This window comes from Dreissena polymorpha, chromosome 8 (assembly GCF_020536995.1).
Source record: "Dreissena polymorpha isolate Duluth1 chromosome 8, UMN_Dpol_1.0, whole genome shotgun sequence".
Taxonomy (NCBI): domain Eukaryota; kingdom Metazoa; phylum Mollusca; class Bivalvia; order Myida; family Dreissenidae; genus Dreissena; species Dreissena polymorpha.
In genome coordinates this window covers 75,219,973-75,292,061 of record NC_068362.1, presented here as the reverse complement: position 1 = coordinate 75,292,061, position 72,089 = coordinate 75,219,973, and the positions used below count along the sequence as shown (strand labels likewise).

General features: G+C 33.8%; 1 protein-coding gene and 1 long non-coding RNA gene across 2 annotated transcripts; one reads left to right on the top strand and one right to left on the bottom strand.

Annotated features, from left to right (window-relative positions):
- Positions 1 to 24,776: 24,776 nt before the first annotated feature.
- Positions 24,777 to 29,289, bottom strand: LOC127842498 (uncharacterized). Its single transcript, XR_008031670.1, has 3 exons — positions 29,218 to 29,289; positions 27,658 to 27,881; positions 24,777 to 26,517 (listed from the first exon to the last, which is right to left on the bottom strand). It is a non-coding gene; the product is annotated as an uncharacterized LOC127842498 (long non-coding RNA).
- Positions 29,290 to 43,938: 14,649 nt separating this feature from the next.
- On the top strand, positions 43,939 to 45,099 carry LOC127840640 (5-hydroxytryptamine receptor 4-like). Its single transcript, XM_052369052.1, has one exon. It carries the CDS (start codon positions 43,939 to 43,941, stop codon positions 45,097 to 45,099), a length of 1,161 nt encoding a protein of 386 aa, XP_052225012.1.
- Positions 45,100 to 72,089: the final 26,990 nt, after the last annotated feature.

The window sequence follows — 72,089 nt, the reverse complement described above, 5'->3', positions numbered from 1 at the left end:
TTGATAAGTGCGTCCGCCAAAAATAATATCCTTTCCCAGATCACTTAAATTCAAGTCGGAAAAAAGTACCCCATCCGTTTATTGTTAATCATGGCATCATGTATGTGACGCATGATACAGCATTTAATCAACCGTTGGCTGTGGTTGAATCCAAAAAAACGTTTTATCAGTCAAAACATTCGAGTTGGTTGAGTTCTTAGAGTGTATAAGAACGAGACTGGAGAGCCATAACACGTTAAAATATACGCATATATAACTGGATATTTGAAATATTTTATGGTCGTGTGTAGCTGTGATAACAAGGAAAACGAACGTGATACAGCTTAACCAAACGAAACAATCGTACTTGTTTCAAAACTTTAATTATTTTGTTAGGTACTGTTTATTGCTTGATATCCAGACACGTATGTGAAATAATGCATAACACAAAATTAAATATGTATAGAGTATTCCATTTCCATGCGTTATTTAACAGTGCATACAGTTGTACCTGGAGACAACGAGCAGCATCAAACTGAGCCGATTAAAGAAAATACAAGCGTATGGGAGACCAGACAACACATCTTGCCAAAGTTATAGAAGACGAATTGCAGGCCAAGAACCATTGCTTTCTTCTTGTACCTACAGAACGCCTCCAACACGATGTGGAAGTAAAGAGACCATTTTTTAACTCCCCATCAACATCAAAGTTCAGTCGTGGAATATTGACCCTTAACAACCATTCACTATAATATAAAGACCAGCATACTTACTCTTTACATGGGTCACAATCGACAACAGATTTACATTTAAACAACACGTACAATTCACAGAGACTAAAATGAAACTTGACATATGTCATCATCATGAAGAGTACATATGACATACTTCGTTTTCAAGTCAAGTCAAAGATAGGTACCTGACTTATGTGCGTTTAATTTGGCCATTTTGATTGCAGAACATTTATGGAGCGATTTACTTTAACATTTATCAAGTGATTCTATTGAAGCAACTTTAACATTTCTCTGCGATACCATTTTTACTCGAAATATGTCATCACCATGAAGTGTATATTATGTGGCCTTGAACTTACCAATTATTTGTTAAACAAAGCAATGTGAATATTTTAAATTTCTTTTGTGACAAAGCTCTAGTTATTTCTTATGTTAGATTTTTTTTGCAAGGCATGTTTTTTTTCATAGTAGTCAATTACTAAATTTCCTATTTCATATTTCAACCCATAAAAATTGCTAGTTGAAGCATACAAGTGCTTAGCTCAAACACGTTCGCTTCCTTACATTTTCTATAATCAAACAGATGATTATTCCTGACTTTCACTTATTATTTTACATAATAACTAATTATATGTATGCGCCTTAAAATCTAATATAGTATGTAAGACGATGGTCAATAAGTTGTTAAAGCAGCAACAAGCATACGAGTTTGTTTGATATACCTTAATTTGATACATATATATTTGGGGTATTATGTAGCTTGAGCTGCGGATAAGCGGTATTTTTCAAAAGATATTTTGAGTAGACCCCTCTATTGGTGACTGTTAATACTATGTCGTGAAAACAAGTGTCATATACCAATTAAATGAAGATACACACAAGACTTGATGGTTCCTTTGTTCGTAACTGTGTTTACAATCAAACGTAAGCCATAATATGGTCTGCTTTTGATGGTATTTGTTTATTAGTTGAAAACATATACAAAATAAAAGCGTTAAATATTGTTATCAGTCTTTTTTTGTAATAAAAATCTACAATCGACGCAATTGAGTGTTTTTTTTTTTCTAGGGGAGATCACAACGGTAGGAAAACGTCTATTGAGTAACTATCCTACCTTTATTTAGCATTGAGTGACGTGAGATACGTGTATATAAGAGCTGGTATAAACCTGAGCGCTAATCAGACTGGAGATTCCTTATGTTTTAAACATTCAAAATAAAGGAAATAGCACTGCAAAGTGTTAAGAAATGTACAAAGAAGAATATGCGATCATTATATCTGCCAATACAAATATAAGTGTAATCAACCATGTCAGGTTTGTTAAGTACGTCTGGCGGTCGGACGGGTAGAACATTATGCCAATAATTGAATTGTTGGCATCACTAGAAACGATTCCGCGTTTACATGCAAAGCAAAACTCGTGTAATAGAAATGAAGAGTATATCGCATTGATTGCCAAGCCAACAATAGACATTTAGACGAAGCGGGATAATTAACAGTGGCAACGTTGTTTTTCTAGAATACATGATCGTCTTTACTTTACTACGTGCTCAATTTGTTATGCTCCATCTTTCTTGTTAACTTCGCTACTCAATTTTGATATACTGCGAATCAGTGTGCGACACCAATTACCATAACTTTTAATTAGTTGGGTGTGTATTTATTGCAATTCATCAAACTGTCGAACCAGTTTTATTACATCACATGTTCATGAACACAGAAGTTACATGTGTATCATCGTAACATTGGTGATCATTAAACAAGCATGTTTTTTCTGAAAATATTATTAATTGAACGTGTAACACTTAAACTTTTTGTAAAGTGTTTAATGTCCCAGTTTACAAACTCATGAAAAGTCTCAATATTGCTGCAACTAATTCAGGTGAACAGGAACATTTAACCGACCAAAATAAAACATTCTTGAAATCGGTCCAATCATGAACATTTAGCGTACTTCGTTGCATTTTTTCTATACAAACAATAGCAGTGTCGAGCTAATACACCAGTTAACATAAATTACACATTTCATTTTCAACCAGCGCATTGGAACGTTAAAGGGGCCTTTTCACGTTTTGGTACATGTAAATTGACAAAATAAAAAAAATGCTTCAGATTCGCAAACTTTTGTTGTAGTTATGATATTTGTGAGGAAACAATAATACTGGCCGTTTACCATGCTTTAAAATATGCATTATATGCATCTTTCGACTATTTAAAAACCTGAATATTATAAAGCGTTGCAACGCGAAACGATTGAATAATTTGGAGAGTTCTATTGTTGTCGTTATATGATTTGATACTACAGGGATTGCTTATATAAAGTATAAAATACATCACTTATTGTATAAGCACGGATGGCCGAGCGGTCTAGGTGATTTAAGAAGACTTTTAATCTAGTGGTCAGTGGTTCGAGCCTAGTTGAATGTTACTTTTTTCTTTACATATATTTTTTTTACTGGAGCTTTATAAATCCAATGCTTACATTTATCAATTTAAAGCATTTAATGACAACTTCAATACATGCCAAAATCTATGAAAATGCCCCTTTAATATAACACATATATATAGTAATATATTTAGAAAAAAGGTCATTGTTCTCAAGAATATTGATTTTTTAAAGAATGTATGTTGTTAAAGAATTCATTTAATAATGTATGTTGGGCATGGACTTTAAACAAAATTGTATTCATAATGGAATATAGTTAAATGCATTTATTTATTAATACCACTTTTTCTTAGGGAGAAACGTATTTAACAAATTTATGTTTGCATAAAGTGCGATTGTTTGTCTATGTGCTGCTGTATTGCATACACATCATAGGAGTTTAACTAAATCTGACAACACAATTTGGTGGTCTCCCGTTATATTTCTGTATATTTCTGTGAGATATGGCTGTCAAACCTGGTTCCTATCTATTGTTTAACCCAATTATGCCGACACGTAAGTTTTGACTGGCTGACAATTCTGAGCATTCCTTAACCACTTGTTGACGCCAGCGGCTGTTGTAATTGGCCATACCATATGTGTAGCCAGTATTTATAGGCAGTTTCTGTTCTAGAATTGAAGTGATCTGTCACAATGGGGTTGTAAATCACACGCACTTATGGGTCAAATAACGGCTGTTCAGGAAAATGGGTTTTCGAGTCTAATATTTATATGGTATCATATTACAAACACATTCATTTTACAAGACATGCAACATTAGCTCGTATTTTCTTGTACAGTATCGTAAAAGCAGTTATCATTTGTAATACGATACGCTGACCACGAGATAATGAGTTTAAATTGGACTTCGTTAATGTCGAATATTATACATAAAACTTAATTTTTATTAAGTTGACGGACTGGCAGAAGTTGGAGAAAGAATTTGTCACCGGATGCACAGTTTCTGTGGTACTTATCATCATTTGAACGAAACCTCTGATCAATGCATCCCTAAGAGAGACACGCGGACCAAAGACGGAATCAGGGATCTACCAGCCTTCCAGTCGAGGCTTCATGGATGACCTCACTTTCACCACTTCTACCCATGTACAGGCGAGATGAATGTTGACTGCCCTGACAGACGTCGCTTCATGGGTCAGGATGAAATTCAAGGCAGTAAAGTTCAGATCTCTGATTATCAAGAAAGGCAAAGCGACAGATAGATTCACCCTCTAAGTACAAAACGAGGAGATACCATCGATAGTGAAGAGCCCTAAAAATTTCTTGGGAAATGGTTTGATGCAAGCCTACAGGACAGCGACAATATCAGAAAGCTTGAACCCAGGTCGATGGGGGCCTGAAGAAGATAGACCGCAGCAACCTCCCTGGAAAGTTCAAACCAGCATTCCTTACTACCAAGTCTTATCTGGTCCATGATGCTGTAAGAGGTTTCTAGCTCAGTTATAAAGCATTGGAGAGAACCACCAGCTAGGAATACCCCTCCCAGTTTTTCCAGCGTAGGACTGTACAAAAAGAGCAGCAGGCTTCAACTCCCACTATCATCGCTGGTGGAGGAATTCAAGACAGCCAAGACAAGACAGGTGCTCACTCTTAAAGACTCCCTAGATGCGCAGATAGAAGAAGCAGGCATTGTTACCCGCACCAGCAGGAAATGGTAGGCCACGGAGACTTTCAGCAAAGTGGACGATTCGCTCAAGCTCAGAGACATTGTTTTGATGGGCGCGACAAAAAAACTTCTGTGGAGCCTAGCAAACAAGAAAGAGAGGCGCGCCCTGATCCAGGCAGAAGTCAGAAGAAAACAAGATACAAGCTAGAGCGGTAGAAATGGAAACACAGGGAGCATGAACAACATGGAATACAATTGACAGGAAACTGACCTGGTACGACATCTGGAAGAACGATTCCATCAAACTTTCCTTCCTCCTTAGACCAGCCCATTACCTCCTACCATCACCCGTAAACCTCTTGGGGACTTATTCCAGACCATACATGCCAACTTGTTGACCGTCCCTGCACTCTAGAACATGTTCTTTCTTGCTACCCAACAACTTTATCACAAAATGAACAGATGGCGCCACGACAATGTCCTCAGAGAGGTGGCTGACTGGCTGGAGCAAGAAAGGAAGCCTACGAGAGGAAAAATTCCAAGTATACAGAGCTGCTAGAAGCTTGCAACCAAAGAGGCTGACGTACTTGGTTGTTCCCATAGAAGAAGGCGTTACGTGGTTCTGTGCACAATTCGTGTGCCGACTGATGTCAGCAGTCCAGTCTACTGGTAGGAATAAACGGCAGACTATCCAGAAACTAAGCCAAGCTGCAGAGCGGTCGTCCAGATTGCTGTGGCTGAGGCGAGATGATGCAGCTTGGAAGAAATAGAGCTATCAACATTCACATCGAAGCTACCGTGGCCCCACCATCCCGAGATGCCCATGATTCAGGGGCAAAACATTGACGACGGAGGGATTCCATGCTGATCATGAATGTCAATTCCGTTTTCCGTGTTCAATTCCTTTTTATATGAAATCTATCACACAACCAGTAGGACATATAACCTTATTGTAGTAAATATTCGTAGGGCGTTGAAATGTCCGTAAATTATTCCCAAGTTGTCTATGTTATAAGATGTCTGACACGGATGCGCTTCGACAAAGAACGAAGTAACGCGCTTTTTAGAGGTCATGGTGTAAATTAATTTAAACAAGATGTGTTTGTGAAACACAATGTCCCCCTATATGACGTTTGACCTTGTAGAATGACCTTGACATTGTGAAGGATGACCTTGACCGTGACCTTCTACCACTCAAAATTTGCAGCTCCATGAGATACACATACATGCCAAATATCAAGTTGCTATCTTCAATATTGCAAAAGTATTCATAAAATAAGCGATTTGGGCCACATATATTTGATCTCTGACATTGAAGGATGACCTTGACCTTGACCTTTCACCACTTAAAATGTGCAGCTCCATGAGATACACATGCATGCCAAATATCAAGTTGCTATCTTCAATATTGCAAAAGTATTCATGAAATGAGCGATTTTGGCCACATATATTTGACCTCTGACCTTGAAGGATGACCTTTACCTTGACCTTTCACCACTCAAAATGTGCAGCTTCATGAGATACACATGCATGCCAAATATGAAGTTGCAATCTTCAATATAGCAACAGTTATTGCAAAATGTTAAAGTTGGCGCAAACAGACAGACCAACAGACAGACCAACAGACCAACAGACAGGGCAAAAACAATATGTCCCCCACTATTATAGTGAGGGACATAAAAATCAAACATGAACCTTGCATCTTAATTTTCCGTTATATGGTTGTAATCAACTTATCAAAATCGTTTATAAAGTTATCATGGATACAATGCGTTACATCAATATTTTATTTTACATTGATACCAACTCATTTCATTTCAAGTATAAAGGTGGTATAGACACATTGGCTTAAATATTAAAATAATTACCGGATCCAAACCAAAAAACAGTTGCCGTTTTTAACATAAAAATGTAGATAGGGTGGATAATTTATTACAGTGGCGAAAATAAGCAATGCACAAGTAACTAAGTGAACACCACTACCGTGTTCAATTCGTTTTTATTCGAAATCTATCAAACATCGAAACTCGGATACAACTTCTCACGTTCCATTTCGTTAGTTTATACCTATTTATTGTAGCTCGATTGAATCGAAAGCCTACGGCTTATATTAACGCTCTCGAGTCCGTTTACTGGGCCTAGAACCAGTACTTGGTGTCTTTCGGGGAGATCTTAATAACGCTCCCATGGTCGGGATCGAACCCGTAACCTCCTGGTCGCTAGGCGGACACCATATATGTTATCGTGAACGTGGGCGTGTTTGATTAAACATTTTCAGCGTTTCATTGGCTAGCTTTTCTTTTTCACTGAATAATCATACGACAGAATGGTAATGAAATGACTCAGTCAACAGAAATAGTCCAGACATGGCCCGCTTCTATCTACTTTACCTCAGTCGCTTAATACGGGCAAAAGCCCGCGAAGCGGGCGTTGACCGTTCATACATATGGGAATTTTGACATAAAATTACATAGGAATACCACATATGGATACGTCTCAAAAACATTTGCCACGCGACATATATTTTCGCGATGCTATTTATGAACTTTAACAAATCATAAACACTTTGACATATGCTAAATAACATGTAAATACATACCTCAGGAAAAGTTATATCATTGACATCATAATTGTGTAGCGAATCGCACTAAATATTCTCGCATTATTTGTTTTTCTTCGCAACCGTTCAAGAATTAAGTCATTACTAAATTATCTCCCCTGAATGCTCTTCTTCAGTGGGTATAAGCCGAAGACTGGTTCACTACATATAGTGACAGTCTTTACCAAACACAATTTAGGTGAACATAACCCGTCTTTCATATATTGCCGAATCTCAGATTTCTGTCGGATTTATTTGCTTTGATCTTTTCGATATCTGATTGTTATTATTATCCTGACAAATCACAAACGCTTGTTAAAAAATTATTTGTTTTAAACATTATAGTTGGCATCTCTATTCTTCCAGTATTCTCGCGGTATTTCAATAACGACACCCTACTGTTTATTTGTCAGAATATGTGACGCATTTTCCATTCGCTCTCAGAAAGCATTCTATACATAGATGGTGACGTCACTTCGTTATTGTCAGTAAGACAATGTCTCAGAAAGAAGATTTACGTGTGCAATATTCTGGCAAGTTGTCGTTGTTATCCACCAGAAACACATTTATTCACAAAATTTAAAGATATTCCGATCTAACTTTTTAGTCTTTTAGCTTTAATTTTTAACGTATTAACACCTCGTCTGCTCGCACTTTACCGAAATCTCCGAATGGTTTCATATCACTATAATAAGTTCATGCCTAAAACCACAAAATCCGATACCGTTAGATGTTCGTACCACAATCTTACGTAAAAAATCTCCCAGATTCGAAATCAACAAAAAACTAGACATTTATAAATTGTCTGCATTATTGATCAAATTTTAAGATATTTGTTGATTTTCCGTTTTTAGAAGCTGTTCTGCGAAGGCAAGAGCTGGGCATCATACAAGCCATTCCATCCAGCAAAACTGACAGTTTTGGTTTACAGAAATCAACAAAGGAGGGATTCCTGAACTATCAAATTTCCAAGCTATACACACAGTTATTATCTGTGGTGATCTTTATTGGTTCTGTTTTTTTACTTGGATGGAACATGTGTGAACTTTTATAGAACTTTGAAAAGTCTATATATGTCTATCTATAAACAAAAATCAGCTATTGTATAATAAGATCAGATGTGCAAACAATGTCAAAGGGTTGTTAAATTAACAAATTGAAGGCAATTATGCTGAAAAAATATGAGAGTTCCCATGCAAATTTTGTCTGTATATCAACAAGTGTCTGCCGATAATTGTCAAACTAGTAATACAAAACTTACCACAAGTATGTAAAAGCACTAAGTACCTGTGATCATTTTTAGTAAGATAGTGTAATTCTAAACAGTAGCAAATAGCTTGTTTAGTAAATGCATAATGAAATTAATATGATTTCCGTTCTATTGTGTAATTAATAAATTGGTTGTTACGTGTTAATCCATGATAAATGTTTTATGGCTAGTACAAAACCAGCAATTTTAAAACCACACAACCTGAAATGAAATACATGACATAGAAAATTTAAGTATAAATAAGAAACATATTTGATCTATGCCAATTAGAATATATCTGGTGGTAACAATGTTATAATACGTCTCTTTTGCGCTTTAAAACTTAAAACTAATCGCGTTTGTTGAAAATGGACGTATACATCTAGAAATCCTAATTTCGGTTTTAAAACGTACTGTTTGAAAAATAATAAATTACTTGCTAACTATGCTATAGATTTAATTTTATCTACGTCAATTAAAATATATCAGGTGGTTACAAGGTAGAAATTCGTCTTTTTTTGCGCTTTATAACTTAAAAATAATCGCGTTTGTCGAAATGGACGAGTACGTACAGAAATCCTACTTTCGGTTTTAAAATTAAAAAAATAAATAACTTGCTTACTTGGCTATAGATTTAAGGACAATTTTGCACACTTTCAAATTGCATCTATATGTATTCATTAACATGTACTTCATTTCAAGGTGTGTGGCTTTAATTTAGTAAAAGGTGATACAATAACACCACTTTGTTATTTCATATACGTAAATATTCTTGAAATGTAGGTTGATGACAGTGTTTTAGTTTTACTTATTTTGTAACTATTATTTTATGTGCAAATAAATGATGTGAAGTGTTTTGTATCTCCACACAATACCACATACCGTTTTATATATGTACTGTGTTATGTGTTATTTGAATGTTTAAATAAAAAAAATATGGATGATATAACATGATGCATTCTAATATTTGCATTCAAATTGTAACTATAGAGCTAAGTGTATGCAGTTTAGACTGTGATTTTAGAATTGCTACAAAATGGCTATTTTTTTAGTGGCGACAAAATTTAAACTATTCAACAATAGTTTGCGAAAGAAAATTTAAAACCTGCATGATACCTGTATTTATTAAATATTTTAATTGCGAATCAAGTATGTTGTTATGCTGTTACACATAATTATACATTGATAATAAATAAGAAGACAATTAGTGGTGTTAACGTTTCCCAACAGTAGAAATCATTCTTCTGATGAAGTCAGTGATATACAGACGAAAGCTCCAGGTATGGCTTTCGATACGTAGTGTGTGTTATTTAACAGTCTAAAACTTATTGGATTAAAAATAAATCCTGTCAAATTTGTCAATCAAAATTGATTTGACACATCACATGATTTTGATTATGTTAAATCAGTGTACTGTATGCTAAATGCAACTGCTTTAGCAAGCTGTCAAATTGAATTGAGACATTTGATGAAACAAACTGTTTCCTGGGTAGGACCAGTACTTAGTGTCTATATGACGTACCATGACGTCGAAAGAGTACAAGACCTACTAAGTAGAACGAGAAATGTACTTCGACGTACAATTTTCACCGACCCTTGAGTGTTAGCCAATCAGAGGACACCTTACGTCTTTTGCTTATAGAGATTTTTGACATCGAACATTATTGTTATTATTATTTATACCGAATTATGCAACTATCGACCGCTTACTCATAGATATTGTATATATTTATTAAACATTATTATTATTATAATTTATAACAAATTATGCGACTATCAACCGCTAACTCATATATATTGTGCGTATTTATTGACCTGGCGTGGCGGAATTAACCCCTGACTTATGCTAGTTATGGTTATCACAAAATACGACCAACGGGGAGTTTATAATAAATTATTTATCCCATTAATGCTTGGTAACTAGTTACCGTTGGGAATTTCCTACACAGTTATGCGCTGGACGGTCGTGATACTCCGCTCCGCATGATCATTTCATACACACAATATGCTGAAGAATTTTAATTTTAAAAAGGTAACAATTGAATCTTCCTCAAATTTGTATATAATCTATTTCATCAACTAAAAAAGAGATTTTAAACATTTATAATGAATAAATCTGAAGGAAAAGCGGCTCAAGAGACTAGTGTTTTGATTGGCTGTTCAGAAAATGTGTACGTAGAAGTACAAACATGTATGTCGAAGTACAAATTGTACTTTGACGTACAAATATATACTTCGAAGTGTATTTATTATTCATGTCGACGTACAATTATTGTACTTCGACGTACATTTCTCTTTTTAACGTGTAGGTCTTCTTGACTTTCAACCCAAATGGTACGCCATAGTATGTCTTTAGGGTTATTTAAAGAATGCTCCCACTTAAAGGATCAATACAGAGACCTCCCAGTGACTAAGCCAGTTAGCAGACACCCCATCCACTATACCACAGACACCGAACCAGCTATAAATTCCTGTGGCTAGAAAAAAATGAAAATAAATTAGATGCTAGATCTTTAAGCTTGGAACATGTAACTCGTTTTAAGATTGATTTTTTTTGGATGCATTACTCAATTATTGCAACAATTATCATATTTTGAACACAATCATGTCCATATATTTATTACAAATACATGGTTATCAAAAAAACTTAAAAAGCTTTTGCCCGTAAAATAGGTAGCACCTATAATCATATTATACTATGATATGACTCGTTCCATAATGAACTGTGCCATATTAATTTAAGATGAATCGAATCCGAACAAGACCAATTCAATCGTTGTTGTTTTGTTAAGATAACGTATCTTAAATTGCACAAACTTATTTCCAATGTCCCGTTATTTTATCTGATCGTATTTGCTTTCAATGTCCAGGAAGACGTCGTAAATATAAACAAGTGATGATATTCAACACGTAGTGCGTGAGTGTTCATTTCGGATAAAATACTATTTGTCAAATCAAATAGTGTGTCGGAACACTACCATACATATTAGGTATGGTAGCAATATTTAAATATAGAACTTGTGTATACGCCAAACCAATAATTCTAACTAAGTATGATAATGACAGTGTATTATCTTTGATTGTTTCCTATGACCTCTTTAACTGTTAAGATAAAACATAGACATTGCTTCCAATATATGCTATACACAGTTTATTCTTAAACGAAATACACATAATTAAGCCCGATCCTTGAGAAAATGTATAATTCAAGGAATTTTATTTAAGGAGTGATCAGCCATCGGACACTCCTTCAAAAGACTTGTTCAATTAATTGTGCAGATATGCCAACTCTCGGCGATCATTTCCTATTTCTGGCAATTATATCCACACAGAAGGCGACTGCAGACATCTGCAGTCGACTAGACATCTGCAGTCGACTTGGAGAAAAAACTAAATCTTTACCGTTACGGTATTAAACAAGTGCACAGAAGAGAAATACATTGTAAATACTAAATGCATTACAGATAACAATATGATGCCAGTAACAGCGCTGTTCTCGCTGTTTTTTACTTTTCAATCAGAATAATTACAGTATCAGTTGACCAGGGCGAACGGTCTAAAGTTCAGGTCTTGTTAGGGGAATGCATTAGGGGCGGAAAGTCGATGGGTTTGGTCCTGGCCAGTGTTTCTCCTGAAAATTATGCACGGTTGCCTTATCAACAGTGTCCATGTTCCTGACTTAAAATATAATAAATATTTGAATAAAGTTATATATCTCTAAATGTGTGTACAACTTTAAGGTTTGTAATGGAAAGGACTATGGTTACATAAATAGTACTCAGCGTAAGGCAAGATCAGATGTTTAGCGGTCTTACACTGGACAAAGTTGATTTCAACATTAAAATAAATTATGCATAAATCACATCGACTACATTTCATCCAATTAATGCGTACTGATGGATACGATTTAGATGCGGCGAATCACCGTATGGTATAATGGATAGATTTACAGTTTGTTTATGACCGTAAACGGTCGCCACTTGCGTCGATAACATCTCCATAATGTACGGACAGATAGAAGACCTTTGCGCACCGAACAGCCTCCTCCAGTTTGACCCCAAGAAGAACAAAATGTTGTTATTCTAGCGCACCACTAAGTACTCCAGTTGCCAGTCCTTATTAATTACCAGTATGTCAGAAACAACAACATTATTGGGTAACGTGTCGGTAGATGTATCTAGAGTATGTTGACTACATTTCGTGGAGCTATTGAGAACTTGTGTATACGCCAAACCAATAATTCTAACTAAGTATGATAATGACAGTGTATGATCTTTGATTGTTTCCTATGACCTCTTTACCTGTTAAGATAAAACATAGACATTGCTTCCAATTGTTTATAATTATAAAATATCTTGTTTTGTTTGGTATAGCCCGCCCCGTTATTGGCAACACTGACACACAAGTTACAATACAATTAAAAGCTTTTAACGAATGACAATATACTAAATTAAATTTTGGCATAACACAAACGGGTTTTTTTATTACGTTTTGTATTTGTTTGAACTAAAACACGTATGCTTAATGTTGGAACTAAGATTTTTCTTCGTACATGTTGGTGTGTGGTGGATGTACGTTGAAAATGATTTTACGATTGACAAATGAATCTGGTCGTGCAATTGATTTATATTTATGTTAGCATTTTACAAAAAGAATTTCGGAACAGCTATAATTAATTCCGTATCTCAAATGAAAATAAAACAATAGTAATCCTCGAGAAATTAAACATGAAACGCTGTATAGCTGTATGCGTAGAATCTTCCATAAAAATATCACATTAAATGACAGTTTGCCAAGCAAAATAATTTACTTGTTGTGTCTGGTTCGGAAGTTATAAAAGCACGTTGCGTATTAATAATGAGCCTTTACTACTCTCGAAAAAGTACTATTTACGAGAGACGTATCAATTGTGACCAAATGTGCACGGAACTTCAAAACATACTGGCATATAATAAAGTAGCTACACTCATAGTAAAACTTCCAATCTACCCAAGCAAGTACAATTAATGTGTATGTAATCAATTCAATTACAGTATGTAATACTGTTGTTCCGTGCATGAATACATTATCAGGAAAAATAAATTTTAAGTGATAATATCAGACCGGATAAAGGGAGTTTATATTTGATTTTAAATTTAAATCATATGTAACCATATATTCTTCACAATAATGTCAGCCGCCAACGTAAAACAATCCCATAGGGGAGACCAAAGAAAGAGAAAACATGTCGTACAGTCGCAATGCCCTTTAACGATTATTCTTTATCCGAGCATGCTCTAAAATTCAACCAAAGAAATGTATACAATATATATGTACACGTGTACTCATCAACACAATGTGAATCTTAATTTGATGTTCCCATGTAGCCGATCTCGCTAGACCTTATTTCGAATACGTATTTCGAGTGTCATGACTGAAAATCTGGTTGACTGATAACATAGCGTTGATTTTCGAGAACGAATGTGACATGTTGCCTGTAATCCATTGTAAAGACTGTCAATATCACAACCTAAAATAGGATTGTGGACTAATTTAGCATGTTTTGCTCAAATTTGTCAATTTTTATGTTTGATTGTTAGACGTGTGACTTTAACAATGTTCACCAAACCTGACTTGCAAATGTGAATGGAAAAATGTTCACAAATTGACAAACTGTTCCACGTGTACTTAAGAAGGTCGAAGATGCTATTTTTTCGCCATGGATGATAACTCCTTTATTCTTCAAAACCAAAGCTTCACACCTATGAATACGCGTGTTGATCATATATATGTCCCTGTGGTAGTCACTTTCTTGGAATTTGCTACATTAGTGATTAGCACAATAATTGATAAACATTACGACAGTACAGAAATATGGGAAGCATGAATTTCGTGATCTTTAAAACACCCTCACTCAAAACGTAATATATATTACAAACTATTCACTACGTCTGTTACTGTATTTCGTTCTTGTTTTGCCCAACAATTAGATATCAGATTATTTTATTACGTTAGTATTCAATTTAACAATACACAATCAAGGTTGATGCACTTTTCAGTTGGTATCAATAAAATAATGTATAGTAAATCTACATGCTAGAGACAAAGTTTATATAAACATGACGTTATGTCTTTATGTATTTACATTTCTCAATACGCAGTACCCTATACAAATATCAATTAGTATTTAACTGTAAAAAAACTCACATTGTAACAATTTTATCAAATGTCGATTCCGAATCGGAACAAACTCCGTGTGTAGTAGATGTGTAGTAGCGGCAAATAGAGGAATTGGCAATGTTTGTTTGCACGTTTCCGTGGTTGGTAAATGATGTACACTTTCTGGAACTTTTCCTGATAAATGACACTGCGTTCCTAGTCAGCTGCCATAACAATTACAATGAGGTTCATAGCAAACATAATGTGTACCATAAGCTTGTACTTAAAAAACGCATTTAGAATATAACTTCTACCAACATTTTTAGTGGATGTTCTTCAGTTGTGCGTAAAATGCAAATATACCACACTGTATGCTATGAATATTGTTTATAAGCTATTACAATCGTATCAATTAAGGAACTTTCATTGTCTATACTTGAAAACACCTGCATCCTCAAAGATATTCATGCATTTGAAAAATGACTTAATACATTTACTAACAAAACTGTTATTTTTGTATAATGGCAGCAAAATCAATAACATAAAAGTTCCAGTATTGGGGATCGAAATCGGTGCCTCTAGATGTAAACGCTAAGTCTGAAACGCAGTTGCTCGAATTTAGATAGTAATTTAAACGCTATGTATGTAATACATGTTTTTCTCAATAACTGCCGCTTTATTATTTTTCCGATGACAATAGCAAACATTTCAACACTAGATGTGGTCTGGTAAAAAAGACTTAGTGAGATACGAAATGCTTGTTTTTATTTGTATGTGACAATATATTCCATGTAAATTTCTCGCGACGACATCCGAACATTTACGAGCAAGCGCGAGATTGGCTTCGGGCAGCTCATGAAAACTATGTCGAGCTTCCGACGCTGCCCGAAGCCAATCTCGCGTTTGCTCGTAAATGTTCAAACAAAACTAAATATGATCCAAGCAAAAAAAACACAACAAACATCGACGTATATCAAGCGACTGGACCAGTGCAATTCAAAATCGGAAATGAGTAAAGACCTTCATTTTCGACCAACGCATACACATACCGTATATCCGAAGAGAACGGGTTATACTTTTAACTTTAGCTCAAATATCCTCACTCCATAATTAAACTGATTGAACGACAAATGTTATTTTTCCCATATATAAAAATATAGTTTATTATTACGATTATTATCAATGTGAGGTGATTTAGATTAATTCCCTTGTCATTTGTATAGGTGACAGAGTAGAAGAATGGCTGTAATCGTCTAAAAGCTTTTCCGCCTAATGATTTATGTTGCTTTTTTAAATATGGGAATTGCACTTACGAATAAAGTGCAGTTATCATTGGAAAATGGATGTACCGTACGTTCTTTGAAGACGCTATTTTGAGGTTTGTGTGCTTTGAAAATAAGATTTTCAAGTGCATGTCAATATTAATTGCAGCCTCTTTAATTTTGGTAATAAGTTTCCAGCTTAACACAAAATGATTATATAAATATTTTCAATTAACCGCATATGATTGAAATGTATTGAACAAACAATATTAACCGACCTTTTGTCAGCGTCATTGACGACACCATGACACTTAAAATTAGTTAGTGTATCGATGCTATATATACAAATGTGTTGTTTTTTGCGAAATAAAATATAAAATATAAATGTTTGGGAAAAAAAGATTTGAATAGATTTATTGTCTTCAGATTGAAGTTTGTGTATGTTCATCCAAACATGTAATAATATATAGCTATTGAAATTTAATAAAATGAATAGAAGACACTTTTGCTGAATGTCGATATAAGAATCGAGTTACAATACATCTTATGATTCAGTCCCGTAGATAATGCTTTCTTACTGAATAAACGCATAAACACGAAGAAAAGACGAGCTAAACAAACTCTTTTCAACAACATATATTTCGTAAACTAATTTTCACAAATGTATAGTATGTTTTAATATTCAGTTAATTAAACCCTTGTCTGCGTACAGTCCGGGATATGACGATCTTCGCGTGTCTGATGACGTCAATTCGCATCAGGAGCACGCTACGTTTAGCAACCAGAATTAAGGTATCATGTTGATAAGCTAAATCAACTAATTTCCATTTTCACTTGTAAGGTAATATTTTAGAATTGATTGCATTTGTTGAACGCTTGATGAACATCAATTATATTGGATCTAGAGTGTCCATTTTTGCAATTCGTCAGAATATATACAGCTTATTGTTACTTGAGCATGTTTTCTTTAATTTTTAAATAATAATGGTGATTTCCCTCCAACCTTTAGGAATAGAGTACAAAGCTTTTAATGAAAGAGGTAGATATCACCTATTAATAGTATGTGGTACGTGTATACATGTTGTTGTTTAATGTATAGATTAGTAATGATTTCATACATGCCTTTTTGTCGCTAGTCTTTTGGCTTCAATAAGCATTCATTTTATCTGTGTTACTTTTTACTTCTGATGTTAACAAAGAGCTGACTTTGACTAAAAAGCTATTTTTAGGATTAATGTTAACCATAAAAGCGTGAAATTATTGATCTATAAAATAATGGTAGTGATATTTTACGTTTTTGTTAAAACTAAGCACTTTTTAAACAAATCATTTTATGCTCACAGCATATGATATATACACAGTGTACAATAATATTGTAGTGAACTAATACTTGTAAAACAGTATCTGAACTACCATAAAATGTAATTGTATTGCATAATTGTTTAACGTGTCTGTTGTTTACAACACTTACATTTATATTATTTTTCTTTTGACCAACACTTGTTAAACATACCCCTGTGAATCACCAACTGTTTTTGTATTGTTTTCATGTTTAAACTTTTACTTTCACAAAACTAACAGTGGTAAGGTTTTCATAAATACTTGTTTATCAGAACCCGGCTTATCACTAAATGAACTTGTAATTGTTGTTGTTTTAACTACTCTGTAATGAATATAGCATAAATATGTATATTCAATTTATGAATAATTCCTTATATATGCTATATAACTAAAGCATAGACTAAACATATTACATCTTTATGTAACAAAATTAACATAGATATTGTGTTTATCAATATTTGTTTATAGAACCAGGCTTACCACAAAATGTACTTGTATTGTATTTTTAACTCTTCTGTAATGAATGTACAGATACGTATATACAATTTATGTATACCACAGAATAACCATATTACCTTTTTGTATGTATACAACATTGACATTGATATTGTGTTTATCAATATTTGGTAATCGGAACCCGGCTTACCACCTAATATACTAGTATTGTGTGTGTTTTTTTTTAACTCTTCTGTAATGGATCTAGTAAAAATACGTATAAACAATTTATGTTTAAATCCTTAAGTATGCTCTTTTGTTAAAACTTATGATAAACATATTACAGTGTGACATTTAATATGAATATACATAAACCTCAAACATACTTATTTTTTTATTTAATCTTACATACCCAAAAATAGCGTCTTATGCTTAGAGTAACTTAATTACTTAAACTTATGAAATACATACTCCAGTGAAATTTTTATTATTACTCATACCCACTTTTTTTAAAACTTCCGCTTTGAGAACATAAGATACCGATAATTTATGTCTTATATTTAGGGAAATTTACCTTGCATAAGCACATTTGCTTGTTTTTGTGTGTTCATATGTTTTATTTTATTCTTTTTTTTCTATGTCCCTACTAGGGACAAGTCTTTTATTGTTTTCTTCTTACTTTTGTGATTATCTCTTTTAACTTCTTCAAGTCTTTGGAATATTCATCTTTTTGTATTCCTATTTTTTGTTTTCTATTTTTGTTTGTATGTATGGACATCGTATGTACTATAAGAGAAACCAACTGGACATATTTTAAAATATAAACTTACTGGACAAGCACATACAAATTAGCATTCACATCACCCTCCACCTACTTAAATGATTAAATTATGTACTTTAAATGTTAAAGGATTAAACAATAAAGACAAACGAATAAAAATCTTCATATGGTTAGACGAGAAAAAATATAGTATATGCCTTTTACAATAATGTCATTTGAAACCTACTTTAGCACAAACCTTAAAAGATTAATGGGACGGAGAAATCTATCTCAGTGGATAACATACTAACAAACAAGGCATTGCCTTTCTGAAAAAAATAATATAGGGGTCACAGTCGATAAATTTAAGGAAATTATAATTGGCAGACAAGCAAGTATAGATATCAAAATACACGAAACACAAATAACATTAATCAACGTCTACGGTCCTAACATAGACGACTCCACATTTTACGAAACATTACAATCCTTTATAATTAAAAACCAAGATAAAATATTATAATCGGTGTGATTTCAATACTGTCCTGAACCCATTAATAGATAAAAAGAATGAAAACCTTTATACTCATACTAAAAATAGAAACAGTTTAAATAACATAATTGAAAACTACAATATGATAGATATCTGGCGTACAGTATACCCAAACGAAAGCGAATTCACCTGGCACTCAAACACAAAACCAACAATATTTTGTAGATTAGACTATTTTTTGATATCTGAATCTCTATGCAACATTATTGACACATGAACATAAAACCAGGATTTATGACTGACCACTCTCTAGTTGAACTTAAACTGCACAATATACAACATGAAAGAGGCCCAGGATACTTTAAAATTTACAACAGCATCTTATTAGATACACAATATCAAACAGAAATAAAACAGGAAATATTAAATACAGTTCAAAATAATAAAGATGCAAACCCAAACACCTTATGGGAAGTAATTAAAGGAAATATACGTAACACAATAACTAGATACACATCATTTAAACAAAAAGAAAACACACAAACTTGAAAATGAAACCATCAAAACCATTGAAACACTTGAAAAACAACTGCATCAAACAAACATAAATGATACCACCGACATTGAAAATGAAATAATTTAAAAAAAAACAAATATTAGATGGAATCTATCATACACATTTCAATGGAATAATACTAAGAGCGCGTGCACAGCATGTTGAACACAATGAAAAAAAATACAAATATTTCGCAAACATTGAAAAACGTAGAAGTGAACAAAAAGCTGTACAAAAATTAGTAGTCAATGGAAAAGATATAACAAACAGAACTCAAATACTAGAAGAACAACGTTTATTTTTCGAAACCCTCTATAAACGAAAAAATGTTGAAAATAACACCCTTTTTAAAAATACACATCACGCTTTAAACCAGGAGGAAAAACAACTGTGCGACGGATTGCTTAATGAATATGAATGTGGATTAGCCCTTAAAGAAATGCAAAATAACAAAAGCCCAGGATCTGATGGCATCACCATCGAATTTTATAAAATATTCTGGAATGATATAAAACACATCTAATTAATTCACTTAACTATTCATTTAACAACGAAAACTTAACTACGCTACAAAAACAAGGTATTATATCACTTATTCCAAAACCTGGAAAAAACTTAGAATCCTTATCAAACTGGCGCCCGATTAGTTTACTAAACAATGATTATAAAATTGCAACTAAAAGTATAGCAAACAGAATAAAAAAAATATTACCATCAATCATTTCAAAATCTCAATCTGGTTTCATAAAAGGACGTTACATTGGTGAAAACGTTCGTCTTATCCAAGAATGCATAAACTATTTCAACAATTCAAATAATCCTGGTCTAATATTTTTTGCAGACTTTGAGAAGGCATTCGATTCGCTTGATTCATTCATTTATGTTCTCTTGCTTAGAAAATATGAACTTTGGTGAAAGTCTCATTCAATGGGTCAAGCTATTTTATACCGATATTAACAGTATAATCATTAACAATGGCTTCTTTTCAAACAGTTTTAACATCGAACGAGGGGTTCGACAAGGATAGCCACTCTCATCATCCCTATTTATTATTTGCATCGAGTATCTATCACATCACATCCAATAAAATAAACACATAAAAGGCATATCACTAGAACCTGACGAAGAAATCAAACAATCCCTATTTGCTGACGATGCAACTTATTTTTTAAATGACAATTACGATTCTTTCCATAACCTAATAGAGTCGCTAACCCTTTACGGAATGACATCGGGTCTTAAACTTAACAAAAGTAAATGTACTGTGCTACGAGTAGGTACATTAAAACAAAGAAAGGTTCAATATAAAAAAGAAATGAAATTTAATTGGACATCCGATGAAGCCACAACGTTAGGAATTACATTCACAAATAATGAAAAAGATACAGTTCTTAAAAACATACTACCTAAATTACATAATTTTAAAAACTGCTTAAAATCATGGCATCATCGTAAACTTACACTAATCGGAAAAAACACAGTATTGAAAACGTTTGAACTTCCTAAATTAATATATGTATTAACAGTTCTCCCAAACCCACCAAATGATGTTATTAACGATATAAAATCAGCAATATTTAATTTCATATGGGACGGTAAGCCTGATAAAATAAAAAGAACTCAGTTAATTCAATCTGTAGAAAATGGAGGTATCCAATTAACGAACATTGACTCATTCTTGAATTCAATCAAATGCAGCTGGGTTAAACGATACCTAGATAATACCAATACGAGTAAATGGAAATTATTCTACCAAAAAATCCCAAAAAAATATGGTGACTCCTTACTCTTTGAATGTAACATCAGCAATACTATCTTACATGAAATTGCAAACGAAAACATATTTCTGTCTGATGTTCTATCAGCGTGGAGTGATGTCACTCATAACTTAGAAACCCAAACCAGCAGTAAAACAATTTTATGGAACAATAAAGAAATAACTTCAAACAATAAGACATTTTTCTATAAAGACTGGTTTTAACGAAGCATTAAATATGTCGACCAAATTCTATGACTACAGAATTAAGGATTTCTACTCTTTTGATACTATATGCTACATATACACAATGAAGCGTGAATGCCATCAAAAACCCATATGTCTGCTGTGTGATTGCAGGTCCGGCTGTGTCCAATGTTGCTTGCCAAGGTTCTAAACATGCCTTCAGGGCGATGCTGATCTTCTAAAATGTTAAACAAAGGCCCTGGTGTCGTTTAGGGGGCTCCATCCAGCAATCACTCCAATGATGGATTCAGGACACTCTTTATGACCAAGGTGAGTGCAAATCTTGTATGTGTGTTTGTTTTTAAAGTTTATGAGGTTTTGTCGTGACAATGGGGCATTGAGTGAGGATCACCTTAGTAAACATTCAATATACCACTGCAATATCAGAACATCCGCATCCAGCTATTCTTGTGAAAACAATAATTTTAAAATGCATCTATAGACTAGCCCTTAAATATTACGAACGATTCCTCTACTATTAGTGCATCTGATTTTGAAATTTCTTGTAGTTTTTAGCTCGACTATTATATATGAAATATATATAGTGGAGCTATCCTACTCACCCCGTCGTCGGCGTTAGCGTGCAAATGTTTTGCGTACTACCCCAAATATTTTCTATGTCCTTTGACATATTGCTTTTATATTTTGCATACTTCTTTACCAACATGACCCCAATCTATAAACAAGAGCAGACAAATGTATCAAACATTTTGACAGAATTATGGCCCCTTGTATACTTAAAATATGCATATTATTGAAAAATCTATGTTAAAGTTTGCGTACCACCCCAATTATTTCCCATGTCCTTTGACATATTGCTTTAATATTTTGCATACTTCTTTACCAACATGACCCCAATCTATAAACAAGAGCAGACAACTGTATCAAGCATTTTGACAGAATTATTGCCCCTTTTATACTTAAAATATGCATATTATTGATAAATCTATGTTAAAGTTTGCGTACCACCCCAATTATTTCCTATGTCCTTTGACATATTGCTTTTATATTTTGCATACTGCTTTACCAACATGAACCCAATCTATAAACAAGAGCAGACAACTGTATCAAGCATTTTGACAGAATTATGGCCCCTTTTATACATAGATATTTGAACATTTTGCTTAAATTGCCATAACTTCTTTATTTATGATCACATTTGATTCATACTTTGACAAAACAACACTTACCTGAGATACCACAATGCACTCGGTCCAAACCATCCCCCATGCCCCACCCCAGAATCCCTCCACCCCTCCCCCCCCCAAAAAAAAAAATAATGATTTGTTTTCCTTATTTTTGAAAGATCATCTATCAAATGACCACACACCCACATTATACCCCCCCCCCTCTCCATGATGGATTATGTTATACTGTCAATCACTCGAATATTCGAGCGCGCTGTCCTCTGACAACTCTTGTTTGGTTTATTTTCCCTTAAATAGTATACTTTACTACATTTCAAACCAGTTATTAACAATATATACCAGCTTCTTATCTTTTAGATTTTGATCACAAAAAATGTCTAAAGGACAAATTTACTTCAGAAGCTCATGCAAAAATGGGTCTTAGGACATATCAGCGCGGTGCTGCAGATATGCCTCTGCCATCCGTACACTCTGATAAGGAGTCATAATGTCCCCTTATGAGATCACAAAACCTTACGTTACTTTATGGCAGACAGGTAGGCAGATGCACAGGCTGGTCTGCAGTTTTTCTGGTTGCATCTGTTGAATTTAGATTATAAGATCCATTCGCACGACAAGGCTCATAAATATTAATGTTCAACATTGTAGGACCTGGGTCTTGCTCAAAACGCAGTGATGGCAGTAAAGTGACCGACACCATATGGGCCTCTTTCTCATCAGATTTACCGCATCGTGACTAATCACTGGTTTGGTGGAAAAGACTTCTCGTCTGCTTTTAAATTATTGCTTGATTAGAACAAGCAAAAGACATGATAGATAACATCATTATGTACTATAATTATTTCTTAAATGTATATTCTACAAATCATGTAAATACATGAATGAATGTGTATTAGAAAACTATTCTTAATGATTCAAGAAATTAGAATAATGATTTTAAAATGAATTTGTTTTAGAGATTATACAAGATTTTTCTTACACTTGAGGTAATGATTTTGTAAAAAAAAAAACTTTTCTTAGATATAACTTATAATATAATTGTTGATATTCACCTGGTGGAATATGTTTTTTGTTATAAAAAGCTTTTGTTCAGCCAGAAATGTCTTAGATAAAATAATACTTTTATGTAATTTTCACACTTTATAAAGGGTGTTTCAGCAGATAACCAGACATCAAACTGCGTGTCACCGGTTGTTACATCAGTATGAGTTTGTGTTCATTTTGTATGTTCTAATATATTTTGAAGGAGTCGAAGAGGTACTGTAATTTTCTATCTTGATGACTAAAAAACGTGCATTTCAAGAAAGAGCTTTATATGACAGTGCCTCTTCAAGTCTATATATTGTTCCCATGATAGGTTGCGTTTTGAAATAGCATTTCAAATACTTGTACCTTTTAAAAGATGCAAATGGGAATGTTGTTTATGGTAGTTGTTGTTGAATTCAATATGAATTGCTATGAATAGAACAGTGAGAACTGTATGTGCTTCTTTAATATGGTATTGTTTATAATAAATACCAATTTAATTTATCATAATGTATGTATAGCCTTTTAAAGTTAACATGAAATGCCAATTGTGTTGTTGTTTTGGCAAAATGATTGCATCTTGTTGTTAATAATTAATAAATCTTTTTTTATTTGAACAATTATGAGATTTTCAATAAATTGCAAACCAATATTGCTGCTCTTCATTGGATATATTTCTTAATAGTGCATTGCTTTAACATTTGAGTCTGGCTCTGGGAAAATTGGACTCAATGCATGTGCTCAAAATGTTTTCTCAAATTAGCCTGTACCGTCAGCATAGGCTTATCCGGGACAACACTTTCCGCCAGAGACTTTTTTTATCGAAAAATTCCATTAAGGTAAAATTTCATCGCTGATTTGCCCTGATTAACACTTGACACACATGCTTAAGACCCATTTTCCCAGACCGTGGCTCAATTATGTTGTTGCTGTGTGTCTTGTAATGACTGTGGATGAAGCCATCCATGATGAAATAGCGTGTCAATATAATCTAAATACTGCTTTATCCTTTTTTACAATTTTATTATGAAATATATGTATTAGTTTAAACCTATTTATTTTAGCTCGATTGCATCGAAAGCCTTAGGCTTATATAAACGCTCTCGAGTCCGTTTCCTGGGCCTAGAACCAGTACTTGGTGTCTTTGGGGAGAACTTAAGAACGCTCCCACGGTGGGGATCGAACCCATGACCTCCCGGTCGCTAGGCGGACACTATATCCATTACACCACGGCGACCTGGAAATATATGTATTACATGGCATACTGGTTAAATAAATATTAGGATGAAACACACATCACATAAACATCATCTGAAAACAAAATGATCTCTCTGGTCCTGTTGCTAGTGTATCCCACACATACTGCTTATGACTAGACATATGCAACTTTAACATGATTATACAATTGCTTTCAAAACAATCTATACACTGGTGCAAGATAAGTTAAAAACCTACATATACATGTGAGATTGCAATACTGTCTGGTTATATGTAAATGCCTGGATGCACAATAAATAAACTGATTTATATTTGTTAATTACATATACTTCATCATGGTTTTATAATTTGTGTAAAAATAAATGCATAAACCACAAAGAAATTAAAACCCGTCATTTTGTTTGCCAAAATTTGTTTTACATATGTTAACTTCTTTCATGTTAAAGAAGTAATATAAATGGAAAACATTTTTGGTAGCAAATTTTATTGTTGCTAGTGTTCAACTTTTACTTATAAAAGACATAGTATAAGTGTGAAAAAACACATAACCTCATTAAATGCTAGAATTCAGGGTACTGTCTTAACAAAGATCTTATGACACTTTTTGGTTATGACTGAATATTCAGCTTACAATAAATAGGCATTTAGAATCTGTATGATCCTAAAATAAAGGGCATGTGAATATTGAAAGGAAATGTATACAATTGACCCTTGCTCTGAGAAAATGGGGTTTAATGCATGTTCCTAAAGTGTTGTCGCATATTAACTTGTACGGTCCGCACAGGCTAATCAGGGAAGACACTTTCTGGTTTTATGAGATTTTGAAAAAGTAAATCCAGTCTAGGCCGAAAGTGTTGTCCCAGATAAGCATGTGTGGACCACACTTCACATACATGCATAAAGCCAATTTCCCCAGAACGCGGCTTAATTTGATTGAATGCATGTACCAGGTCTACTTAACCTAGGCTGTTCACTGCAAACAAATTATAACTAATGTCTAAATGTCAGCACAACAAAATAGAAGGGCAAGAAATTTTTACTAAACAATTACACCATTGAAATCTAGCAAGAACATATCTGCTTACCAATCTACAAGATGTGTGAAAAAGATGCCTGTAAAATCATTGCAAGATAAGTGAAATAATGGGAGATAAATCAATTTCTCAAATATTATGTTGAGCTTAAGCATGCCAAATGCTCAAATGGCAAACAACAAATTGCTGCATGATTTAATAAACAGTTCAATATGTTCCAACTAGCAGAATATTTCTTATTAAGATTGGTCTTATTTTTTCTAAATCTTAATAAAATACCACTTTAGATATTGGATACAGAGTAGCCAAAATTGTTAGCAATAAAACACCTAACACACTCTATTATCATTATCAGAACATTTAGACTGGTCCCTGAAGGTTTTTCTTAAGCTGTTTGTAGCTTCAGTGAGTCTGATTCACCTTTGTGGTAGTGTCTCTCCCTGGTAACGTCCAGCTCCTTCAACAGGTGGTCATTAGTTGTAACCAGGAACCTGAAGTTACAGTAGGGAAGTAAATGCAACACATGTGTCTTGTTAAAGTGATATTATTGGCATCTAGCAGTTTACAGGTGTCTATCGCAACCGTTGTTTATTTTTGGTGTTTTCACTTCATATACACTTATATTTGTTAAGTCAGCATCAACATTCTAAAACAATATCACGGAAAGAGAAAAATAATCCATTTGAATAGCAACTGTACTTTCGTTTGACAACTGATCATACATGTACGATGTGAACCTAAATTTAGTTTAAGTGCAGATTCGTTCATACGACACAAATACACAATTTTGTTATACGGATCATTTTGGCTAAGAGGACCTGGTGAGTCACGTAAAAAAATCGAATATAAAATATTTTTTTATAAACAACTGGTAGCAAGATGAGTTGCAGATAATTGGTCAGTAACCACATTTTAACTAACTCTTTTGACTTGTTAATTCTTTTCAGCTCAATTCAACAGTGAAAAATGCCCATAATATCACTTTAAGGTTGAAATCATTTAATATTTAGCTTGATTTATGCAAGAGCTTAGGCCTTATTAAGAAACGTTAAGTATATGCAATTGTATAACTGATAACTTATTATAGTTATTTACCTTAGATTTAAGGGCCAAAAAAAATAATTTTTATTCTATAAGTGATACCAGCAGAGTTACCGGTATAACCTTTGCAGTTTGAACCTGACTCAACTTGATACACATGTTAATTTGTATACAGTACTTTAAAGTGCTGTGTTGTTGAATCTGATTTTCTGTATTGCAGTGATGTCTTTGCCCAATCGGAAAAAGGACGGGTACACTTGGGATTTTTTTTAATTCAAAAGTGTTTGAAATATCCTAAGCTATGGAACTCATTCCATAAACCTTTTTAAAGTTAGCTGCTAAAAGCATTTTTCCTCATCATTAATTATGTAGGGAGTTTCAAGAACAAATTGAAAGTACAGGAAAGTCTTGTAAACCATAATTAGGAAGTATTCAATAATAAATGACTTCTTTAAGTTTGCACAGTAAAAATAAGATGTATATGCATGAATATAATGAAACAATACAAATCTTTACATTAAAAAAAGAATTAGTGTGGTATAGAGTGTATTTCCAAAATATCTAGCACAGGCCTTTTTAGTGATGCCTACCTGATTACACCTGGGTGTAATAGTCCAGTGCTGACACTGCCACAGTTCCTGTATTTGCATGTCCATGCCTCCTTCTTTTACTGTCGGGTGCAAAAATTGCCTAGTGCTGCTGACAGAGGTTACTGGTGCAGGTGCTGGTATTGTGTACTCCTGTCACGTGTTGACATTCAACAAATCTGCTGCCTGCCTTAAAAGAGCAGCTGCTCTTTGCTGTTGGCTCATATCTGCAAATGTATTCGTGTACATTATTTTTTATTTATAAAAACAAGTCACCATTATGTAGTATAATCATAGATTCGAGAGATAATAACTGTTACGTAGTCAGATATTACGCTTGCTGATCTAAGTTTCTATTAAAGGGGCCTTTTCACAGATTTTGGCATTTTTTAACTTATTCATTAAATGCTTTATATCGATAAATGTAAACATTGGATCGTAAAAGCTCCAGTAAAAAATCAAGAATAAAATTAAAAAAAGGAAAAGAACATTGCCCGGACCAGGTTTCGAACCAGTGACCCCTGGAGTCCTGCCAGAGTCCTGAAGTAAAAACGCTTTAGCCTACTGAGCTATTCCGCCGAGTACACATATCAGACGTATTTTATACGTTATATAAGCAATCTTCGTAGTTTCACAAAATTTAACGACAAAAACAGAACTCTCCAAATTATTCAATCGTTTCGCGTTGCAACGCTTTATAATTTTTAGGTTTTAAAATCGTCAAAAGATGCATATAATGGCTATATTAGACCATGGTAAATGTTCAGTATTACTGTTTCCTCACAAATATCATAACTAAAACGAAAATTTGCAAATCTGAAACAACTTATTTCAATTTTGTCAATTTACCAAAGCGTGAAAAGATCCCTTTAAGGCAAATTTTCACTTAATTATGCTTCCTGGGTCTCACCAGTACTAGGCTAGGACTTTGCAGTCTCGCCAGAGGAAACTCCCATGAAAAAAATCAGCACTGCACGTGAGGATCGAACCCAGGATCCCTGAGTTACAAACCGTAAACATTAACTAGGTCACTGAGCTACATATTATAGATGAGAAGAAAAACAAGAAAATGAAAAAGAGAAACCATTTAATGCCAGAAAACATATTTATTTTTGTTCGTAAATGAGGTAATTGTGCATACTTATTTTCTCACATTGCTTTCCATTTTAATTAGCTCTGTGTAGGAATTTCCATGCCGTATTGGGGATAAACTAGTAAAAATCAATTAAAAAGAATCATTTGAATAAGATACAATTTTACCAACCTAGGTATCAACCGATTTGATTAGATAAATGACAGTGTTACGAAGATATGCGATGAAAACAGAATGAAATTAATATTTAAATTCAAACAAGCCAACAGTTAGACGTTTTGATCATCGTATAGCACTTTCCTTACAATGATACTATGGGATGTTTGACGTGTTTACAAATGAAAAAGTACGTCCATTAACTTCAAATAGACTATAATCACCAACCAAATGACAACTCAACGTTCGAAATGGGGATTACAATCGCATGCAATTTACCTAATAAACAAGTACACTAAACAAGTAACCTTTACCTGAATAGGAACAGTGGAAAATACATTCGAAACGTCGCGGTAGAGTAATTCAGCTTGTAGATGTATAATACAACACCGTTCTAAATATTAACCTTTTACGAAAACTACCGTAAACGACCGACAACTCTGGTTCTCCGTCGTGTATGAATTCAGTATTACTAATGCATTTGTCTTAATGCATTCGGCATTCGGCTTACTTCATGTGAGCTACTGCCTTGTGCTTATTCGTTTTGCATAGTAGAACTTACAAACATGACATTTTATAGAAATACTAAGTATTGAAATGATAATATTTCAGCAACAAGAAGATAGCCACTCGAACAATTTAACAGAAAAAAATACTTTGTCATTTACTCGAGAGAAAACATGATTAACATACACATTAAACAGTATGCAAGCAATATTTCACTAACTGATAGAAACAAGCAAAAAGACGCAAGAAAGTCGCTGTCATTTTGTAACAAATAAAATAAAGCAAAATTCAATTGTAATTTAGCAGTATGCAATTGTCATTAAGCAGTATGCAATTGTCATTTAGCAATATGTAATTGTCATTTGGCAACATGAATGGACTGGCGGATATTCCCTTCCATATAATGTATCAATTATTATTTCTATATTTCAAACGGACTGCTTGATAGATTTATGTTCATTGAAACAAATCTTCATTTATTTGATCATGCCATATCCCCAATCATATTTAAATATAAAATACTAATGTATACGTATATCCATTAAGTATTTCCCCTGCGTATAAAAAATATTACCGTTTTCAGAAAAGAGTCCAAAGAACTAATATTATGGGCTTGCTGATTATGCGGAGATTACGAAAAACGATTTTCTGAAAGACACACATTGTACAAGAAACCATCATTGAAAAGACCCAGTTATTATGTTCTTGTTATATAGTGAATACTTTAATAGCAAGATAAAGGGATTCAAATACAACTAAAGGCAATACATCGTACGTAAAACACAACTCACGTTCATTCAATTTGCTAGATGCAAAAATGAACGCATAATTGTTTGTACTAGCAAAAACCAATGACCATGTTTTGCAAATTCCAGTATTGCAATAAAACACTGTGCACTGTGGATCTTTCGATTTCGATGATCCAATAACGAGGCCATTGAATTAAAAACATGTTCACACGTTTAATCGATATATCTGAAACAAAGTATTTTTATTTGTGTTCACAAATACAGCATGTTGTGACATACTCCCATTTATAGATTGATCCAATCTTATTTACTATTAAACAGTTGCTGATCACACACAAATAGGCAACAATTGGTAAACCATCGCCCAGTGACTCATAAACATTATGGACGAAGTTGCGGATAATTTAACATAATATTAAGCAATTTAAACCAAACATCAAATATTGTAATTATTATTGTAATTGAATGTAAATTTCCTCTGAATTAAGCGGTTTTTAAGGGGCCTTTTCACAGATTTTGGCATGTATTGAAGTGTGTCATTAATTGCTTTATATTGATAAATTTAAACATTTGACTTTACAATCTCCAGTAAAAAAGGGATACAATTAAAAAAAGAAAAAAGTAACTCTCATCTGGACTCGAACCACTGACACCTGGAGTCCTGGATGGAAAAGTCTCCCGCTTAGACCACTCGACTATACGTGCTTATGATATTAGAGCTTGTATTTTTTACTTAATATAAGCAATCCTCTAAGTTTCACAAAATATAACGACGACAACAGAACTTTCCAAATTATTCAATCGTTTCGCGTTGCAACGCTTTATAATTTTCAGGTTTTCAAATCGTCAAAAGATATGCATATAGTGGATATTTCACCTATGCAGAATGACAAATTGCCTTTTGTCAGTAAAGTCAACAAGACTTCTAAACGTGTTGTTAATGTAAACTATACTGTCGAGCAGGGTTTGTCGCAATAACTTAAATTTTCGTTTTGTAAAGGATGTCATCATTTCAAATTTATGCGAAGAGGGCCATAAAAGGGTAAAACGTTGTGATTATTGTAGCAAAAATCCATAACACAATATTTATGATAGTGTCTGTGTCTTCAAAACAATTATTAAAAAGATTTGCTACCAAGAAAGCTGTCTTCACTGCCGATTTACTTTGTATAAACTCGTCGTGGTTTATTCTTACTGTACCAATTTGAAGAAATGTGTTTAGATGGGTACAGATGTTAATTTGAACTAAACGACAATTTGTTAAAGCATAACTGGTGAAGCATATACATTGTTCTTATTTAATTATGACGTCACAAGACAACCGTTTGGGTAGGAATGATTTAAATGACTATCAGCACTTTAATAGTAGATTAAGAAACAATTAAATTTATTTAGGCAATACACGCGATGACATTGACCGCTCTACATGTTGATGCAGATATAATCAACGCTGGTTTGTTTTTCAAGGTAGCATTGGATGTCGTTTTAATGATTTGTTTTAGATTGTACTGCTGAACATTAAACGCGTTGCATTGTTGGAGAACAAATCATTTTGTTTTTCGGTATAGTTTCGATGGACACAGTACCAGATCGTCACGGGGGAAAGACATTATGTACTTAAATTTCCCGCCTTCTCGGGTGAACCTGTGAAAAACAGTGATATCATTTACATGCCAAATCTTTCAGGTAATAAATGATGTACTTATCATATAGATATGGATATCATTTTAAGCCAAAACGGAAGACCATACATAATCGGGCATAAACCAATAAATCAAAGCTGCTCTCTTTGTATGTCGCACTGAGAAATTAACAAACAAGAGCCCATAGCTGACCATAAGATTGTAGTTGTGCATAATCTATATCCTCAGATAACAAAGTGCAGTTTTAACTTAGATTTTTTTTATCGCTTAGTATAATGACAATATTTGTGTGGTGTCTGTTTTCGAATGTTATCCACACCTGTGTAATGCATATGCAGTTTTGTCTATGTTTATGATATATTTTAGAATCTGTGTATTAAATAAAACAAGTGCATTAGAATGCGTCTTTCGAAATTCACGAAGCAATTTTTTTTATAAAACGGCCGAAAATACCAACAAAATAAATACTTTGCATTATGTCTGTACAACAGACAGACATGCAAAGACGCATTGAATGTCTTAATATGCAAGTTACTGAGCTCATATAGGATCTGCTTATATTACTGGATATGGCGTATGCCGCTATTTTCCTCTTTAAGTTTTCCATTCGCTGCGATATGTCTGGTGACGTCATACCACTACTGGTGCCCGCTCCATAAAGAAACACACATGAAAGTGTTTGTGCTATTTATTAGCATTGTAATAATTTTGCCATAAATTGTTTCCATATTCACTCTTAAGGTCATAATTCAGTATTAATTGAATCACCTTTGGATGTGTTTTTGAGTTTATTTGATGTACAGTTATTTCCATATTTTGTCTAATTTATAAAGTTCATGGCATTATGAATTATATCTGTGTTGGAATTAGCTCCATTGATGTCCCAGTCAACCTTTAATAGGGGAAATACATTTTTATAAACCAAAATTAGATACGTCAACGTCTATAATTTCAAATCATCTAAATGACTTCTTCATAAAATATGAGATGAAATCTCTCTCATTTTTATACTAATGAATAAGTAAACAATTAGTTTGCATATTGACATTCAATGCTCTTCATATCTTAATTAAGGTAGCGCACCTCTAATGGGCACATATCCAAATATAATCTAATTAATTATTTTCTTAATCAGCATCATTTCACTGAACTACATGCAAATTTGTAGGTAGGCTCTCCATGCTTTTTAAAAAAATAAACCGATTTTTTCAAAACCACCCCCACGCTCGGCTTTTGTCCAGTTTATTTTCACCCCTGGGGTATATAAAAGTTCCATAATACATTCAAATTTCCAAATATGGGCATGCAGTTGGTGTGTACAGATGCTGTAAAGGTGTTTAATGTTTAAAAAAGATGAAATAAGTATTCTTTTACAGACATTTATTTTTTACAAATTTTGATCTATGGAAGAGCGCCATGAAATGTAAGTGATTTCAGCCAAGTAAAAATTGGGTCGGTTAAAAACAAAGTGTCATAAAATTCAAAATAGTATCATTTAAGTCATATTTTAAACTTAGTTTTTATAGAAACACTATATACAGCAAAAATACCAAGAAATAGACAGATTTACCGTTTACTTTTTGAAATAAAAATAAAAATGCAACATGCATGGTTCGTATTTTCAACAGTAAATCACCCAATTTCGCAATAACGTTGTTTTAATTTTAATAATTGAAGAATGTGCATAAAAATTGCAACATATTTAACAATAAATATAGCTTATATGCCATATTAAATCAAATTACGTTAGAAAATAAATAAAACGTGTCGCAAAAAAGTATACGTCGTCGGCAGGATTCGAACCTGCGCGGGAATATCCCAAAAGATTTCTAGTCTATCGCCTTAACCACTAGGCTACGGCACCTAATAGTATTCTCTTCAACCTTCGAAGAAATCGCGGGAAATCATTAGAGGTGCGCTACCTTAACACGGTCTCTATAGTATTGAGCTAAGAACATCTTCTGTTAATAAGAGCAATGTATCGTTTAACGACATCGCGTTTTGTTGTTGTTGTGTTGTTATTGTTGTTTTCAAATAAAGAAAAAGAATGAAATTAATGCTGATTGTGTTTAAGTTACGTTGAATTACCTATAAAACACGGATAAATTAACACATGACATTATTATTAACATAAAACAGAATAACATTTATTATTTAAATAAAGAAAGAATGTGAAGACCTAGCGTGGTAATGCATGATACGTTTCATGGAAACTAAACACAAACTTGTATATTGTAACCAGGGTGATGCAAAGGGTCGCGCAATATGTAAAATATTAAGGAGATGTTGGTCACAAAAGGTACATAAAATGTCATACTCAGCTTTATGTAATCTTTTTATTACCGCAATTTAAAATCACCACTGACCTTTATGTTGCTGCGTCTGTTGTGTATGTTGTATTGTGCCACTATTGCATCTCAATGGTATTACGTGAGTAGTTACCTGTAATTCTTATTTAATTGAATATCGTGCGCTATATAGTGATTTGTTTAATGATATCGATAAATAAACAAACTGACGATCAACACAACCGTGTAGAAACGTCAAAAGTAATCGATTTATTCAAACGTTCCACTCAATGCGCTAGTTGATGGAATTCAATATATACTTTGTTGAATAATTTATGAGTACCTATTTAAGTAATTGATGCCTTGAATGATTCTGAATTGTGATGAAAGATCGATGTTAAGATAAAAAATAGCAATAAAAAGAAATTTTTCTAAGCGTTACTTTTGATTCTTTTTTATTTTTAAATCAAAAATAACAAAACTAGTTAAACCTCAACAAGGAACCCATCTAGATTGCCCCATGCATTGTTTTAAACTTGTGTACATTTGTGTTGTTACGGAGAATTATACAAGGTACGTAGGTATTCGGAAATGCACAGTTTTGCAATTTATGTGTTTATATTCTTGAGTTTTGGACAATTGGTTCAGAATCCAGCATTGCCCTCTTTGTTAATGTTTTGATCTATAAACGTGTTCTCTTTCGGGAAACAGAACAACCATTTAGCCTCTCTATCATTACGAAACACACTGCATAATACGTAACGATCGAAGTCTGTCTTATTTCTGGAACATGACCTGGTTTTCATAGAAGCTCGTCCAACATATGATACTCTCCCCTTAACCCACTACGCTGCCGATACGTTCGACATATACAATACTTATGAAACATCAATGCTTATTTGGAAATCGTTTTGTTGTTAACTAGCATTTTAAAAAAATGCCCAATTCATTTAAATCATAGTATAATTAACAATGTACTATACTATTCTATACCGATATAAACAGTATAATCATCAACAATGGCTTTTCAAACAGTTTTAACATCGAACGAGGGGTTCGACAAGGATGTCCACTCTCATCATCGATATTTATTATTTGCATCGAGTATCTATCACATCACATCCAATCAAATAAACACATAAAAGGCATATCACTAGAACTTGATGAAGAAATCAAACAATCCCTATTTGCTGACGATGCAACTTATTTTTTAAATAACAATTACGATTCTTTCCATAACCTAATAGAGTCACTAACCCTTTACGGACTGAAATCTGGTCTTAAACTAAACAAAAGTAAATGTACTGTGCAACGAGTAGGTAAATTAAAACAAAGTAATGTTCAATATAAAAAAGAAATGAAATTTAATTGGACATCCGATGAAGCCGAACTAGATGCATTGCCAACAAGAGTACTAAAATCATTTTTAAACGAGTTACTACCGTTCGTGACAAAATTGGTTAATCTCTCTCTGAGTCAAGGAGTTTTTCCTTCAAAATTTAAACAGGCAATAGTAAGACCACTTCTTAAGAAAATTGGACTAGACCTGAGTTATGCCAACTATAGACCAGTGAGCAACTTATCATTTCTATCGAAAGTGATTGAAAAGGCTGCTCTGTTTAGACTCAATATACACGTAAATGAAAACAATCTCCTTCCAAAAAATCAGTCAGCCTACAGACAATTCCATTCTTGTGAATCTGCTTTACTTAGACTAGTCAATGATATACTCGAAGGTATGGAAGAGCAAGATGTTACAGCACTTATCGCCATTGATTTGAGTGCTGCCTTCGATACAGTCGATCATGACATTCTACTAGACGTGTTGCAAAAACAATACGGTGCATGTGGCACGGCACTAAACTGGATAGACTCGTATCTTCGTCCAAGAAGCTATCGCATAAGTGTTAATTCAGCTTTAACGGCGGCACGTTCTTTGGAGTGTTGTGTCCCCCAGGGTAGTTGTCTTGGTCCATGGCTCAACCTGACGTACAATGGAACACTGTTTGATGTCGTTCCTCCCTCCATCAGTCTACGGTTTTGCAGACGACCACACCGCAAACAAGCGATTCAAACCTACATCTTATTCTGTTGAAAGAACTGCCATTCAAGAACTTGAAAGTTGTGCACTCGTTATTAACAACTGGATGAACGAGAATAAACTGAAAATGAACGCATCAAAAACGGAATTCATCATGTTCGGTAGTAGACCCCAATTAAATAAATGTCAATCTAAAGAAATAGATATTGCTGGTGACACTGTTAAAGCAGAAAAATGCATACGGTATTTTGGTGCATATTTAGACGAAACACTAAATTTTAAAGAACACATCAAAATTAAGTCAACTACCTTAAAATCAAAAACATAAGGAAATACTTAACAAAAGAAGCAACAAAAATACTCGTTTTGTCTTTGGTAATATTCCATCTAGATTATTGTAATCTCATCTTGTAAGGAACAGCTCAATGCGAAATAAACAAAATGCAACGTATCCAAAACATGTGTGCCAAATTGGTACTCGGCCGACAGAAATAGGACAGTTCAAAAGATGCCTTGTATGAACTACACTGGCTTCCAGTAAAGGCTAGGATAACATTCAAATTACTGAACTTCATGTATAATTGTTCTGTTGGTAACGCGCCAAAATACCTTACAGAACTTTTAAAAGAAAAAGTACCAGCACGTAACCTACGATCTACCGTCTCGTATGACGGATGTTATGATGTGAAACGCACAAAGAGAAAAACTTTCATGGACAGGAGTTTCGGAGTTGTTGGTCCGAAACTGTGGAATGACCTTCCATCAAGCATCCGGACTTCCGCATCAATAAACATTTTCAAAAGGAATTTGAAAACATTTCTCTTCAGAGACTTTTACAACCATTTTTAATTGGAATACCTGTGATTTAAAAAAATAATCGAGACTCAGTTGTACGGGCTTATTTGTCACTAAGCGCGCACTAGGACTCATAGGACCAAGCGATAAAAGAATTGTGCGGGCTTCTTTGCTCGAAAAGGATATTTATTGTACAAGTGACTGGTAACCAAGAATCATTAGGGCTTCTTTTCTCAATGATTGAATTACATCAACCAGCTGCCTTTTAGTCATGCTTAAGCCTTCTAGTTGTGTCTTATAGTCACACTGTAATTGTAACCTTCAAATTGTGTCTTGTAGTCACACTTGGTCAGTCTATTTGTGACTTGTAGTCACGGTAGTTCAAATAAGGTTAAAACCCAAAAGAAGTGTCCTTAAGTATGACAGGTGACCCTTTTAGTTAATGAAAAACAGTGTCTTTATGTTGCCAAATATTTGCTTATATTATCATTATAATTATTGTCTTAACTCTAGTTATATCAATTTATTACATAATATTTTACTTTTACTGTGTTTTAATAGTGTAGCCGGTATTGTTTTATTGCTTAAGTTCCTTATAGCATTCGTATTTATATTACACATCTTAAGATCATTAATCCTTTAACTAATGCTGCATAATATTATCAATACCTCTTATCTTTTATCAATTTTATGTACATATATATGTTTTGTACAACGCCATTGAATATAATTATATAAATAGGCGTTTCATCAAATTAGCAAGTTTCAAGTTTCAAGCCACAACGTTAGGAATTACATTCACAAATAATGAAAAGGATACAGTTCTTAAAAACATACTACCTAAATTACAGAATTTTAAAAACTGCTTAGAATCATGGCATCATCGTAAACTTACACTAATCGGAAAAAAACACAGTATTGAAAACGTTTGCACTTCCTAAATTAATATATGTATTAACAGTTCTCCCAAATCCACCAAATGATGTTATTAACGATATAAAATCAGCAATATTTAATTTCATATGGGACGGTAAGCCTGATAAAATAAAAAGAACTCAGTTAATTCAATCTGTAGAAAATGGAGGTATCCAATTAACGAACATTGACTCATTCTTGAATGCAGTTAAATGCAGCTGGGTTAAACGATACCTAGATAATACCAATACGAGTAAATGGAAATTATTCTACCAGAAAATCCTAAAAAAATATGGCGACTCCGTGCCTTTTGAATGTAACATCAGCAATACTATCTTACATGAAATTGCAAACGAAAACATATTTCTGTCTGATGTTCTATCAGCGTGGAGTGATGTCACTCATAACTTAAAAACCCAAACCAGCAGTAAAACAATTTTATGGAATAATAAAGACATAACTTCAAATAATACGACGTTTTTCTATAAAGATTGGTTTGAACGAAGCATTAAATATGTCGACCAATTATATGACTACAGAATTAAGGATTTCTACTCTTTTGATAATATTTGCTACATATACGGAATACCTTCAAATAATTTCTGAAGTACTGCACACTAATCAAAAACATACCCATACATATTAAATCTGAAATCAATACAAATAATACACCATGTACTCAAACAACATTTGTAGAAAACATACTTGGAAGAAAAAACAAAACAAATAAAATATTTTACACACTACAAATTCAAAACCCTACAGAAAACTCCAAAATCCAAAATAAATGGCAAGTCCTTTTTGGAGAAAATGAACTAAATTGGAAACACATATTTACCATGCCATATAAAGCAACTATTGAAAGCACACTGAGAAATTTTCAATATAAATACATCCATAGAATTATAGCTACAAATAAATATCTCTTTAAATGCAAATTATCTAACTCAAATCTGTGTGACTTCTGCAGTGAAAACATTGAAACTATAGAACATCTTTTTGGGGAGTGCAAACACATCCAGCCTATATGGAATCAATCAATATCTTTTCTTGAACAACATCAACTAAACGTTAAACTATCTTTCTTAAATGTAAGTTTCGGAATTAACTCATTGAAATCAATAGACTGTAATAATATTGTGAATTTTATGGTTATATTGATGAAATATTTTATCTTAAACATGAAGTACAAAAAACAAGTACCAAATTTTAATTGTTTTGTCCAAAGTCTTAAACTAAAAATCCAGATTGAGAAAGAAATAGCCCTCAGTAATGACACATTACAAATCTTTGAACAAAAATGGAATCGGATTAAATTCTCATAATGTTTTGTCCACTTATATACATTTCACTCTAATGTTAGTTTACCTATCTAAAATAGTTATGTTTATTTATTTTTTTTCAATCTGACAAGATCGTTGTGAATATACAACAAAACACACAAGTCCAGTATGCTTTCTTCCGACTTTATACAACTCATCATTTTTCATAACTATCCCTCTGTTGCTCTATTCTTTGCTCTCTATAAATATATATATATATATATATATATATATATATATATATATATATATATATATATATATATATATATATTAGCATACCTTGTATAACATGTCTGAACTTTATTGCTTTGTACAATCACTTTGTTGTATGATCATATACATGTTTACATTATATGTATGATATTGAATAAAAAAACAAAACAATGTACTATAATATAATTGAATCGTTTTGCCATAAGGGTGGATGAAAACTTTAACAAATCACTTTGTTTGCGACACATCGCATTGTCAATAGAAAAAATGTTCCATCGACGTTATGTGATTAATAGTATGTATGCCGCTTGCATATGTTGGGCATTCATATGTAATATATGTTATTTTTAAATGTTGTAGAAAATATTTTCATATCACGTTAATATGTGGAGGTTTATTGTATGCATCTTTCATATTTAACCATTACGTTAATGGCAACCTGTTTCACATACTTAGAAATGTGAACTGAAAGTTTCACTTTTTCCCAATTATTTAATTAAATAGTTCAGTAGTTTGTTTGCCCTTTAATGTATTCTCAAACGATTACGATTGTACATGACAAAACGCCATTTTCAGCTGACTACAAATGCCGTACACAGCATTTTCGGCTACCGGTGTTGTACACTGATAATTAAAAAGTAACGCTACATCAACACTTTAAATTTCAAGCATCGTTGAAGTTCTACAAGCAGATATATGTCAGTAAAAAGCTATCGTGATTAAATCCAGTATTTTTCTATTTCCTAACTTTTTGTACCACGTTGAAATTGACTTATTGATTGCCGTTGTTAAACGTTGCCTGATAATCATGTTTTTCCGTATTTTCCGTTTTTAATGTATACTTTGGTGCTTTGTGATAAGTCTGGGTTTAATGATATACGTTTTACGATCATTAACAGGCTGCATGTAAATACTTCCTTTGGAGCCAATGAAATGTTGTGTACGTGGTATATTTGAGTGTAAAACATAGACCAGTGCATGAAATGGGCATTTTCGCACATGGCAAATTAAACAGTGTTTATTCTGTTGTTCAGTGGTATCACAAACATTGTACAAGTAAAACACGAATGACACCCATGATTAAGCGAAAATAATGCGATATAAAAATTGTGTGTACTTTAAAATACTAGATGAAAAATATGGTATTACAAGATTCAATCGTGTAGATAGTCTCGTAAAGCTATACCTAATGAAAAATGCTTTTTACTGGTTAAAGGATGGCCTTTCTGTTCAATTTGAAGCAAGTACGAGTCTTCGGAAATGTGTTTGCTCGTAACTTATAAAGTGACCTTTTATTTATATTGTATTAATAATTAAGATGAAAATTGTCGCAGGCGAGGAAAATGTTTACAGTAGATGGATGGTGGAAGGTTGCCATTATAGATGTTGCTCTTGTTCAAAATGCCATCTTAACTGTTGTTGTTGTTTTTTTCAGAATAGTTTAGCAATTTACAATCATTTAATAAAACATACGCGATGGCTGACTGCCACGAAGACTGCATGCTCAATACCGGTGAACGTGATATAATCGGTTTATCGAATTTCATGTCCTTTGAGGATATGAATATTTTAGATCGTTCTGCATTTTTCCCATTCAATCACCATTAGTCTAATAACACTGCTTTCATTGGGTACTTCGCATCATTTAGTTTTATATTTAAATCGGACTTCCAGCTCAGCAATGTGTAAACTTCTTAATATCTTTCTTTGAATGTGTTTGCATTCATCAAATGCGCGGATTGTAATACGTCATTGTGTTTCAATTTATCATTATTGTGTAACTGGCAAAACTGACAGAAACTTCTTACATTAATGGAATTTACTTGCACTAGTGTTCCGTATATGTAAATTTTGATTCTGAAAATTATTTTAATACCTTCCTGTTGGTGACAGAGGCGCTGATATAATTATATCTTTTTTTATTCAGGAATGCATTTTTATTATAGCTCTCTGCGTACTGCTATTAACGTATATGGTACTTCGATATTTGAAGAAGTATCTACATGCGGTGTTTTATTTCTTATGTTTTATCGTTATTAGTGCCTAACAAATGTGTGAAGTACTATTCCTGCTTTTGGAGATGTGGTTTGTGTTTGTGACTCTTTATGACTAGTTGGCCGACAGTTGTAAATGTACAGTATTATAATTACCGGTAGACAGTAATGGAAAAAACATCCGACGCTATTCGTTTCTCTCGTCATCTAACGAATATTGGCGTTTGTCTTCGTTAATTGAGTTATACATTTCCAGAGAGGAGATTCATTTCTGCGTTGAATAAGAACAAGTTCATGGAAGTCGCTGCACAATTGATGAAGTTATGGCTGTCCAAAGCGATTCACCCTTTTTTCGGGTGATCTTGGGTCGAATACCTTATATATATATATATATATATATATATATATATATATATATATATATATATATATATATATATATATATATGATAGTGATTTTTTTTTTCAGAAAAGTTGATTTTTCGTTGTATCTTGATTATTTATCATTCAAAATGATGTTTTACCTAATTAATATCAAAGCCACACGCTAACCACCTGTGTAGAAATGTACATGTATTTCTATCGAGTAGTTCGTGCGCTTACGTGATAAAAGATTCTTCGATGCAATTCACTACTGTGTTATATATTGCAAATAAGTATGCAATAATAATAATTGTTTGTTGCTATCATCGAAATATTAGTATTTATCTTTAATCGTGTGTAATACGTTATGGATCCCTATAGTTAGAGGACTTATCGACACCAATAATTTAGTGTATTTATTTATTAAGAGGACATACAATGAAAACGTGTCGTACAATTTTCTTTTGAACGTTAATAAGAACAGCTATATATGAATGGTTATGCTATTAAGAAGAAATACTGTATCTTAAATATTTAAACGACATATGCACGATTGTTTTTACCCACTTACATAAATTTAACATTACGTTACATTTTTTGGCATGTATAAGTACTGGAATAACAATGTCTGTATGTATTTTGCGTCTATGGAAACATCTATTTTTATATATTACACAGTATTAGTTAGCAAAAAAAGAGAAATACACCGATTTCCTAATTATAATATTTTACAAAGCGAATTTTCTAAATTTCAGGATTTATCACCATACTGTTTCCCTTTTTAGGTTGGTACAACTACTTTGATAGATAGTATGTTGTTATTTTGTTGCAAGGCATTTCTTTCATGGTTTATTGTAAATAACATTTCATGCGCCTTACACTAGGCATATGTGTTTTTACTCTCCTTTTGCCCATAACATCTTTCTGATGCTCGTCTCTGTATTGCGTTATAGTGCACAACCTAAATGATACACTAATGAGTGTATTATCTCGCTAACATTATAATTTGAAGTGACATCAGCGGATAAACGCATGTAGCCCAATGAAGACGTTGGTGCGGTTGATGTCATAACATCTAAAGACGTCTGATAATCAACCTTTGAAGTGCCTCGTATAAACAATGTCACTGTCAACAGTTTAGCATATCATTGCGAAGTATATATACGCTATATGTATAGTATTTTTTATTATTTTCTTCGAATTCGTTTTTTTAAGAAAACAAAAACATTTAAGTGACCAATTAGAAAAAAAATGTGAATTGTATTACAGGCAGTAGTTCATTTCTCGTCGTCAATTTTGTCATATTACTAGTTTTAGATAGTGTTAGCTTTCAATATACTTCTTATAGAAAGACTGCATATAAATTGGTCACATTGCATCAATAAAAGAACTAAATAATTATATTTCGCTCCTGTATGTGTAGCTAAAGTCGCTCTTTCTTTTAATATATCTTATTTTTACTTTTAAAATGAGCTAAATATAGAAAATATTCGTGTTATCAGAGCACATTATAGCGTACATACCATTTTAGACTACTAAAGTGACAATGTCCCGTCTCATTGCATGATCAGTTTCCTGTATCTATTTTCAGGTAGATGTCCCTGATTCCGACAGAGCTTACAGCGACAAGCACTGGACATTCCTCCCGAAGCCTACTTTCCTAAATTAATTGTGAATAAAGTTTAACGTCTAGCGGTTGAGTTAAACTATTTGTCGCTTCACGCCACATCCGTAGCATACTTGGATATATAACTTCGTCTTTGCAAATAAAAAAAAACTTACCTATGTATTTCAGTCAATAGAAGGGAAATGGTATATACTTGTTGCAAATTAGCACACGTGTCTTCATCTACGATTCTCTTCTCCAAATTGCTTCTGTCCAGGTTCTGGTATTTGTCCTTTCTCTGTTCATTTAAATAATACAATTATTTAATTGTTTTTCTTCAAGAGGACATGTAGAGTATAGCAGTGCGATCAAGAAGACCATGCAAAATATCGTTGTTCTAGTACATTATAAAAGAGTTTCGGAGAACATTTTGATACCTCTAAAATGTTTGTAAAGGCCTGATGTATCGGAAATTGATGCAAACATTTATAAAAATGCATTATAAAAACATCAACATTTGATAACAGCAAACAAATCGTTTTACGATGGCAACAATCGTGTATAATAAATCAGCCGTTTTGGGCGAAATAACATTAATGACGCCAGCTTTTAACGCAAGTCCAGCGTCAACGTTCAACGTAAGCGTCACACCCTTACCGTCTGCGCGCTGCATGGAAATCCTTAACAGTTCCTCGGGACGCCCACCGATGTATAAGCCAATGGAGCGATATATAATATCGGCCGTTTTGTTCCCATTTCCGTGTTTAACTATTTTGGGGAACGTCATGGTTATCGTAGCCGTGTTAACACATAAACGTTTGCAGACCGTGACTAACGCTTTCGTTGTCTCGCTCGCTATTGCCGATATCATGGTTGCCATATTAGTGATGCCTTTTGGAATTTATCAACAGTTAAATAATAAAAACTGGCAATTAAGTCGAACGTGGTGTCTCATTACCGTCTGTTTTGACGTCATGTTTACTACAACGTCCATTTTTAATCTTTCATGTTTAGCCATAGACCGCTATCTCGCCATATGTCGGCCATTTACTCACGAACTATTGACTCGGCGTAAGGTGATATTAATGTTATTGTTTTGTTGGAGTGTGCCGATACTAATTTCATTCGTGCCTATATTGTTAGAATGGAATCATATTGGAATAGAGGATTACGTGAACTGCGCCTTTCCACCGGATGATCCTTCCCAGTGCACTTTTATCGTCAACAAAGAATTCGCGCTTATATGCTCTTCCATAGCTTTCTACGTTCCGACTGTTTTCATTGTAATATGCAACGTGTATATATTCCGAACCGCCAGAAAGCAAGCGATGCAGATCAGAAGTTTGGAAGTAACCGCGCATAGACACAATCGGAAGGGAAATTTAAAGCACGAGACCAAAGCCGCTAAGACGATCGGAATCATTATGAGCTGCTTCTTGATCTGTTGGCTCCCTTTCTTTATCATGAACATAATCGATCCGTTCATTGGCTACACAATCCCCTACAATATTTGGGCCGTAGCACTGTGGTTAGGCTACATCAATTCCATGTTAAATCCGTTCCTATATTACATTTTCAACAGACATTACAGGATGGCGTTCAGACGCCTGCTGTCATGCAAAGTTTGCCGTGGCATCAGCGAGTTCCAGGATGACGTCGTTCCCAGTACGCTATGCGCGGAAATGTCCCATTCGGCGACCGCCAATTTTACTCAAACCTGCACAACGGATGACATTCCATACCACACAGCCACTTAAATTTCAACGACGACTTGTGACGCACGTAAGAGGTGAATGACACGTGGCCTGATCTGTCCATACAAGAGGAAAAGGCGATAACTTGGAAAATGTATCATCTCTTGTTTTAACAAGATATAAAGAATACAATTGATAAAGCATTATGCATAGATTATATTTAATACTTTACTAAAACCGGTAAACGGATTATACATTATAGGCTTGTTGTTTGCATGGAGAAATCCCGTAATTTTTGCTAATTCAAATTTTAAATGTATAGGTTATTTAACAAACCTATATTTGATTAAGAAATAATTTAGATCTTATGTAGACATTTTTTTAAACACAGTTCATATCAAAATTAAATATTTCCCCCCTTAAGAATGACATTACAAGTGTTTAAGTTTTCCTAACATGAATTTATGTTAAGTAATGTCTGTTAATGTTGAATAAATGATAGATTTCAAGTTTACAAATTTTATTTTATGCTTTCCGGTGGTTTATAGAGAAATATCAGTGAAATAAAACTGGTATTCCACTGTTTTAAACAGTCAAAAATAACAGTGAAAAATATCGATATTTATCACTGTTTTACTGTGAAATGACGTCATTTTTTGAACGAAATGACGTCATAAATCCAGTGAAAGTATCCAGTTTAACTCATTAAAGCGGGTATATACGATTTTTTATATGTGTTTAATTGTAATATATTGATAAAATATGTTACAATAACACAAAATAGGCCAGAAAAATTATACATTAAAGCCGATTTTCATAAAATGCAGCAAAGACAAATTAGCGCCCCGAGCCGATAGTGACGTACATATTTTCCTACAATAACCGAAGCATTCGTCTTTGTATTAGGATCGGAGATAGTGTTCGTGTGTCGTATGAATAGATATCGTTGCAGAATTTCAAATAAACCGTTAAACTAAGTTTAGATGCACATCGTACATGTATGGTATACATGCTGGCGAATTCGGCTGTACAGCCGTTTTCAATTTCAGAATTAAATATCTGGCTTATTTCGCATTTTTCGACACATGTTCTTCTTAACTTTTATTTTAATTTATATTGCAATATATATATAATAAGTTTTTTACACAGTTTATATAAATTCATAAATATTTGACTAAATCGTATATACCCGCTTTAACAATGTAAATAAACGGTGAAAAAAGCATAAAATAAAAAGAAATTGGTTGGATTCGATGGAATATCGATTTTATTTCACTCGAGATCATAGAAAATATATATTTTCACTCGTGGCTGCGCCACTCGTGAACATATTGTTTTCTATGATCACTCGAGAAATAAAATCGATATTCCACCGAATCCAACAAATATCCTCTATGTACACAATACTTCCTGGACGACCTAAAACAATTTGTCCCGCGTATTAAGGTTAGAAGTACAATTTTTTATTTAAAAAAACATGGTCAATCGGCGTTCTAGAACATAAACATGTGTACAGTTCATACATTTTTACTTGGATGACATTTGGAGTTTGTATTCTAACAGTTTTCATCAAAATAATTTATAATACGGATGTAAATCAATTATTGATGAACAATTAATTTTCATAACAACTTGATATAAAGGCTTTATGATCATTTAATTCATAAGCCGCTTAAATTTTTAGCAAATTCGTCAAGTAGACGTTTACGTGCATAATTTGGATGTATGTGAGTAATATAGCACACATGTTATAATTTTAAACGTGTGATATTCATATGTAGCTTGTCCTTTTGTGTGTTTTTGTACTGAGGTATCAATACATGTCTAGACTATTTTACCTGAAACTCGAATGCGCATTGAGAATTTTTTACAATATCTTAATTACTTAATAAATAATATATGTATTTGTAAAAACTGTTTTATTTGTTTTATTTTGCTTGGATAAGTAGGTGTATTTTTGCTTAGTAATTTAAACAGTATGATTATACATTTTAACGATAATAAATTTAAATCAAGACCTATGTAATTGTATACATGCTGAGACGAACACATATAACATAAGGGATTCTTTAATACCAAAAATATTTGAGATCGGATTAGAAGTTGAGAATTATCGATATATTTTAATGAAATTATGAGACATGCCATAAGTTGTAAAAGCACAATAAATAATTTGCTCAAAATTGAGTAACAAGACTTCGCCCATTTAAAGAAACTGTAGAATTAGGCTGCACAGCCCGGTTAGTTGAGCACGGCAAATTTGCGAGGCCCTTGATGTGGTGTTCATTATAAACATCTCGTATCTGTACCTCTTAGTAAACTTCTACATTTCCATTGTCAAATTCGTGATATTATGTTTATTATAGTGTGTTTTTTGTACTCGATTTAGGTATTGTTTATGATTTAGTATTATTGTCATGCTCATAACGAAGGAATATGTGTATATTCAGAAAAATCAGTAAATCTGAATGTGTTTTTTCAGAATACTATGACGGTTTAGCTTTTTCAAGATGACTGTGTAAAAACACAAAACAGAACACAACGCTTGCTATGAGGACACACTTTTATCAATGGTGATGTCCTTTCGGAATAGTAAATAAACACCAATCACGAAATTTTATTCAAATTTTATTCAAAGTATATAACAGTGTGTTTCTTTGGTAATATTAAAATAACGATTTTAATTTCCGCGATTGCAATTTAATTTATGTCACAATTTGAAATACATATAATTTTAATTTGAAGCGTAATAAAAGATACCTATTGTTAAGGATACACATAACCACGAGTGTCATTTCATCATGTTCAGAAATTAACTCACCATTTTTTTATTGATTTATGCACTTATTGTTTGTTTTTCATTTTCGAGTTAACAATTGTGTATTTATAAGAGTATTTATTTATTTAATTATTTATTAAAACAGTTTACTCGTGTTGTTGTCGTTTGTCCTTTTATTACATTGTCATCTTTTCTCATGTTGCAAATAAATGTTCAATATGGTCATGATAGTCTTTCATATGAAACGAAAACATATTATTTACCTATCAGCTGTCTTATATCGTGTAGGGTATGCACGAGCCTTATAATTACTAAAGCATCAGATTATAACGCAAACGTTCATGTTAACGACCCCCTTGATATAAATTGTAAGTGGACAATGTTAATTATGCGCCAGTAAAATATAAGCGAGGTTTTTATGTGGTTATTGTTTTGGTAAACATGGGTAACAATTTAGGACCAATCACAATATGTGATTCGATTAAAGATAGTTTTAACATAAGCGGATGTTTAACAGGGTTTCAGCAAAAGTGCACGTTGCGTAATTTTAGTTAATATCAAAATACGAGCCTATTACTATTTCATTCTTCACATAATATTTCTTTTGCATTAACTGTGATATATATATTATCTGCAGGCATATTATGAAAAGTATAAATTTAATGGATCGAAAAGCAACAAACCTGGCGAAACACCCCTCAAACACTCTTTTGAGTCAACATGCAACGACTGTTCAAAATATGTAAATAAATCTTCCATATTTAATTCATAGGCAATGAAACCACGCTTAAACCCTACTGGTACATCATTAACGTTCGCCCCCTTTTATGATACAACACCCTCTTATCTGCTAATGATTTATTCATTAATATTGACACCGTCGTTACAATAGTTTAGCTCAGTGTACACTAATTGATTGTATTTTAATTAGGATACATCTTATTCAAATGCACGCTGCCTGATGCGTGTTCTGTTATTTTTAATACGAACACACGAAAACAATTAAAATATATACATAATTTGTTAGACAATTTTGAAATGTGTACTTAGTAACGATCTTATTTGAATTAGATTCGATTTAATAATTTTCATGTAAGACAGCTTTTCAGTATTGTGTTGCCTCATTGTCGGTTTAGACGTTCATTTATTGATGTACATTACCTTTATAAACACAATACAAACATTACATACGGTTGACATGGGTAACATTCTGAATGACATCGTGAGTACATTGTTTATTGACATTTTCTTAAGAGATTAAAGTTGTTATTATGTTCTTATCATGTGCGTTTAGTGTGATGCATCACGCGTTTGTTAAATTCATAATGTTTACTCTGTTCGGTTCGATTTGTGCGCATGCATCAATACATATACGAAACTTAAAAACATAATTGCTTTGAGAGAAAATACTGTTACAGTAGTGATCGAAATTTCTTAGGTAACTCTGTTTTCAACTAGCAGTTGCCGATCCAGTATATATTAAAGTTTTATAGTTTCAAACGCAAAAAGGTTTCTCATGTCCTAAGCAATCGTGTTATGTGTTTGTTTAATGAATTAAGCTAAAATAATTTTTTAGTAGTATTTTCTTTACAATATATATTAAAATACATCGTTACGTAGTTTTTTATGGTTTACTTTAAATGATATTATTGACGTTAGCTTACAGGTTAATTTCTTATATGGAAAGAGTGATGTATAAGGTGCTGAAACAAACTGACACTCGTCTGAAACCTAATGGACGTTTTTGAACATGTACGTTCATTTCTTTCCAGTTTATCGTATACATACGTGTCCTTATCTTAAGATAATGATGTTTTACCCAGCATCGTTTCAACTTGGTTATTTCTTGCCTAATCTATGCCTCAGATCGGAAATAGCGGTCGAGTCTGGTAAGCATGTATTGTCGTACCCAATCATTCAACACTTATGTTTTGACTAATGGAAATATTCCATGCATTCCGTTACCACTCGCGGACGCCCACGGCGTACCGTAGACATACATGCTGTAATATACCATACAAACATTCTGCAATATACCATACATATATGTTTTCCGAAGTTTGCAATGAACCGGGGAGTAAGTATAGGTACTTTCTGTGCTAACTAGAATGCCAAATATCTATGACCATGGTATTATATGACTTATGCGCTTACCTGTCATATGGACTGTTGGTTTCAATTACGGACTTGTTTTATAGCATCTCAGTTATGAGAACACTATAACAACATGACATGTGTATGAATACTCGTATATACTAGTTATAAATCATGGAACTACATAGCGTGTATGTGTTGGTATTGGTAGGTTGTCAAGTTTAATTCATGATTGGTAAGAAATATTAGTATTTTTACGAGTGGCACCACTAGTGTAAAACAAGTGTGAAATCGACATTGGTTGATCTATACACTTGATTGAAAAAAAAATTGCGGTTATCTTATAATTTCACTGAGTGAAATCATTCATAATCTTACATTTTCACTGATATCGTTTACTTTCAGCAATAATATTCCTAATATCACTGACAGCGTGTAATACATTGTTATCTGCTGTAAGACAAATTATTCAATTTTCGTTACACTAAGTCATTGTTGTTATATTATAAGTCTTCAGGTCTCTCAGATGTTGAAATAATTCTTAAAGTGTAAATGGATATTGGTCACGTGACATTAATTAAGGATAGTATATACTGCTATCATGTTTGTGCAACTGAAGACGCATTTTGAATCTATTTAATAATGATGACTCTAAACACGTGTTTTAAATTAAAGCTAATCGAAACGTAAAATACAAATATTGTCTACTTAAAGTTCAATTAAGTTACATATTATATGTGTATTGTGTCAGGTAAAAGTCGCCATTTGACCGGGCATTAGGATGACAACCACCGGGCAATCCTTATCAAGCCTACTTCACGTAATAGGTTTTTCAGATATTATTACGCCTATCAATTGATTTACTCTTCGGTCACGTCACTTCACATTACCGGCAACTACATATAGCTTAAGTCGGCTTTGAGAAACAAAAGCGCAAACTCGTGCTTTTGTATCAATGCACAGAATGGAAATGGTACATCAGTGTCGGAAATTAACCGACGTGTTTTCATCTGCGATAAGTCCTTTCCATAAATCGCTTCTGTTCGGGTTTTATACATTGACCTTTCGATATTCTGATTTTATTGAAGAATAAGTTGATTGCTTTATAAACGAACCCAAAGGGTAAAGCAATTCAATCAAGATGACTCGAACACGTTTTGTTTCTCTAGTACAAGTAGAAAGGTTATTGGGAGAAGTTTGTTAATGTGCGTGAAAGTGTTCAGAAGATGAGAACTTAATGCAAACGTAAAGCGGTCTTATTAGAATTATTTAAGAAATATATAAACACAATTGATGACATTAAAAATCCATATAATTATAACAACAATCGTGTAAAAAAGGTCAGCATTTCTCGATGATATAACGTTAATTACTAAGACGTTACATCCTAAGTAACCTATACTTTTAACGCGCACCTCACACAATTAGCGTCTCACTTTTACAATGATAATGCAATAGTTCTTAACAACGTACGAGCAAAACCATCGATATATAACATCGACAGTGCCATACCTTTTCCGTAGTTCACTGTTTTGGGAAACGTCAAGGTACTCGTATCGGTTTATAAAGCACTCACGTTTGCAGACCGTGACTAACGCTTTCATTGTTACTCTCGCTATTGCTGATATCATGTTTTCCATATTAGTAATGCCGATCGGAATTTATCAACAAGTCAATAATAAAAACTGGCATTTAGGTCGCAAGTGGTTTCTAATCACGATTAGTTTTGGCGTCATGTTCACAACAACAAACATTTTTAAAATATCATGGCTCTCGCGCCATGTTTGGTCATTTACTTACGAACAATTGGCTTTATCAAATGTGATATTGATGGTATAACTTTGTTAAAGTGTGCTTATTCATTTATGCATTTATTGCTACAATGGAATCATATATGAGAAAATAACGTTCCAACTGCGCGTCCGTCATCAAAAAAGGATTCGCACTTTTTGCTATTCACGAATTAGTCCCACTCACCCTCCACTCGAACCTACATACCGGACGGTATAATATTCCTAACGGCAAAATAGGAAACAGCGTCCACTTGTGACATACAAAGAAGGAAACGGAAGCATTATGTGATACTTTCTTAAAAAGGTTAAGGAGAATTTCTTTAAGTACAGACTTTTGGTATGAGTCTACGACAAAAATAAGCACATATAATATATATATGTTTAAGTTCGCTAAGAATATTTATAAATAACTATTGTTTGTTTATTTAGATAAATATCAAAATATACATTTTAAGCCTTGCCAAACAAACAAAATTCAAATAAGTATAGTTTAAACTAAGTTATTTTAGCTTGATTGCTTCGAAAGAAAATGCGTATTGAAACAATACCTCGATACTATTGCCTGGATCAAACATGTACTTGATGTCTTTTGGGAGATCTTTAGAACGCTCCTACAGTGGAGATCGACCCGTTGATCTGCCAGTCGCTAGGTGGACACCATATCCTCTACGCCACGGCGACCTTTGAATCCAAATGAAAAAAAGCTAATTTACTGTTAACGTTTATTTCATTAACCGTTGATATGATAGTACGCTGTTTGTTTGCTTCGTTATAATTCTGTTGGAGTGTAGTCATATTTATACATCTTTCTACGCAATTAAATGTGTTTTAAAAATAACATTATTCGATTCAAAACAAAATCGATGTAAATGCGTTACGTTTTATTTCTATATAGACATTTTAAATAAAGAAGTCAAACCTCAACTCGATATAGCTAGTATATATTTTCACCGAAAAAAACGTGAAGGGCATGTTTGGCTTGATCTTGACTTTTTAAAATTTGAATCCATAAATTTTTAAGGGGGTTTGTTTAAACATACCCATGTTGCTCGACCATATCTTCGATAAATTTACCATCTACGAAAGCGGAGCAAAAAGCACATATCGCGCTAGACCTATGAATTTCGTGATCTTGCATAACTTATTTAAATGGTTGTATAGTGTCTGATGCATGTACGATTTTGACTCAACTAAAGGCAACTGTAGAAATTGGCAAATGTTACAAGTTGTTAACATTATTTTAATGGACCTTGTATGGCAAAGTTGCATATGAGACCGGCTTTTAAGACTTGTTTCTCATTTGCATGCATATACTTTGATTGGTTTAAAAAAATGAATTTTACACAAATAGGATTGATTAATGTTAACACCAATATTCAAAAAAAAATGAAAATACACATGAAATCGAATCGTGCTCCTTTGCGTTGGTTCCATGACATTTGAAGATGAAGAATGAGATTATCCACTTCCATTTGCATTCGATTGTCAGTATAAATCAGCTACATCTTTCAACTCCGAGTGGTTATTTTACCGATGGCGAAGTATGCACTTTGAAGTAGGAAAACAGTATAGTTTTACTATATTTTGACTGTTACCAGTAAGACAAATCATAATTAATATAAAAGGTATATGTTCAAGCAAATGAAGCGAACTTGTCCCATATTATATCTCAAACTTAACAATTAAAAGGACACTGACGGAAGGTATGTTTTCCATTTAAAACACTTCTTACTAGAATTTAACATGAATAACACTTTCAAATTGGTAGTTGGAGTTATTCTGATATGTGGCGTGAACAGCTACTAATTTGTATGCCTTAAATGAAATGGCAATCACCGGATATAAGCAATTATCAGCATCTACAAATAAGAGGCAAATGTCTGTGTGGGTGTAATGTAATTTGGTGTTATGACATTGGTTGATTTACTGTCTTCATTTTGATTTGGACAGAATAATTTTATGATCAATACATTTAATAACCCACGTCATTCAAAAATAAAAGAATATCTATACTACAAATAGTCAATATAAACTGAAACACCTATGATACTTTCTGACATGTATGATCTAAGTTACCTTCAGTGCATTGATTAATTCATGATACATGAATATGTGGTTCGTGTTTGTTTTGTCAGAATCGTCAGAAAATGCCCTAAGTCGCCTGCGGTGTGGAGTTAATTGACAGAAATGGAAAATCAGTCGCCCAAATGTTGTATATCTTCACCTATAACATAACGTAGGCTCGGGAAGAATTTTCTGCTGGTTGCATGCGTTCTAATACGATCGCAATTGAATGAAAAACGCAATTATGGCTATATTTATTATTATATTTGTACGCAGAAAACATCTTATTGTCCTTGGGAAAAAAAATCAGTTAAAATAGCTTTCTACAGCAGTCGCTAAAAATGTAATGTTTTACTCGTTAACAAGGACTTCCAAATACTTATATACGATAGTGGTGCTTATTAAGTCACGTTACGAGCTCTGAAAATCTAGAGCGCTCATCGAAGCGAATATTTCCCATATTTCTCTATTGCCATGCATTTATAAAACATATAAATACACTACACTTTACCATGTGCACAATTAAAAGTGCATATGATGAACAAGTCATGTCATATACATTTAAAAAAGCAAAGCCATTATGTGTATTGTTTTCAAAGCTGCTTTTGTATTTTGGGGTTAACATATCCTCTGTATACAGTTTCTGCATGCTATATGCAGATTGGATATTGTGTTTATTTACGTTATTGATTGAGCATCTACGGATATCGTGTCTTTGCGAGCAGCACTCGTCGTAACGTAACAAAACGATCGATTCGTTACTCTACAGCGTTTACGAATTCAAAATATAATGAGTAGTACTGCAATTAATTAAGTACATAACAAAGTTAAGTCTTAATAAACTGATTCTGTAAATAAGATGTTATTGTGATTGACCAAATGAAATTGAGAAGAACATTTTGCATATAGCATAGCTACAGATATTGAATCGTTGGCACCAATTAAGAAAACATGCTTTGATGACTAGCTATTTATGCATACAACAATAAACGAAAACTATTGCCTTCACCATTAGAAAATTATTCGTTTCCAACATTTTTCTTCCAAATGAACTACATATATATATAAGTTTTGCCTTCGGTATTCGGAGCGGAACATATAATACGACTATTTGTGTATAGAATATATATATATATATATATATATATATATATATATATATATATATATATATATATATATATATATATATATATCCCTCTGTACATATATATTTTACATGATCTTCGTTAGTCTGTACATTCAATGCTGTAAGAACAGAACAAGGAGATACCATCGATACTGAAGAGCCCTATCAAATGTATTGGTAAATTGTTTGATGCAACCCTTTAGGACAGCGACAATTTCAGAAAGCTTTAAACCAAGGTCGATGGGGGCCTAAAGAAGATAGACCGCAGCAACCTCCCTGGAAAGTTCAAAGCCTGGCTATATCAGCATTCCTTACTACCAAGGCTAATCCGACCCATGATGGAGAAAACCACCAGCCGACGCCTAAGGAAGTGGCTAGGAATACCCCTCAGTTTCTCCAGCGTAGGACTGTGCGGAAAGAACAGCAAGCTTCAACTTCCACTGTCCTCACTGGTGGAGGAATTCAAGACAGCCGAGACAACACAGGTACTCACCCTAAGAGACTCCCTAGATGCGCAGATACGAGAAGCAGGCATTGTTATCCGCACCAACAGGAAATGGTCGGCCACAGAGACTGTCAGCCAAGCGGAATATTCGCTCAAGCTCAGAGACATTGTTGGGTTGACTGCTGTCGGACGTCAGGGGATTGGCGCGACAAAAACACTTCTGAGGAGCCGAGCAGACAAAAAAGAGAGACGCGCCATGAACCAGGCAGAAGTCAGGAAGTCAGAAGAAAACAAGAGACAAGCTAGAGCGGTAAAATGGGAACACGGGGAGCATGGACAACATGGAATACAATTGACAGGAAACTTACCTGGTAAGCCATCCGGAAGTACGACTCCATCAAACGATCCTTCCTTTTTAGGTTTGCCCATGATCTCCTACCATCACCTACAAACCTCTGCCGCTGATGTCAGCAGTCGAGTCTACTGGCAGGGATAGACGGCAGACTATCCAGAAACTAAGTAAAGCTGCAGAGCGGTAGTCCAACTGGCTGTGGCTGAGGCAAGATGATTCAGCTTGAGAGAAGAAGAGCTATCGACATTCATACCGAAGCTACGGTGGCCCCACCCTTCCTGATATGTCCATGGGTCAGGGGCGAAACATTGACGACGGAGGGATTCCATGCTGTTGATGAATGTCGATCAGCAATACACAACCACCATAGATCATGAGTCTACATGAGATTCATGGGTGGGTGTGATATTGTATCCAACTAATAAAACATTAAACTTATATTTACATTTGACGCCTGACAACGACTGGAGTATTGTCTAGTCCTACGGATTCATACGTTTAACATATTTTAGGAAATGTTGTTTTACGAAGTATACATTTTTATATGGCCATCTTATAGGAAAGCACATTTGCGATGGGCATGCGTATGGATTGGCAGGCGGCTTTCCAGTCTCAAAGCCATACAGTTTTCAGCGAATCTACATCAACATTCGTGAATTGATTTTTAGAAATAAATTGAAATTAAGTGCGACAAAGTTATTGAAATGTATTTATAGAAGACAATCCCTGTTCCGCTCTCTAAGTGGCACAGTTTTTATTGAATTTTCACAATACTGTCTGGAAATGTTTCATAACATAGCATAGTATTGAACCGTTTTAAACGCGTCCAATAAAACGTTCAAGAAACATTTAAATTTAATTAAAAGTTAACCTCGTTACATCACAATTCAGATCAAATGGCAATTAAAACGAATCAAATTGTAATACAAGAGAAAAAAAGAACACTCTTCAAATTAATCCCGTTTAATTGCTCAACGGTCTTAGGAGTACCAGCACAGTAATTGTCTGAAGCGTGATCAAACGAAACAACAGCTTTAGATCATCATAATGCAATTCCAGGATGAAGCAGAAATATAGGTTGTAAACAGTCCACTTGAATGACTTCGTTGCATATGTTTTAATAAAACTAAATACACGTTATGCTCTACCTTATTTCTAAAAGAAATAATAATATATATGTCACCAATTACTGAAATTGCAATGTTTAAAACAGAGGAACATGAATTCAATGATGACTCTTCTGGATTAAGTCGTTTCCACTGTAACGTAATTTTATTAAACGTCCAACTTAATTTATTTGTCAAGCTTAACAACAATAAAACTACTATTATACTTATTTCAAATCCTGTTTTGGCAAAGATAAAATAAGTTCGTTTTCGAAAACATAAGTGTCTAAACTATAAAATATAAACGAAATAGGTTTGATCAAATTATTCCATTGTAATATATTATATAGTACACAATAAATGGTTTTTGAAGTGTAATCACTTTAACATATTATTCCTTATTATTATTAACATATTATTATGGATATGTCACATAGAATGAGTGCGTTGTATATAACGCTACTTTAAGAATGCTTTAAAAATAAACAAACCAAATATGTTCATACGGAGCTTAATTTCTATATGTTATCATGGACATTGTTTTTTTAGAGTTTTTTCGGGGACGAGCACTACCGTGTTCAAATCCGTTTTATATGTAATCTATCAAAAACAACCAGTAAAACAGATAACCTTATTGTACTGTCGACTTCTGGTTTCATACAATCTTCAGAAATAAACAGTAGCAAATATTCACAAGGCATTGAATTGCCTGCAAATTATTCTCAATGTGTCTAAGTTATACGAGCTCTGACGCGGATGCGCTTCGACAAAGAACAAAGTAACGCGCTTTTTCCAAGCTGTGGTGTAAATTAATTTTTCAATTCAAACTTGAACTTGGGAGCTTAATATTCCGTTTTTGACGGTGCTGCTTCAGCGAAGAAGCTCGTCTAAGTTATCATACCATGAAAAAATTCTTCACAATTGCGACCTATGTAAAAGACCGAGCCAGTCCGATTGAGATAGCTCGATTTTTCTAATCGGCATACCTCGCTGATTATCATTGATAACTTTTCCTAGAAAAGTTGTCGTTCGTGCCTAAACATACAACGCCAATGAGAGAATGTTGACACTCGTGTCAAAACTGTCTTACAACATAAATCTGTTTGTTTGGCTATTTAGAAACTGCCATTTAGAATATATGAGTTATTTATTCACTAAATGTCCGCTAATGACAACAATTGATGGAATTCGAAGGATATATTCGATGTGAATGAAGGACTTTCTGGATCTTGACAGCTTGACACGGCAAAACTGGCATACTGGTATTTTTAGTTATCAATTTAAGTCACTTTTGCTTTATAAATTGTATTCGAGCATTTTGCGACTTATTGAATGACTATGATACCCGATATCAACATATCATTTGAGATTTGCGGATCACCAAGCTGTCCTGAAATTCAACATTGATTACAAAGTCTTTACTCAAATTACTGGTTTGTATTCTTTCTTCTTTCTATTTTAGTACTTGATATCATTTTTAAGTTAAATAAACTTTGTCACAGTAAAAGAGACAGTAAGGCGATTGTGGCCAGTTTGGGTCCAGATCAGCCTGCAATCGTTTGAAAGCTGTTTGCTTAAAAACGGTTTCTGACAATAACAAATAGTTTAATTGGATACTGATTTGACTGCCATTTTCCTGTGACCTGGCTGAAATAATAGAATTGTAATTAATATAATGATTTTATTTCAAACATTATTCAAGTGATCTTTTTCTGGTCCCTCGGGATCAATGACTCCAGCACTTTCGTGTTGAGAATTGAATACTGCTTAAGGCGATGCTAGGGAGCGTGAGTGATGTTGCATCTTCCATTATCTCTCATGAACCGACTCAATAAAACTGAGTCGGCAATATTTGACTTAATTTTTGGTTTGGTTTCTCTCAAGGGATCGAACAATTTCAGAATCTTCCTAAAAGCCTAGTGGTAGAGTGTCGACTTTGATTGCAGGAGGTTGCGCTGCGGGTTTGATACCCTGAGGCGACATTGAAAACTAGCAAACTTCGTTATCTAAAAGGCTGCTAAACCTAATATACTAATATCATGTGAATTCGTTCTCACATGATGGTCATCAGTTATATTATATAAAAACTCACAGTAGTAGTAAACAATTGGACAATAATTAATTAACGCATCTTTCATTTGTCTTCGACACTTTGTGTTTGACATGGCCTAGATTTAAATATGTGACTTGACTTTACCAGTACTCTTGTGACAGAGCTAAAGTGTAAATGTACCATTGTTCAAAGATCACCTAAATCCAGATTTGCTATTATAGAAAAGTGGAAAATTTTAAGGTTGTGACAAGTAAGCAAAAAATGGGTCATTATCGAGAGGCCACAACTGATCTATGACTGTTTTAAAACAAGAAAAATCAGTGCCCGATTTAGATCTCCTTACATAGCTTAATAAAAATTAATTTCAGAAGCCTGGTAACAGTTTAACGTTAATGTTACCAATGTGTCAGACCAGGGCCTTGAGTTTAAAATCTAGGACTGTGGACATGCATGGTCAGATGATGTCATTAAAGATTATACATTTTTTCAAACACATACACATGTAAACATGTATCAGTAACTAATGTAGATGTTAAAAATAGTAAAATGCACTAAGTCAGAAGGCATTTGACTTTTCTGCTGGTGCGTGCACACCAGGTGGCTTGGTTGCAATGGTTTGATGGACTGCTTGGATGTGTAGTTACATTATATAAGTATATCAAACTGTATTATTTCAAATATGTTTGCATCTAGTATACTTATATTGATAATATTTACAAAATTAAGGTATATGAATGATAAACTTGACTGAAATCATTTAAATGATACTGAAATCATGACAGTAATTTATACTGATAATTATTTAATATATGTTGATTGATACAATCATGTACATCTATATGTAATGAGATCATACTGTAACTTCAGTGATGAGTTTCAGTGAATTAATTTAAATCCAAAATGTAAGTCATCCCATGTCTCACCCGCAGCGTGCATACCTAAAGGTCATGCTGTGTACCTATCCAGATCCAGATCCAGATCCAAAAAGTATACATAATTATGTACCATGTTGTTTAGAGGGGATGATTTTCCCTCTGTTGTAGTAATGTATTGTTTTACTTCTCTAATCAGTGTATTTAAAGATATATACACATAGCTCCAGGGCCAGAGCTTCAGGCAATGAATATTTCACCCCCTGATCTTTTTTTCTAATGGATATTTTAGCTAGTTCCTACATTCAATACAGTCAAATATACGTTAAGTAGTATCTGTACACATTGGTAGATTAAATTTGTACATTGAATAATATTTATAGTGTAAAAAAGATATAGTACAAATGTTCATGCTAGATGAATTAAGAGCCTTAGTTAAGTGGTATTTAAACATTTTTAAATGGTAAAATTTTCTGAAATGTATACCCATTTTCTCTTGAGCACTGGCAAGTTATAAAATGTATACCATTTAACCACTTTTATATGAAGCCCTGACCAGATCTCAAATGTATATCCCTTTTCTCTGGCACCCTGGACATCTCCTGTTGATCACCTAACAAACACCTATCAAAATGGCAAATTATTTGCAGAACAGTTCATTAAATGCAATGGTTGAATGAAATACTTCAGAAAAAATTGACATCCTTTTCACATGAAAATTTAACTTTCACAGTCATGGAAAAAGAGCCTGCACAACACAGATCAAAAATACTTTTTATTTGTGGATCACCCCATATCTTGATACTCTATGTGCATAAATATCTCAAGTCTTCATGAAATCAGGGCAAACAAATTGAATTTTATGTCCTGAATTGACCTGGCTATAGTTATCAGATTAATATAAGCTCAATCAGTATATTTATAGCATTATTTATGCTTTGTGTATTGTAAACATATACACAATCATGCAGTTACATGATAGCAATAAATAATAGCAAAGCCACCCATACTATAAAGGTCATTGACAAGGCCTATGGTAAAAATGTGAAAACATTGAGTGTAATTGCCCTCTCGTGCCAGCAAAAATAACGCGTTGACAGGTTGTCATTTTTGACAGTTCTACTTTCACTTTCATTTTGTGATATCAAACTATTAACAATTATGTGGCTGAGAAAATATTGCAATTGCTTATTTAATATATTTTCTGTACATTTCTTCAATAAACTTACATCAATAGAGTATTTCCTTGGTTAATTCAAACATTCATAACAGGTACCGCTTTGTTTACATATTTCGCTTACATTTTGACGCGCGTATGTAAGACCGCATTACCGCTTACGAAATGTGTATTCATACTACTGCCTTCGAGGTACTTATCCTATGTTTGTCGGAAAGGGTCGAGAATGTGCGAGTGTGGGTCAAGTTTCCCACGGGTACTACTTCCCCATACCCCCAATTTTTTTTTCCGTACCCAAAATTTTTCGTACCCATTTGTGTTCGTACCCAAACTATTTTTCGTGCCCAAATTTTGTTCGTACCCAATTTATTTTTCGTACCCAATTTTTTTCGTACCCAAATTTTTTTCGTACCAAATTTTTTTTTTGGGCATATTTTTTTCGTACTCAAAATTTTCGCACCAAAATTTTTTTTCGTACCCACATACACAATTGTAGTGATGTAGATAACCTTAAATTGATGCTTTGATATCCATCCTCTTCAAAAGCATCGTCACACCAGTACTTTCAGTACTTTGATCATGGTTGTAATCAAATTATCAAAATCGTTTAATGACAATAAACGTTCATGCACATAACGCAATGACTCATTTAATCATGGATACAATACGTTACATCAAAATTGTATTTTACCCTGATCACCACCCGTTTCATTTCAAGCATATGAGGTGGTATAGACAAAATGGCTTCAATATAAAAAATTACCGGACCCAAAACGAAAAAGTGTCAGAGTTGTGAACAAAAACAGTTGCCGTATTTAACATCAAAAATATAGATGGGGTGGATGATTTATGACAGTTGAGAAAATAGGCAATGGACAAGTAACTAAGTGAACACCACTACCTTGTTCAATTCCTCTTTATATGAATTATATCACACATCGAAATTCGGAGACAACTTCTCACATTCCATTTAGTTAGTTTAATCCTATTTGTTTTAGCTCGATTGCATCGAAAGCCTGTGGCTTATATAAACGCTATCGAGTCCGTTTCCTGGACCTAGAATCAGTACTTGGTGTCTTTGGGGGAGATCAAAAGAACGCTCAAATGGTCGGGATCGAACCCGTGACCTCCCGGTCGCTAGGCGGACACCATATCCATAAAACCACGGCGACCTTCAACGCGCGCTCCATTTATATGCACATGATTAAGCCCGATCCTTCAGAAAATGTATAATTTAAGGGATTTTATCTAAGGAGTGGTCAACCATCGGACACTCCTTCAAAAGACTTGTTCAATTTATTGGTTCAGATCTGCCAACTCTCCACGGTTGATTTCCTATTTCAGGCAATTATCACCACACCGAAGGCGATAGCAGATTTATTCAGTCGACTTGGACGGAAAACTTAATCTTTACCGTATTAAACAATTGCACAGAAGAGAAATACATTTGTAATACTTAAGTCGTTATAGATTACAATATTTTGCCAGTAATAGAGCTTTTCTCGCTGTATTTTACTTTTCAATCAGAATAATTGCCCTCTCAGTTGGCTTGTTTGCCTACAGGGCGAACGGTCTAAAGTTCAGGTCTTGTTCAGGGAATGCGTCAGGGTCGGAAAGTCGATGGGTTTGGTCTTGACTCTCCTGTCTTGACTTTTGTCTGTTTCTCCTGATAATTATGCACGTTTGCCATTTGAATAAAGTTATATATCTCTAAATGTGTGTACAACTTTAAGGTTTTTAATGGAAAGGACTACGGTTACATAAATAGTACTTAACTTATTCCAGTAAGTCAAGATCAGATGTTTAGCGGTCTTACACTGAACAAAGTTGATTTCAACATTAAAATAAATTATGCATAAATCACATTGAACACATTTCATCAAACTAATGCATACAGACGGATACGATTAAGATGCAGTGAATCGCCGTATGGTATGATGGATAGATTTGCAGTTCGTTCATGACCGTAAACGTTCGCCACTTGCGTCGATAACTCTCCATAATATAAGTACAGATGGCAGACCTCTGCGCACCGAACAGCCTCCTCCCGTTTGCCCCCAGAAGAACATAATGTTGTTATGCTTGCGCATCACTAAGTACTCCAGTTTCCAGTCCTTATTGATTACCTAGGTATGGCAGAAACACCATCATTATTAGGTAACGTGTCGGTAGATCTATCTAGAGTATGTTGACTCCATTTCGTGGCGCTCTTGAGAACTTGTTTATACGCCAAACCAATAGTTTTAACTAAGTACGAAAACGGCAGTGTATTATTTTTGATTGTTTCCTATGACCTCGGTTCTTTAACTGTTAAGATAAAAAAAAGACATTGCTTACAATGTTTTACATTATAAAATATCTTCTTTTGTCTGGTATAGCCCGCCCCGTTATTGGCAACACTGACAAACAAGTTCCAATACAATTAAAAGCTTTTACCGAATGACAATATATACTAAATTGAATTTTGGCATAACACAAACGGGTTTCTTTATTATGTTTTGAATTTGTTTGAACGAATACACATGCTTAATGTTGGAAATAAGGTTTTTCTTCGTACATGATGGTGTGTGGTGGATGAACGTTGAAAATGATTTTACGATTGACAATGAATCTGGTCGTGCAATTTACTTATATTTTTTGTTAGCATTTAAAAAAAAGGAATTTCGGAACAGCTCTAATTAATTCCGGATCTCAAATGAAAATAGAACAATAGAATCCTACGAAAAATTAAACAAGAAAGGCTGTATAGCAGTATGCGTATATTGTAATCGGTTAAATTTTGCGACATCCATCCCTCTTCCATAAAAATATCATATTAAATGACAGTTGGCCAAACAAAACAATTTTTTGTTCTGTCTGGATCGGCAGTTATAAAATCACGTTGCGTATTAATAATGAGCCTTTACTACTCTTGGAAAAATACTTTATTGTGCTATTTACGAGAGACGTATCAATTGTGGCCAAATGTGCCCGAAACTTCAAAACATACTGGCATATAAAATAGCTACACTCATAGTAAAACTTCCAATCGACCCAAGCAAGTACAATTGATGTGTATGTAATCATACTGTTATTCCGTGCATGAATACATGATCTGCTTAAATGTGTTGTTAATTTTAAGTGATACTATAAGACTGGATAAAGGGAGTTTATATTTGATTTTAAATAAAAAAATATATTTAGCCATATATTTTTCACAATAATGGCAGCCGCCCGTGTAAAACGACCCCAGAGACGAGACCAAAGAAAGGGAAAACATGTCGTACAGTCGCAATGCCCTTTAACGATTATTCTTTATCCGAGCATGCTCTAAAATTCAACCAAAGAAATGTATACAATATATATGTACACGTATACTCATCAACACAATGTGAATCTTAATTTGATGTTCCCATGTAGCCGATCTTGCTAGACCTTATTTCGAATACGTATTTCGAGTGTCATGACTGAAAATCTGGTTGACTGATAACATAGCGTTGATTTTCGAGAACGAATGTGACATGTTGTCTGTAATCCATTGCAAAGACTGTCAATATCACAACCTAAAATAGGATTGTGGACTAATTTAGCCTGTTTTGCTCATATTTGTCAATTGTTATGTTTGATTGTTAGACGTGTGACTTTAACAATGTCCACCAAACCTGACTTGCAAATGTGAATGGAAAAATGTTCACAAATTGACAAAATGTTCCACGTGTACTTTAGAAGGTCGAAGATGCGATTATTTTGCCACGGATGATAACTCCTTTATTCTTCAAAACCAAAGCTTCACACCTATGAATACGCGTGTTGATAATATATATGTCCCTGTGGTAGTCACTTACTTGGAATTTGCTACATTAGTGATTAGCACAATAATTGATAAACATTACGACAGTACAGCAATATGGGAAGCATGAATTGCGTGATCTTTAAAACGCCCTTACTCAAAACGAAATATATATTACCAACTATTCATTACGTCTGTTACTGTATTTCGCTCGTGTTTTGCCCAACAATTAGATATCAGATTACTTTATTGCGTTATTATTAAATTTAATAGTACACAATCAATGTTGATGCACTTTTCAGTTGGTATCAGTAAAATAATGTATAGTAAATCTACATGCTAGAGACAAAGTTTATATAAACATGACGTTATGTCTTTATGTATTTACATGTCTCAATACGCAGTAACCTATACAAATATCAATTAGTATTTTACTGTAACACAAACACACATTGTAACCATTTTATCAATTGTCAATACCGAATCGGAACAAACTCCGTGTGTAGTAGATGTGTACATGTAGTAGCGGAAAATAGAGGAATTGGCAATGCTTGTTTGCACGTTTCCGTGGTTGGTAAATGATGTACACTATCTGGCAGAAATATGTCGGTTTGTTAGATAACCCATTAAAAAGAACACGTCATTGCAGTGCCAATTTTTCTTGATAAATGTCACTGCGTTCCTAGTCAGCTGCCATAACAATTACAATGAGGTTCATAGCAAACATAATGTGTACCATAACCTTGTACTTAAAAAAACGCATTTAGAATATAACTTCTACCAACTATTTTAAGTGGATGTTCTTCAGCTATGCGTAAAATGCAAATATACCACACTGTATGCTATGAATATTGTTTATAAGCTATTACAATCGTATCAATCAAGGAACTTTCATTGTCTATACTTGAAAACACCTGCATGCTCAAAGATGTTCATGCATTTGAAAAAATGACTTAATACATTTACTAACAAAACTGTTATATTTGGAAAATTTTAAAATAAGTATAATGACAGCAAAATCAATAATATAAAAGTTCCATTCTTGAGGATCGAAATCGGTACCTCTAGATGCAAACGCTAAGTCTGGAACGCAGTTGCTCGAATTTAGATAGTAATTTAAACGCTATGTATGTAATACATGTTTTTCTCAATAACTGCCGCTTTATTATTTTTCCGATGACAATAGCATACATTTCAATGCTTGATGTGGTCTGGTAAAAAAGATTTAGTGAGATACAAAATGCTTGTTTTTATTTGTATGTGACAATATATTCCATGTGAATTCCTCGCGACGACATCCGAACATTTACGAGCAAGCGCGAGATTGGCTTCGGGCAGCTCATTAAAACTATGTCGTGCTTCCGACGCTGCCCGAAGCCAATCTCGCGTTTGCTCGTAAATGTTCGGACAAAACTAAATATGATCCAAGCAAAATCAAAAACATACATCGAAGTATATCAAGCGACTGGACCAGTGCAATTCAAGATCGGAAATGAGTAAAGACCTACATTTTCAAACAAGGCATACACAAACCGTATATCCGAAGAGAACGGGTTATACTTTTAACTTGAGCTCAAATATATTCACTCCATAATTCAACTGATTGAAGGACAAATGTTATTTTTCACATATATAAAAATAAACTTTATTATTACGATTAATATCAATGTGAGGTGATTTAGATTAATTCCCTTGTCATTTGTATAGATGACAGAGTAGAAGAATGGCTGTAATCGTCTAAAAGCTTTTCCACCAAATGATTTATGTTGCTTTCCTTAAAATATGGGAATTGCACTTACTAATAAAGTGCAGTTATCATTGGAAAATGCATGTACCGAAATCGAGTTGTTTGAAGACGCTATTTTGAGGTTTGTGTGCTTTGAAAATGAGATTTTCAAGTGCATGTCAATATTAATTGCAGCGTCTTTAATTTTGGTAATAAGTTCCCAGCTTAACACAAAATTATTATTTAATTATTTTCAATTAACCTCATATGATTGAAATGTATTGAATAAACAATATTAACCGACCTTCTGTCATCGTCATTGACGACACCATGACACTTAAAAATAGTTAGTGTATCGATGCTATATATAAAATTGTGTTGTTTTTTGCGAATTAAAATATAAAATATAAATATTGGGGGGAAAAAAGATTTGAATAGAATTATTGTCTTCAGATTGAAGTATGTGTATGTTCATCCCAACATGTAATAATATATAGCTATTGAAATTTAATACAATGAATAGAAGACACTTTTGCTGAATGTCGATATAAAAATCGAATTACAATTCATCTTATAATTCAGTCCCGTAGATAATGCTTTCTTACTGAATAAACGCATAAACACGAAGAAAAGACGAGCTAAACAAACTCTTTTCATCAACACATATTTCGTAAACTAATTTTCACAAATGTATAGTATGTTTTAATATTTAGTTAATTAAACCCATGTCTGCGTACAGTCCGGGATATGACGTCAATTCGCATCAGGCGCACGCTACGTTTAGCAACCAGAATTAAGGTGTCATATTGATAAGCTAAATCAATTAATTTCCATTTTCACTTGTAAGGTCCTATTTCAGAATTGATTGCATTTGTTGAACGCTTGATGAACATCAATTATATTGGATCTAGAGTGCCCATTTTTGCAATTCGTCAGAATTTATACAGCTTATTGTTACTTGAGCATGTTTTCTTTAATTTTTAAATAATAATAGTGATTTCCCTCCAACCTTTAGGAATAAAGTACAAAGCTTTCAATGAAAGAGGTAGATATTGCCTTTTCCTAGTAGCCAATTTATTTGATAATTACTGAATTATTTGGGAGAACAATGAACTTTGTGTAAAAATATAAATAAAATAGATTAATTATGTGTGCCTTGAAGCGATTTAATAATAACAAGGAAACCAAAAGGCATATATTTGGTATCAGTTTTCGAAAGATATTCGAATAATAAATGTGTGAAACGGGTGATAAATTTCTTAAAATAAACTATACGTAAAAGGTTGTGTCGATGCTGTGAAACGAAGTGTGATCCCGAGACCGTCGACCCGAGCTCCGAAAAAAAGCACTCCTGATGTTGTTGTTGTTTTTTGTTTCAAATATTCGAAAACACAACAATATGTGAAAAGTGTGCTTAAACTTTTATTCAAATATGACAAAAGATAACAATACATGTGTGCATAAATACTATAATTGAAAAGCACCCTTTGATCTGATCTTGAATAAAAACAATTATGTCGTACGAGTATTTCAAATTTAAATGGAAAGAAATGCTTTTGAATTTCTTGTTTATTTATATATGTTTTTCTTGTACACAATTTCTGTGTTCATGTGTTTTCAGTGTTCGTGGTTTTCGTAAATAGGGACTTGCATCGCTTTAAGATAAACCATGACCGTTAAACTATGGGGTTCCAAATCAAGGTACTTAAGAGGATAAAGACGACGCGCATTGATAATTAATCGACACAGTTTGTTCATTGATTAATGCAACAATTATTATTTCTATATTTCGAACTCACTGCTCGATAGATTTAGGTTCATTGATACAAATCTTTATTTTGATCAAGCCATATCCCCCATGATTTAAATATAAAATACTAATGTATACGTATGTAAGTCTTTCCCCTGCGTATAAAAAGATATTAACGCTTTCAGAAAAGAGTCCAAAGAACAAATATAATGGGCCTGTTGATTACTCGGAGATTATGCAAACCATTTTCTGAAAGACACAAATTGTACAAGTAACCATGATTGAAAAGTCCCAGTTATTATGTTCTCGTTGTATTGTGAATTCTTTAATAGAAAGATAGAGGGTATTAAAATACAAATAAAGGCAATACATCGTACGTGGAACACAACTCTATTAGACACGTACATAAAATGTGCTTGATTAAAAATGAACGCATAATTGTTTGTACTAGCAAAAACTAATGACCACGTTTGGCAAACTCCAGCATTGCAATTAAACACTGTGCAATGTGGATTTTTCGATTTAGATGATTCAATAACGAGGCCATTGTATTAAAAACATTTTTACACGTTTAATCGTTTCATTAAATATGTATATGACATTGAAATAAAAGCTAACAAGGACCCAGAACATGATTACGGAATTGATTGTTAGGCTTTTGACGATCTGGTCGATATATCTGGAACAACGCATTCTTATTTGTGTTAATAAATACAGCATGTTGTGACATACTCCCATTAATAGGTTGATCCAATCTTATTTACTACTAAACAGTAGCTGATCACACACGGATAGGCAACAATAGTTAAACCATCGCCCAGCAATTCATAAACACTATGGACGAGGTTGCGGCTAATAAAACATAATATTAAGCATTTGAAACAAAATATCAAATATTGTAATTATTATAGTAAGTAATAATTACATGTACGTTGCTGTATCATGAGTACAATTATTATTTTCTGGCAGAACTTTACTGAGTAATGGTTTTAAGCAGTCGTTGAAGCAACGGGTATGAAGTTCAACATAACATTCTAAAAAAAGCATTTTTAAAACGACATCCAATGCTACCTTAAAAAACAAACTCAGCGTTAATTATCTCTGCATCAACATGTAGAGCTGTCAATACGGAATACCGTTAGGGCTATCGTTGTTACACATTAAAATTCAGATAGTACGATGGCGACAATCCGATAATACGATGGTGACAATGCAATTATAGTTCAATGGCGCCAATGCGACCACGCGATAGTACGATGGTGACCATGCGATAGTACGATGGCGACAATGCGACAACGCGATAGTACGATGGCGACAATGCGATAGTCATATCGTACAGTATCCATCGCATTGTCGCCATCGTATCATCGCATTGTCGCCATTGTACTGTCTCGTTGTCGTACTGTCGTCATCGTATTATCGCATTGTCGCAATCGTTCTATCGCACTTTCGCCATTTTATTGTCGCTCTGTCGTCATCGTATTATCGCACTACCGCATTGTTGAATTGTCGCCATCGTATTATCGCACTGTCGCCATCGTATTGTCGCACTGTCGTCATCGTATTATCGCACTATCGCATTGTCGCAATCGTACTATCGCACTGTCGCCATAGTATTGTCGCACTGTCCCAATCGTACTATCGCATTGTCGCCATCGCACTATCGCGTTGTCGCCATTGTACTATCGCGTTGTCGCCATCGTACTATCGTATTGTCGCCATCGTACTATCGCATGGTCGTCCTCTGGTTTTATATGTGTAACCACGATGGCAATAACGGTATTCCATAGGTCAATAGTATCGCGAATATTGCCTGAATAACCACGATGCTTTCTTAATCTACTATTAAGGTGTTGCTGGTCATTTAAGTCATCCCTACCCAAACGGCTGTCTAGTGATGTCATCATTAAATAAGAACAGTTTATATGCTTCACCTGTTATGCTTACACAAACGGGCGTTTAGTTAAAATTAACATATATACCAATCAAAACACACTTCTTCAAATTGGTGCAATGAGAATAAACCACGACGAGTTTATACAAAGTAAATTGGCAGTTAAGACAGCTTTCTTGGTAGAAAACCTTTTAAATAATTGTTTAAAACACACAGACACTATCATAAATATTGTGCTGTTGATTTTTAATACAATAATCTCAACGTTTTACCCTTTTATGACACTCTTTGCATACATTTGAAATGAATACATTCTATAAAAAGAACATTCAAGTTATTGCGACAAACTGTTCGATGGCATAGTTTACATTAACAACACGTTCAGAAGTCTTGTTGATGTCAGACTAAACTGACAAATGCCAACAATTCATTATGCGCACATTACCTATAATACTTCTTATCATGTATGGTTATGGTTCGGTCATCCGTATGCTATTAACGTTTCGGTCATGGGTACAGATCTTCTGCTAAAGATTCGGCCATCTATATGGATCTGCTGTAAATGGTTTGGTCATGGCTATAGATCTTCTGCTAATAGTTCGGTCATCCGTATGGATCTGCAGTTAATGGTTCGGTCATGGCTATAGATCTTCTGCTAATGGTTCGGTCAACCGAATGGATCTGCAGTTAAAGTTTCGGTCATGGCTATAGATCTTCTGCTAATTGTTCGGTCATCCGTATGGATCTGCAGTTAATGGTTCGGTCATGGCTATAGATCTTCTGCTAAAGGTTCTGTCATCTTTATGTATCTACGGTAAATGGTTTAGTCATGTGTAAAGATCTTCTGCTAATGGTTTGTCATCCGCATGGATCTGCAGTTAATGGTTCGGTCATGGCTAAAGATCTTCTGCTAATGGTTCGCATCCGTATGGATCTGCTGTTAATGGTTCGGTCATGGATATAGATCTTCTGCTAATGTCAATCATCCATATGGATCTGCAGTTAATGGTTCGGTCATGGCTATAAATCTTCTTCTAACTGTTTGGTCATTCATATGGATCTGCTGATTTTGCTGTTCTGAAGTGTAAACAAGATTTCATACAATCATTTCGCATGTTATAAGAATATTGAAAATCAATGTCTTTATCAATAATTTATTAATTTCCACGTTTAAATTGTAGCATGTGACGCAATTTCATACGATTTAAATAGTGAGGCGAACTGTTCTTTATCATGCCGTCCAGGGAAAGGCGATCAAAAATATTATATGACTGAGCTCGCATACATAAAAGAAACACAAGATTGTGCATGTCACTCATAGAAATAAAATCGTATCCTGGCATTAAATTAAAGACTGTTAACATAGTGCAGGAAACCATTCAGTGAGTACAAGGGTGATCTTCTTGTTCTTAAGCTGTCGTTTACGGAGGAATGCACTTCGTTAGTTGCAACAGGAAACATGGTAGCTTAAATGATAAATTATGTGTATTCGCTCAAGAATAAACTGCCTTATTCAACACAAAGGCTTTCATCATTATGGAATACCAAAACCCGAAAACCCTAGGGCATAACCCATTCTACCAAGTCTACGAGAACACTTAGACTCGTCCACTAGTTAAAATCACTTCCTCCGACCAGAATCGATCTTTCTCGAGCTTGTCGCATATCAGAGTAAGTAACTAGTTTGCACAAATGTACATTTTTCATGCTCTCTCCCACTTAATATTTTATTGTAACGCGATGCTTGCCAGATTGTTGTTTATATTCCAGTGTTGTCGCGTTGTACGAGCTCCCTTAGAAACCTTCGTATTCATGGCTGGGACTTGCACTACAACATGCGGAACAACGCCAGGCTGGTAAATGGTCTTAATAGTTCGGCCCGACGTCAGGATCCTTCGTAATTAACTCTACCTTTGTTGGAGAACAAATTATTGTCTTTTTCGGAATAGTTTCGACGAACACCGTACCAGCTTGTCACGGGGAAAAGACATTACTTACATGTCCCGCCGTTCTCGGGGGAATCGGTGTAAAACAATGATCCCAGCTTGAA

Coding starts and splice junctions, on each gene's coding strand:
- LOC127840640 (XM_052369052.1), top strand. CDS start 43,939: ATGACGCCAGCTTTTAACGCAAGTCCAGCGTCAACGTTCAACGTAAGC.